A 70,086-nucleotide genomic window follows, 5' to 3' on the forward strand; every position below is an offset into this window, starting at 1 on the left:
GTCATATTCACTAGTTTGTATATTTTTTAGATCCTGAATGTAAGTGGTAACGTACAGTGTTTCAGACTGGGCAGCTCTTGTCACGCGGCACTAAGCAAGATGTTTCCACACAGCATTATCTTACTTGATTTGAACTGGCACAGGTGATGGAGGGGGTCCCAGCTCACCCACCCAACTAGGAAGTGGCAGAGTCAGAGTTTCATCCCAGGACTCATGATTTTACACTGGATTGATGGTTTTCAAGCCTTGGCTGCATGTGGGACTCACTTCGAGTTAATAAAGATATTGATGCCTGAGTCCCAACCCAGACCAGTTTAGCCAGGATCTCTGCAGGTGGGGTGCTGGCATCTTTACAAACATGCTCTGAGAGTGGGGACCACTGCCCTAGATCTCAGATGCACAGCTCTCCTTTTCCTCCATCGCTCCTACAGAAGAGAGCTCTGGGCGAGGGCAGTGAGCATGCAGTTCTCCTGTGGTTGAGAGTCAGATATATAGTGAGAAGTAGATTTATTTGTAGGAAATGCAAGCATGGACCTATATCTTTATACTATGTTTTAAATAAAAGCAGTTTGGAAAAATGCCATGTTTTACACCATTTCAAGCTACATTTTTCTTTTGTCACTGCTTCAGGCTTAATCAGGGATATAATTTATTTTTCTTACTTGCAAGATACCAAGAATTGTCCAGAGAGAATTGCACTCCCCTACGGGGCAGGTACCATAGCTGTTCTGTTCAAGGTTGAGTTCTCAGTATCCATCACAGAGTTTGGCGTACAGGGGGCACACGATACATTTCATTGGATGGATAAATGGATGCCTGAATGGACGAATGACAGGCAAGGTTAGCCACTTCTCTGGGGATGTTCCCCTTAGAAATATGATGAAAGACACTTGTTCTAAGCATTCTAGGTTGAAGTAGCAGTTTCAGGGACATCTCTAGTGAGCAGCAGGAAGCAAATGAAAGTTTTAGTTTCTTTTGGTGAGACTGACCCAGCTGAAGGGCCAGCTGGAGAGCTAAATGAGGGAAAAAGAAGTTGGTAACCTCAGTAAGATGGGAAAGGAAACTAAAAGTATAAAATTGCTGCCAAGAGCAGTTATCTTGTTTACTTTCTGAAAAGTGCCCTTCGGAATGGAAATATTTGGGAAAAGAAGCCTGTAGTTAAGGTTGAAAAAGCAAGTTGGAGGGAACCAACTTGGTGTATAAAGTGAACTGTGTTACAATTTATGAGAATGTGGCCATAAATTGGGATTTTATCATTTCTTGGCTTAATGATTTTAGAAGTCCAATGCGCTATCCATTGCGCCACAGAGCCCGGTGGCTTAATGATTTTAGTTTGTGGAGGACAAATGTCCCTTTGTGGTATTAGAGATATTACCATGGAGTTTTGGTTTTTTGGAGGTCTTGTTCTTTTTTTGTGGGTTTGGGCACAGGTTTCAGTAGTTCATGCAGCACAAAAAAGTTCCATTAAGACAGAACTGGACACTTGCTGGATTTTACTTACTTTGGATACTGGCAATTTTACTCCAATGGCCAAGCAGGATCCATGAGGTCAAGTACTAAATGATTATTGTACAAGTTACTTATGTATTATTCATGGAGGTGAAAGGTCAGCTCTCATTCCATACCCCCTCGCTTCTGGGGGAGGGAACCTGGGCAGGAGCAGTGTGAAATATGGATGAATAAACTATAAAATACGTGCCACAGTTATGCTGTTGTTGTCGTCGCAGTTCCTCAGTTTCTCTTTGCGACCAGTTAACTAGTGCTGACTGGTGATTCATTTACTAGTGCTAATGCCTTGTCCGTGTGGTGAAGGGGACAGTTTCGGTTCTGTGGATTCCCTTCTGCGTGTTCCTTCTTTCTCCACATAGGCTGAGGCTACGTCCACTTTCACTTCTTGTCCTTTCTCTGTTCACAGCGGTAACTGGTGGCTTTCCATCATAGCTAAGTTTTTTTTTAGCATATGACAATTGTTTAATAGCCTCAATATTTCAAGCATGCTTACAAATCATGAAGATGATAATAATAATAAACTCCATCCACAAAAGACAATAACATGTCGGAGAAAACACATGAAGTCTTCAGTAGTCTCACTAGTGATCAAGAAAATGCAGTATAAAAATTGACTATTATGTTGGTCCATAAAAAGGAATTACTCATTCCCACTGTTGATGACGGTCCAGGGGAAATGAACTGTTCTGTTAATATTATATACACATTTTTTAGAGCATTATTTGTCAAAACTTATCATAAATCTTATTTGTTAAAAGATATATGTTTTGGTCCAGCAACTATGCTTGCAAGAATTTATCCCAAGGAAAAATTATGGATACAGCACCGAGACATTACTGAAGGAGATTCTCTGTAAGGCTGTTCATAGTGCTGAGCGATGGAAAGCATTCTGATTGTTTACTAACAAGGGACTGGTTACATAAATCATTATAGTTATAATCCTAGGGATCTATTAAAAATAATATACATTTTTTATGGGAAGGAAAATACTCAAAATTTAGTTTCCATCCATCACCATACAGTGGACCCCCCTGACCCATTTCATCCTCCCTCCTGGCCCTTCCTCTCTGGCAATCACTACTCTATTCTCTGTGTCTGTTTGCTTGTTTTCCTTTGGTTTGGTCTGTTCATTTATTTTTTGTTTTTGTTTATTTTTTTCACCCACAGATGAGTGACATCATATTGCAGTTCTCTTTCACCGTCTCACTTATTTCACTTAGTGTCATCTATGTTGTTGGAAATGGCAAGATTTCATCTTTTATTTGGCTGAGTAGTATGCCATTATGTATATATTTATACCACATGAAGCTGCTTTATCCATTGATGGCAGTTAAGTTGTTTCCATAATTTGGCTATTGTAAATGATGCTACAGTGAACATAGGGGTGTGCATATCTTTTTATAATTTTATTTTTATTTATTTGTTTTTGGCTGTACCGGGTCTTAGTTGTTGCGTGTGGGCTCTGTCTAGTTGCAGAGAATGGGGGCTACTCTTTGTTGTGGTATGCAGGCTTCTCCTTGGGGTGGCTTTTCTAGAGCATGCGCTCTAGGTGTGCAGGCTCAGTACTTAGGGTACACAGGCTTAGTCGCCTTGGGGCGTGTGGGATCTTCCTGGACCAGGGATAAGCCTGTGTCCCCTGCATTGGCAGATGGATTCTTAACCACTAGACCACCAGGGAGGTCCTCATATATCTTTTTGAATTAGTGATTTTGAATTCTTTGGATAAATACACAGTAGTGGAAAAGCTGGGCCACATGATATTCTATTCTTGGTTTTTGGAGGAATCTCTACATTGTTTTCTGTAATAACTGCTCTAATTTACATTCCTGCCAATAGCCTATTGGCATTCCCTTTTCTCCTTATCCTCACCAACACTTGTTATTTCTTGCTTTTTTTGATAATAGCCATTCAAGGAGATACAACCAGTCCATCCTAAAGGAGATCAGTCCTGGGTGTTCACTGGAAGGACTGATGTTGAAGCTGAAACTCCAATACTTTGGCCACCTGATGTGAAGACCTGACTCATTTGAAAAGACCCTGATGCTGGGAAAGATTGAGGGCAGGAGGAGAAGGGGATGACAGAGGATGAGATGGTTAGACGGCATCACCGACTCAATGGACATGGGTTTGGGTGGACTCCGGGAGTTGGTGATGGACAGGGAGGCCTGGCATGGGGTCGCAAAGAGCTGGACATGACTGAGCGACTGAATTGATTGATTGATTGATTGATTTTAACAGGTATGAAGTGATACCTCACTGTAGTTTTGATTTGCATTTCCCTGACAAATAGTGATGCTGAACATCTTTTCATGTGCCTGTTGTCCATCTGTATGTCTTATTTGGGAAAATGTCTGTTCAGCAACTCTACCCATTTTTTTTAACCAAGTTGATTTTTGTTATTGTTTTTGGGTTGTATAAGTTCTTTATATATTTTGGATATTAATGCCTTATCAGATATATCATGTACAAATATCTCCTCCCATTTGGTTACCTATCTTTTCATTTTGTTGATGATTTCCTTTGCTGTGCAGAAGTTTTTTAGTTTGATGTAGTTCCACTTGTTTATTTTTGCTTTTGTTTCCCTTGTTTGAGGAAACATTTCTGGAAAGATATTGCTAAGACTGAAGTCAAAGTGTGTACTGCTTATGTTTTCTTCTAGGAATTTTATGGCTTACAGTTAAGTCTTTTAATCCAGTTTCAGTTGATTTTTACTTATAGTGTGAAATAGTGGTCTAGTTTCTTTCTTTCTTTTTCTTTTGTATGAGGCTGTCCAGTTTTCTCAATATCATTTATTGAAGAGACTATCGCCTGGTATAGACTACCCACTTCAGTGTTCTTGGGTTTCCCTGGTGGCTTAGATGGTAAAGAATCCGCCTGTAATGTGGGAGACCTGGGTTCGATCCCTGGGTCGGGAAGATTCCCTGGAGGAGGGCATGGCAACCTACTCCAGTATTCTTGTCTGGAGAATCCCCTACAGTCCATGGGGTCTCAAAGAGTTGGATACAACTGAGAGACTAAGCACACATTCTTTCTCTTATATGTTCTTTGATTCTCTGTATAAATTAATTGTCCATATATGTGTAGTTTATTTCTGGGCTCTCATTTCTGTTTCATTGATCTATGTATCATTTTCCTTCCAGTAACATGATAGCTCATTTCTTTTTAGTGCTGAATAATATTTCATTGTTTAGAAGTACCACAGTTTATTTACCTATTTATTATCACCCACTGAAAGCCTTAGACCTTTCATCCACATGTCAAGTATCAGACTCTATCTCTCAAACTTCAGGGATAAATACCAAACTTTCTGAATGGTTCTATTAAGGCCACACTAACTTAATAGAGGGAGGAAGCTTGGTAAGTACAGTAATGGCCACAAAAATGTCCACATCCCAATCTCAGAAACGGGAAGTATATTAAGTTACATGGTAAAGTGAAGCTATGGCTGCTAATGAGCTGGCTTTGGGAATTCCCTGGAGGTCTGGTGATTAGGACCTGGCGTTTTCACTGCCTAGGGTGTGGGTTCAGTCTCTGGCTGGGGAACTAAGATCCTGCAAGCCATGCTGCATGCCCTCACCCCCCCAAATAAATATAATAAAAAATAAGCTGACTTTAAGACAGGGAGACTATCCTGGATTATCTGAGTGGGCCCAATGTAAGAGGTCTTAGAAATGGAAGCAGGAGACAGAAGACTCAATGTCAGAGTAATGAATTGTGATAAAAACTCAACCTGCCAATGGATGCTGGCTCTGAGCCAAGCATTGTAGGGGTTAAGAAGGAGGCATAGATTCCCAAAGGAGGGGGAACTAACTCTACGTATCAGAAATGGAGATGGGAAGAACGCTGGGGAGAAGACATAGGAGCTGTCTATATATACTATACTATATAAATATATATATATATATAAATATTATATAAATATACGCAAGTTATAGTTGGATATCACTATGGATATAGATTAGGGTTTCTTAGGTGGTGCTAGTGGTAAAGAACCCGCCTGCCAATGCTAGAGACATAAGAGACTTGGGTTCGATCCCTGGGTCAGGAAGATCCCCTGGAGGAGGAAAGGGCAACCCACTCCAGTATTCTTGCCTGGAGAATTCCATGGACAGAGGAGCTTGGCAGGCTACAGTCCATGGGGTTGCAAAAGAGTCGGACACAACTTAATGACGAAAGAACAGCAACAATAACATGGATATAGATGTAAATGAATATACATATACATGTAGATATGAAGAATGAGCTGTGTGTATACCTATGGTTTTTTTCCTGTATGGTAGATAATTTTTTTTCCCTTTTTGCTCACCTGGTTTATTTTCTATAATGAGTACCATTAAAAAAGAAAAGATACAAAAATAAGATTTGCATACTTTTCCCCAGAGGCCGTTTATAGCTTTGAATTTGTCCTTCTCACTAAAGTCACAGGCAAGGGCTCTTTGACCTGGGTAGTTGAGAGCAGCCTCCTCTGCCTGGAACACAGTCATCCTTCCCAGCAGCCAGGCCGCTCACCCATACCCATACCACACTATTATGATCGGGCCAGATGGAACTGTCTGCTTACTGAGGTCTAGCCATGGTCACTGTGCCAGAGAAACAGTGCCCTCATCCAATGTTCTAAAAAAGAGGAGCTCATTCCCAGCATCAGGGGGGAGCTGGGGAGGCCCTGTGCAGTGTCTGCAGCCATTTTCAGTCTTGAGAGACTCTTCCTTTCTCCCTGTGATGACAGATGCTATGTTTTCCCAAGAGAAGCACTGCTTCTGAGGGACGGGTCCATGGCTGGCTTTCTCCTTGCAGCTGGTGCAGAGCAGGCATTCTAGGGGACAGGATGGATGAAGGGCCCCCCTTCCATTTCTTTCTTCTTGGTTTCTCTGTCCCATCCCCTGTTCCCAGGGCACATGTCCAGAGGATGGCATGACATCCTTTGGCATCTGGGGTCAGCTGGTCAGATCCCTCATCACATTACACACAGGAGTCCCCTGTGAAGCCCGTGGAGCAGTCTGCTCAGCTGTTGTAGCCATCTGCTTCCTCACTTCATTCTCCCCTCTCCTCCACCCCTCCTCTATTCCCCCATCCCCTCTCCCTGGTTTGCTGTCCACTCTAGTTTCCTCTGTGCCTCGGATGGAAGGACTTGGATCACCATGCCTTGGAGATGACTATCAGCATTGCTGGGACATGTCAAACGGCCCGAATCTCTTTTCTACTCCCATTGATTATGCCCACAGTCCACCTCCATGCACAAGGAGAGTCCCAGCCAGAGAAGGGGAAAGTGATCAGACTATTTCCTTCTTCCATTTTTATCCAGAGAAGGTCTTAGAACCCTGGGAGCATGGCAGTGGGGAAACAGACAGTTGAGCACCGACTTCCTGTCTCTCATCACTGCAGTGATTTTTCGTCGCTCTGGACCTGACCCAAAGCTCCTCCTCTGTTTGGAAGAGCAGGGATCTCCTGAGTGTCCAGGAGAACAGCCCTCTTTCCTGGCTGGAAAGTGAGGCTGGGGCACTTGCCTTCTGCTTGGTCTTTTCTCTTCCTCTTTTCTCCTCTGGGCAGTTAGGCCAGGAGAGACTTAGGGCACCCAGGGAGACTTTAGGAAATACCTGCGGATAAGCATGATTAGAGGAAGGTAGCTCGTGATCCGCAACTTTCCTGCAAAATGAGAAATGAAACTCCTTATGGCTCAGGCTTTTACAGAAATTGTCTCTGAAACCCCAGAGGGCCCACAAAATTGTGGTTGCTTCTTGCCCAGCTTCCTCATGCTGGATCAGCCTTTTGTCTAGCGATCAGCAGAACATCTACCTGCGGCTTCCATTTCCACCACTCTGAGTAGATGCCCCCAATCCCAGCCCCTTCTTCTATACTGAGTCCTGTTCCATCTTGGCGAGGCTTCCAGACCCTTTCCTGGGGCCACTGGGAGGGCACATGGGCGTTCCATCAATAGCTCATGCTATGTACCAGCAGAGGTTTGAGGGAAATCAACTTCTCAACAGAAAGGGAAATGGTCAGACATTCCCTAGTGTTCTGTGGTAGCTGCTCTCTCTCAAGTGCCTCGGAAGGAGACCAGGACCCCAAGGGCACTTTCTACCAGGGTCTTGAGTAACCTGGATTCCTCTCTATCTCCAGGCCCTGGGGTGAGGATGTGGGGCCAGGAACCAGGAGCAGAAAGGCTCAGGGGACTCTGGGATTAGACTGGGGAACAAGCAGGAGAGCCCAGAAACAGAACATTCTCACTCCTGCTGAGCCCTGGTAGAACCAAGGCTCTTCAACTAGATGAGCAACTTTAAGAGAGTGGGCATGGTTATCAATGTTCAGAGGCTGGCAGGGAGTTAACTAATGTCAAAGCTTAGAGCAGACAGTAGGGCAGGCCTGGATGCTATTTGGAGAGGGAGGAAGTGAAACAGAATGATAGGGACACAATCCTGTGACTCAGCTTCCTTCCCAGCGCTTGGAAAGTATGGTGTGGAGTCCTCTTTGGGTTCCCTCAACTGGTCAGAGAAACAGCTCCCGTTTGAGGCCTTCTCAGCCTGCAGAGGGAGCTGCAAGGGGCCTATAAGTGCAATGAACTGGTCAGACAGGGAAGTGGGATCCTCTCAAATATCAAAGGCATCAGAAGCCCCTGCAAGTAGTTATTTCCTTGGTCCTGATCATTTAACTTCCAACCTTGGTCCCTGACACCAACCTGTTCTCCAACTCCACCGGCTCAGAGTCAGCGAGGCCAGGTCAGCTTTCTAGTCCTGTGGCCAGAGTTGTAGGCATATTTGGATAAGATTTAAAATCGCTCTTGACTCATGCTTTTACAGTTGGAGGCTGTAGAAAAATGCAGTGGCTTCCAAGAGAGAGATTCCAGTCCACAGTCTGGAATTTCAGAGTTGAGTCATGATTAGCCATCACCTATTCCATTCATTTCTCTTTCATGCATCCATCCGTCTTCCACCCACCCATCCATCCATCTACCCATCCTTTCTTACATCCATTTTCTGTCCATCCATTCAACCATCCATCCATCCAATTATCTGAACTTCCTTCCTTTTTTCTTTCTCTTCGTCTCTTCTCTCCTCTCTTTTCTATCTTCCAGGGAATATTTGTTTAGAATATGTTTTGTACCAGGTTTCTCAGATTTGCCAGACCTCTTCAAAGTATGAGAGGCTTCCCAGAAGAAAACTTAGTCCCTCAGAGAGGGGCACCGAATCAGACGCTCTCTGTCCTGGGCATCTCCCATGAATGAAAGAACAGCTCCTGGTCTGATGTTGCTGATCCTCCCCACTTTGTCTGAGACCCTCAAGAGTGCAGGAAACAGAGAGGAGAACCCCACTCTTCCATGTACTTTTGAATCTCAAATCCCATTTTACAAAGGGATACTGGCTTCCCAGGTGGCGCTAGTGGTAAAGAACCTGTCCGCCAGTGCAGGAGACTTAAGAGAGGCTGGTTCAATCCCTAGATCAAGAAGATCCCCTGGAGGAGGACTTAGCAACCCACTCCAGTATTCTTGCCTGGAGAATCCCATGGACAAAGGAGCCTGGCAGGCTACAGTCCATAGGGTCGCACAGAGTCGGACATGACTGAAGCGACTTGGCACAGATCAACTAAGATGCCTTAACAACAGAAAGTTGAACATTTTATTGCAGTGGTCTCCTTACTGGTCTCCCTGCTTCCAGACCCCCCACACCCTGATCTCTGCTTCTTACCATAGTCAGAGTGATCTTTCTTCAATGTTCCTGTCCTTGTCTCTCTACTGCCTGAAGTCCTTCACTGGCTCCACATCACCCATAAGCCAGAGTTAAAGCTCCTTAACAGGACCCAAAAGGGTCCTTATGATCTGACCCCAAGTGCCCCCTTAGCCCATGCCCTCCCCACTCTAGTTATATACTTTACACTCTAACAGTGCCAAACCACTTACAACTCACCAGGCACACCATACTTCTGAATGTGCTAATCTCTCTACTTGGAATGTCTTACCATTACTCCAGTCTCTGTACTTCCTTTGATTTGTGCATATTCTTCTATCAGTAAGTTTATCACCCTGTGTGTGTGAGCATGTTCAGTTGTGTACGACTCTTTGTGACCCTATGGAGCATAGCCCGCCAGGCTCCTCTGTCCATGGGATTCTCCAGGCAAGAATACTGGAGTGGGTTGCCATGCCTTCCTCCTGGGGATCTCCCTGACCCAGTGATCAACCCGCATCTCTCGTGTCTCTTGCATTGCAGGCAGATTCTTTACCACTGAGCCACAGGGGAAGTATTGTCATTTATTTGTTCGGGTCTTTCTTTTCTGGCTTCTCTGGTGGCAGAGACAGTAATGAATCTGCCTACAGTGCAGGAGACTGGGGTTTGATCTCTGCATCAGGAAGATCCCTGGAGAAGGGAATGGCAACCCTCTTCAGTGCTCTTGCCTGGAGAATTCCATGGACGGAGGAACCTGGTGGCCTACAGTTCGTGGGGTCCCAAAGAGTTGGACATGACTGAGCAACTGACACTTTCACTTTCTTTTCTACTAGACAGAATCGAAGGGAAACAGAACTCAGAGAGGAAGGAGAAAAAGGACACAGGATGAAGATGGGTGAACTGTTTGAGTGTAAGGGCCATGATTATTCAGCTTTGTGGCTCAGTCCCGGTCCAGTGCCTGGTATATCGAAGGCACTCAACATGTATTTGTGAGGTGAAAGGATGGCTGGATGGATGATGGATGAGGGCCGTCTTATAAGAGAGAAAGCTTAGTCTGAGGACAAGATGGTTAAAATATCCATGTAACAGATACCCAGAGAAAATGATGGCCTCTTCTTGCGAAGTCAGACTTCTGAGGAGCAGACCAGGCTGTAGCCTAGGAGAGGCAAGGTACCTAAGCCAGGAATGGGGAACTTTGGGATGACATAACGAACTCTGGGGGTCACTTCCCTTTTCGTCTGGATAAAAGGTCTTTGGGGAGACAGCTGGCTGGGAGCACCTGTCCCACCAGGGTGAGCGTGCAGGATGAAGACTGCCAACAGCGAGGTCCTCGACGCGCACTTCACGGTAGACAAACAGAACGTCTCCCTTTGGCCTCAAGGCAAGCATCAGCCTCTGCTCAGAGCCTGCTCAGGGCTCTGTGGGCAAACTTGCAGCTGGCTGCTCCTTCACCAAACACTCTCCTCTGCTTCCTGCAGACCCTCCTCCCAAGACGTGTCCATCCCAGGTTCTGGGGAGACTCCTCACGGTCCGCGCTGTGGTCGTCTTCCTGACGCTGGTCATGGTCACCTCTGTCCTGCTGCAGGCCATTCTCTGTAAGTCCCCAGCTTTGACCTGGGCTCGGTGTTTCCCCAAGGCCAGGGGTCCTTCCCTTCTCTGATGGGCTCTCCCGCCTCTGGCTTTTTCATGTGTCTTGTTTCCTCCTCTTTCCATATGCAGTCAGAGAGTTGGCAGTAAGACCAGCTGCTTCTCCTTCCTTTCCAATTCTGGGGAGATTTTCCTCACTGGGATCAGCATGCCTGTGCTCAAAGGTATGCTCTTTCGTTCCCAGGAAAGATTCATCCCATCTTCATCCTGGGTCACTTTTCTCCTTCCTCTCCGAGCTCTGTGTCCCTTTGATTCAGAGCCTTGTGGTGAATCCCCAACAGTGAGTATAATGATTGCTGACCCCATGAGGGGCGGGGTCCCAACTGTAACTTCATCCCCAACTGACTAGGCCAGGTTAGGGTTAGGGAACACCTCCCCCCACCCCACAGGACCCTTTCTTGCTCTTTTCACTCTCCTGCTCCCACAAAGATCATGTCAAGGGAGATGCCCTACTTCTTCACTGGATGTGTGACTTATCTTTCTTCTTCTTCCTGCTTTGCCAAGCCTGCTTGGCCTCTGCTGCTGGTAGAAGCTTCTTCCTCTCATTAGGTCTCCAGATAGCAGACAGAGGGAACATCTGTCTTCTCCCTTCAAGGCCCCAGGACACATTTGGACTTGGACTTAGAGGCTCTGAGTAGAATCTCCCCTGCTTTTAGTCCACTGGTATACTTTTGGTTTCTTCTGTGGCCTGAGCCTGTAGCCTGAGCAGACAGTAACGGGGGGTAGGACAAGGGAAGAGGAGAAGTGGTTTCATAATTCTCCCTTCTCGTTTTCCTCTGGAGAAGAAATCACCTCCAGACAAGAAGTCTTCATGGCTGGCCCCTCCAATGGCCATGAGGGACCTATGGGCAGTCATGGTGGGGACGGTGCTTCCCTAGCTGATGGGCTCTGTGGGGGTCTCTGGAAAGAGAGGGCTGGGAGTCAAGTGATGGGACCCAGCGTGACATGAGAAGGATGACAAGGGGGTGACTGGAGACATCTCATTACCAAATGTGCCTTGAACATGCAAAGGAAATATAGGACTGGATTCTAATCCCCTCTTCTGCTTACCTATGAGAGCCTCAAACAGAGATCCCATGATTTACCAATCTTTGCATGATCTGCATCTGCCAGAGTCCCTGGCACATGGAAGGTGTCCATCCCATGTTTGTTGAATGAATACATTGTGACTGAATAGAGGGTAGGCAGCTGCTCCTTGGGCTGGGTCCTTGGGAAGCTTGAGCCCATACTTTCCCTCCCCTTCCTTTCGTTACCCTGGGAACACCCCACTCCAGTCCCTGAGGGTCCCTGCAGCTGACCTCTTGACTTCCTCAAATTCAGATCCCTGGTTCATGGGCACAATATCAGATGTCAAGACCAATGCCCAGTTGCTGAAAGCTCGTGTGGACAACATCAGCTCCCTGAGTTCTGAGATCAAGAGGAACAGAGGTGGCCTGGTGGCAGTGGGCATTCAGGTCCAGATGGTGAATGCCAGCTTGGATCGCATAAGTTCTCAGATCCGGAGGTTGGAAACAGGCTTGAAGGAAGCCAGTGCACAGCTGCAGGTGCTAGCAAGTAGTTGGAAAGCAGTCGATGAGTTGAATGCCCAAATCCCAGAGCTAAAACAAGATTTGGATAAAGCCAGTGCTTTAAATGCAAAGGTCCGGGAACTCCAGGGCGGTTTGGAGAGTATCAGCAAATTGCTTCAACAGCAAAGTAAGTGACCCAGAAAAGAGCATTGCAAGTTGGCCAGTAGCCCGTGGGACCTTATTAATCTCAGGCATGATGCCATTGGGCTGGTGTGTGTGGAGGAAAGCATGGGCATGGCTGGAAAGTTTAGAAGAGAGGGGCTCAGCACTGGAGTTGGGGAGGACTTGGGGGCTGTTCAGGAGAGAAGGGACCAGGGACCAGCCGGGGCTCCCACACCAAGCCACAGAATATGAAGACATAGGGAGTCTCTCTGTCTGGGTCCAAACCTCACCATTTTCCAGCAGCTCCTGCCTAGGGCTCAGGGGCTCAGCCACTTGTGATGGTCAATGGAGAGACGGGTTCTTGATCCATCCTCTCTCACTATCCTCTCTCTGAGCCCAGAGACTCTACCAATCTCAGACTTTCAGGATCTGAGGGACTGTCCCCAAGCTCCTACACAAGGACCAATGGACCCCAGAGCCCAGCCCCATTCACTGTATGTCTGGGATCCTGCTCAAATACTCCCACCCAGCCAGCACCAGAGAAAGCAGGAACACCAGAGTTCACATTTCACCCTTGTTCCCAGATGACATTCTCCAGGTGGTTTCTCAAGGCTGGAAGTACTTCAGGGGGCACTTCTATTACTTTTCTCAAATCTCGAAGACCTGGTACAGTGCCCAGCAGATCTGTATATCCAGGAACTCCCACCTGACCTCGGTGACCTCAGAGAGTGAACAGGTGAGTGCTGTCCCGTGGGCACTAGGAAGGGGGTATATTGGTAGCTGTATCAGACAGGATGGGCAATATGATGCTTCATTGACAAATATTTCCAAATATCAGTAATTCTTCACAATCACTTCTCACTTACACACTCCGTGTCCACTAAGGGCCAGCAAGGGGTTTTGCTCATTGTGGCTACTTAAGGGATTAGGCCAGAGGAGATTTCGTATCAACACACGTTTCCACAATTGCTGAGGTGAGAAAAGGGAACATGATACATGTTGGCCCTTAAAGCCTGGAAACAACACATTTCATTGGCCAAACACACGATGCAGTATTTGTAGCTTCAAAGAGGGCAGGATAGTGCAGCCTTTCCATGTGCCCAGAAAAATAGAAATATTTGTGAATAGCCTTAATGACACCATCTAGCCCAAGAAATCTTCTACCTGGTGAGACAGAATATTAAACAAGATCCTTTCATCTTAAGTGGGCCAGCAGAGTGGGTCAGAGTCAGAGTCAGGATGGAGTCCCAACCCTGTGTCTGAGGGTGCAGGGGCTGTGGCCGAGGGTGAAGATGCCCAGAGAGACAGACGCTCTGACGCCTTGTCTCTGCCTACTGTCTTCCTGCAGGAGTTTCTCTACAGGACGGCAGGCGGACTTCCCTACTGGATCGGCCTGACCAAGGCAGGGAGCGAGGGGGACTGGCACTGGGTGGATGGCACTCCGTACAACAAGGTCCAGAGTGAGAAGTAAGTCCTCAGAACCCGCTGTCCCAGGCTGACTTTCTTGGGCTGGGTCCGGGGCACGAAGAGTGGGGGGAGAGTCCCACTGACCCCAGGGTTTGCCTTTCTTCCTGTCCTTGATCAGCAGGAGCATTGACCAGAGATCTAGCTGATCTCTGCCACTGATTGGCTGTGGAACTGGGGACAAATCCACGGCTTCTCCATGCCCTCTGGGGTTTGGCAGCACGGCCGTCCTCTCAGCCTTGGCAGGGACCTCATTCTAAATCTAGGTCTTTGCACTGTGGGTTCCTCTAGGGCCTTGAGGGTGGCGGGCTGGTGTGGCCCTAAGCCGGGGGGAGATTGCAGGCTCAGAGGTTGACGGATGACTGGTCCTCTTCCTCTCAGGCATGAAAAAACTTGCAACCCTACCACCCCAGCCCAAAACTGGGGTTGAAGTCTCTCATTCACTCACTGGAAATGCATTTTGCTTTGTTTTTTCTTTGGTAGGTTCTGGATTCCAGGTGAGCCCAACAACTATGGGAACAACGAACACTGTGTCAACCTAAAGACGTCCGCACTGCGGTCATGGAATGATGCCTCCTGTGACAATACATTTCTTTTCATCTGTAAGCGATCCTATAAACCATCAGATCCATGACCGGACTGGCCCCTGTGCTAGCACTTTAAGCTCCAATGCTCATTGAAGTCAAGGAAATGCTCCTCTCTCCCTTGTCCTCCAAGGTGATTTTGAACCTTAATTTTTCATGCTTTAAAATTGTCCTGAAGGCATCCCAGAGTCCATCTGCCTTGGCTGGGAATTCTCTGGCCTCACAGTGGATATCCTTTCCCAGAGTCCATCTGTCTTGGCTGGGAATTCTCTGGCCTCACAGTGGATATCCTTTCCCAGAGTCCATCTGTCTTGGCTGGGAATTCTCTGGCCAAAGGATATAGTGGATATCCTTTCCACTTCAGCTTCAAAGGCAGATGAAGTGGAAAGGATATCTTGGGTTGAAATGTGGAGGTGAGGGTAGAGAGAATGAGGAGTTTGCACTGCCCCAGTGAGATGGACCATGATACACCATCTGGGGCAGCACCCTGGGCGGGGGGTCCGTCCCTTTGGAGAAGCCTCAGCTTTACTGGGTGAAATTTGTGTACGACCATCCCAGCGATTCTCCAGAGACTGAGACTCTGGGCATTTCCAGCTGATACCCCAGAATTCCCAGTTGCCTTCCTAAGTGTTCTCAGTGGGAAGAGCTCTGCTCTTGGTAGGCCCTGTTCATGCCATGTACCCATGGCCCCCGTCATCCTTATCCTCCGAGACCTGAGCCCCTTCCTCCCTGGGATAGGCTTGACTGGTTCAGGTCACGGGCTGAATGGAAACGTGTCTCTGCAGACCTAGACCAGTATCCACGTGCTTCTCCCTACCCATCACTTGCTGGGTGCTGCTCCCCGGGTCCCAGTCTGTCTGCCCAGCTCCTCTGCCTTGGTCCCTGGGCCTTCTCTTTCTTCTGCATCTCCTCTCTCCCCAGGGGTCGGGGGAAGCGGCCTTCAGTGGAGAGGGTACCCCAGCTTCATTAGAATAAAATGCTGCCTGGGAACATTTTCTTCCTGGGGGTACAGGTGGATGTGTGGGGTGGAGGGGACATTTGCTCCACTGGATATGAAGTTCTGGGGTGTCCTCAGGAAACAGTTACGGGTTCAAATAACAGTCAGAAAGTCCCAGCCCTGGAAATGCCATAAAACATGAGCAGTACTTATCTTTGGTTTTTACTGAAATGCAGCCGAATAGGACTGCAGTGTCTGGTGTGTCACCACCCTCTGGATGGTCTTTCTTCTTAGACATTCGCAGACCAGCTTCTGTTCTCTGGCTTTGCACTGGATGGGGAGATGCGTCAGGTCTCCCATTCTTCACAGAGACCCTGATCACAGCCACCACGTCCAAATCTGCCATCCAGGGGCCGAAGCAGGAATCCAGGCTGCACCAGAGTGGAGCAGAGAGGAAGCAGAAAGGGGTGCTCTGTGAATGCATGGCAGGCTCAGCAGAGTGGCCCTCCTCTCCTTGGGTTCCTCGTTAGATGCCGTCTTTAGGGTCCTGGGCAGGGAGGATGTTTTTCTTCAGTGACTGTGACCAGCAGAGTGGTGTTATGGTTGTGAAGAGGCTGAAGTGGAGGGATATTAGGAGGAAGCTTGAAGGAACAGGGGGCATATGGGCTTTTAAAAAATGTGGTGATGATGAGGAATGAACAGTCAGTGATGGGGCTCATATGAGAGCATTTGCCCAAAGCTCCAGGGACGTCTGAAGTCTGGGGGGTAGGGGCACATCAGGGAAGACCGGCGATCACACAGGCTAGGCTGTGCGGGCCTGGAAGGTGTCTGCATCTTCTCTAAGAAATACTTGGCTGTCCTTACTCTTCATAATTTGAAGTGGCAAATTACGGGAGAATATTACTTCTTCCCAGTGTCAACTACCTGCTCACAGCACTAGCTGATGGAGAAATGAAATACAAGCTGTAGGCTCAGAGCTGCCTCTAGGGAACTATGCCATTGTGCTTCCAAACCCGACTCTGCTCTCCACCCTACTGTCACGCCTGACCTGTCAGTCACCATGTCTGGGCTGCCATGTTTTGTGTGTTCTTTATAATTAAAAATTTTTAAAAATTATTTCCTGGATGACTACTTTTTATTCACTTTTTGATGTGGTTTTATTTCATTTTTTAATTAATTTATTTTAATTGGAGGATAATTACTTTACAATATCAGGATGGTTTTTGCCATACATCGACACGAATCAGCCATGGGTGCACACGTGTCCCCCATCCTGAACGCCCCTCCCACATCGCTCCCCACCCTACCCCTCTTGGTTGTCCCAGAGCACTGGTTTTGAGTGCCTTGCTACATGCGTCGAACCTGCACTGGTCATCTATTTTACAAATGGTAATACACATGTTTTATTTATTTGTTTACTTTTGGCAGTGCTGGGTCTTTGTTGCTGCACACAGGCTTTCTCTAGGTGAGCGGGGCCTACTCTCTGGTTGTGGGGAGTGGGCTTCTCACTCCGTGGCTTCTTCTTTTTTTTGGAGCATGGGTTCTAGGCCCACTGTGCTGTGCTGTGCTTAGTCACTCAGTCATAGACTGTATGACCCCACGGACTGTAACCTGCCAGGCTCCTCTGTCCATGGGGATTCTCCAGGCAAGAACACTAGAGTGGGTTGCCATGCCCTCCTCCAGGGGCTCTTCCCACCCCAGGAATCAAACCCAGGTCTTCTGCATTGCAGTCAGATTCTTTACCATCTGAGCCACCAGGGAAACCCAAGAATACTAGAGTGGGTAGTCTATCTCTTCTCCAGGGGATCTTCCCAACCCAGGAATTGAACTGGGGTCTCCTGCACTGCAGGCAGATTCTTTATCAGCTGAGCTACCAGGGAAGCCCAAGGCTTCAGTGTTTGCCGAGTATGGGCTTAGTTGCTCTGCAGCATGTGGAATCTTCCCAGACCAGGGATTGGACCCGTGTGCCCTGCATTGGCAGGCAGATTCTCAACCACTGGATCACCAAGTAAGTTCCTGAGCTGCTGTGTTGAGTAGCGTGTGACCCTGCCCCACACTCCAGCTTCCTCCCCAAGGTAGGCACTTGTCACTAGGGCAGTGGATTCAAAGATTTGCATTGTAAGACCTAAAATTTCACTTATTGCCACGACATTTTTTGGGTCTTGCTGCTGCTGTTGCTGCCGCTAAGTCGCTTCAGTCGTGTCTGACTCTGTGCGACCTCATAGACGGCAGCCCACCAGGCTCCCCCGTCCCTGGGATTCTCCAGGCAAGATCACTGGAGTGGGTTGCCGTTTCCTTTTCCAACGCATGAAAGTGAAAAGTGAAAGTGAAGTTGCTCAGTCGTGTCCGACTCTTAGCGACCCATGGACTGCAGCCTACCAGCTTCCTCCGTCCATGGGAGTTTCCAGGCAAGAGTACTGGAGTGGGTTGCCACTTTTGGGGCCTTACAGGGCCCCCAAAGCCTAACTATGGGTTCCTCCACTCTCACCAGATGTGTTCCCTGACCTGGCCAGTTCCCCTTGACTGGACCAGCAGATCTCCACCCAGTTTTCAGCCTATTGGGTTCCTCTAGCCTGCCAGTACAGAAATTATTCAAACAAGTCAGTCATGTCCTCTTGCAGGGACCAGGGGCACCTTATCGTCTTGCTGCTGCAAAGCCTGCCTCCCACAGCCCTTGCTGGTTCCCTCTGGTTTCAGGTGTAACCCCCATGTGGCCTGGCATGGTATCCAGTGTCCTCCTCCAGACTGTGACTATGTGTGACTAATAAGATGCTGTGAGTCTTATGTGTCCAGAGTAAGATGCCATGCGTTTGGCCACCTTGTACTGTCTGGGGCAAGAAATGCCTGCCTCACTGCTATGGACTGATTGAACCCACTCCCTCACAATTCTCATGTTAAAATCCTAATCCCAATGGGATAATGTTAGGAGATGGAGCCTTTTGGAGGTAATTAAGTTATGACCAACCTAGATAGCATATTAAAAAGCAGAGACATTACTTTACCAACACAAGTCCATCTGGTCAAGGCTATGGTTTTTCCAGTGGTCCTGTATGGATGTGAGAGTTGGACTGTGAGGAAAGCTGAGTGCCGAAAAATTGATGCTTTTGAACTATGGTGTTGGAGAAGACTCTTGAGAGTCCCTTGGACTGCAAGGAGATCCAACCAGTCCATCCTGAACGAGATCAGTCCTGGGTGTTCATTGGAAGGACTGATGTTGAAGCTGAAACTCCAATACTTTGGCCACCTCATGCGAAGAGTTGACTCATTGGAAAAGACCCTGATGCTGGGAGGGATTGGGGTCAGGAGGAGAAGGGGTCGACAGAGGATGAGATGGCTGGATGGCATCACCAACTCGATGGGCATGAGTTTGAATAAGCTCCGGGAGTTGGTAATGGACAGGGAGGCCTGGTGTGCTGCGATTCATGGGGTCGCAAAGAGTTGGACATGACTGAGCGACTGAACCGACTGAAGTTACCAGAGTGAAGTCCTCACGATGTGATTAGTGCCCTTATAGGAAGAGACTGAGAGCTTGCCTCTCTCTGCCTTCTCCGTTTACAGTAAGAAGGCTCTCTGCAAAAGAGAAAGAGAGCCCTCCCCAGGAACTGTGTCCACAGCATCCTGACCTTGGATTTCCCAGCCTCCAGAACTGGGAGAAAGAAATTTCTCTTGTGTAAGCCTCTTAGTTCATGATGTTTTTGTTTTAGCAGCCTGGGTTGACTGAGACACTCACCACTGGGGTAAATAAGAAACAATTAGAACAAGGCTAGCGAGGAATCTCTGATTGGTTCTGATGTGAAGGGAGGTGTGGGACTATCTGACCACTTTTCTAGGAGAGAATTTGAACCTGGAAACACCTGGGGATTGAAGCAGTTAACAGAGAGAAGTCAAGCTGGAAGGCCCTGAGTTAGAGAAAGGCTGGCGGGATCACCCCGGGGCAGCTGCAAAAACTCGGAATACGCAGAGGCTATGAGGCAGAGAGGAGGAGCACACAGGGAATATATCTTGCAGAGAAAAGAGAAAGGTGCAGAGGTGAGGGTAGGCGAGACACAGAGGGTTGAGCAGCAGAGTGAAGGCCGGAGAGCCTGGCTGCTGAGGTTCCTGGCGCCACCTTCGCGGCAGCCAGCCCGCCTGACACTTCTGGGAGGGGCCCGCCACTCCCAGCTGATCACCCTGTGCTGTCAGGGGTTGATATGGAGGATAGAAAGCTTCTGGAGCATCTGAAGCTAAGGATCTGCATCTCCAGGAAGACAGCCCCGTACCACTTGGCAGACAGGGAAAACCAGTGTGAGAGGTCCCCACCGATGAGTGGCTCTGGTGTTAAGGGATCAGATAGCCATTTGACTTTTTCTGGCCAGAAAGAGAGAAATACTCTGCAAGGATGTAGTAACTTCTTGGTGCTTCTTCCTGCTGGCAGATGATGCTCTTGTAGGAGAAATGAAAGCTGGGAGCCTGGAGTGGGAAGGGCTTGGGCGCAGGGGAGGGGGTGAGAGGAGGAGTCCTGCTGACCAGGCCTGGAGGACTATGACCCTTCCCACCCCGGTCTCCATCCTTACAGCTGAGCAAGGGTTCTCTACAGTTCTGCTTTGGAAGCTCTGTCAGCTTCTCAGTCCCAGGAAACAGGTCCTGAGTTAGCTGATGTGGGCCCTTCCTGTATGTGGGGAAACAGAAACCAAGGCAGGCCCTCTCTTTTCCACTGCCACCCCTGGACGTCCGATAAGGCTCTTGAGGGTACCTCTAGCAGCCCCCCTCCCACATGGACACTCCTGGCGTCTCAGGCAGAGCTGTTGACTGACTTTACATTTTCCTATGTCTTCTCCTCTCTCCTCAGCTTTCAACTGCCAGGAGGTGGCAGGATGGTGGATGGTGGATCTGCATTCTTCACTCACACATAAACCACCCAAACACACACACATATACATACATATGCACACACAGCACACATATACACACATAAACACACATACACATATACATACACATCACCTACACATATTCACAGGCATATACACATATGTGATCAGTCACTTCAGTCACGTCCGACTATTTGTGACCCCATGGGTATCTTGCTAGACTCCTTGGTCCATGGGATTATCCTGGCAAGACTGCCGGAGTGGGTTCCCACGGCCTCCTCCAGGGGATCTTCCTGACCCAGGGATGGAACCTGGGTCTCCTGTGGCTCCTGCATTGGCAGGTGGATTCTTTACCATGAAGTCACTTGGGAAGTCCATATGTACCTAAACACACATAGGTATGGACACATACACACATCCATATACACACACAAATATACACATACACACATATTTCACACAACACACATATCATACACACACACACACATCCCCATATTACTGTGGCATCATGAGCTGGGCATAGGCAAGCCCTCCTCTCCTCACCCTGCAGACGGGCTGTGCCCCTGGCTGGCTGTGGCTGTGTGGACACTGGCCATTGATGACACAGGTTGGACCCAAGTTGCTCTCCTGGCCCGGCCACAGGAGGAGGCACGTTTGGCCTGGCTTCTCTACCATGGTAGCTGGATACAAGGGCTGAAGGTGAAAATGGGAAAAAGCAACACAATTGGGATGGAACAGTCCATTTACAAGGTAACTGACATCTCGTAAATGGCCCACTGGTGAGATAGGGGACAAATACATAATTAGGTTTTTATATGTTAAAGAAAATGTGATCCATTTCAGTAAGATGGTAACCCTCTGAGGTGATGGGGGAGTGAGCAGTGAAAATCTACTGTCATCCTCAGAGCTGACTTCAGGAGGCCTGCCTTGACCAGCCAGGGTGGGTATTGATTCTGCCTCATTGGTCACCCCATGAGGGTGGGGACTTGGGGCTGCACAGCTCCCCTGGGACACCTCACTCCCAGGTCTTGGCCCTCAAGCACAGGCACCCCCTGACACAGTGTTCGTTTCTCCTGGGAGTTACAGGTCTCATCGTAAAGGGGCACATTGGCTTATAGAGCAATTTTGGCGAAGTCAGTCCTGAGCCTGATCAGCTCAGGGGAGCATGAATCCAATCACCTAGAGGTGAGATCTTGGATCAAGCTGGGTCCTGTCTGGTATTTTCTGACATAACTTCTGACACCAGACGTGTCGTGTTTTCTGAGACCAACCAGTTCTCTGACATCAGCTGAGTGTCTACTGCTGCTGCTAAGTCACTTCAGTCGTGTCTGACTCTACGACTCCATAGACGGCAGTCCACCAGGCTCACCCGTCCCTGGGATTCTCCAGGCAAGAACACTGGAGTGGGTTGCCATTTCCTTCTCCAATGCATGAAAGTGAAGTCGCTCAGTTGTGTCTGACCCTCAGCGAGCCCATGGACTGCAGCCTTCCAGACTCCTCCGTCCATGGGATTTTTCCAGGCAAGAGCACTGGAGTGGGGTGCCGTTGCCTTCTCTGTGAGTGACTACAATTCAATTCAATTCTGACACTCACCCATGGAGTGAGTTAGGGGCTCAGTCCCACAAGACAGCCCGAACTTCAGATACCTCGTGCAAGCAGGGTCTCCAAGCGACCACACTTCTGCCCAGCAGACTGCAAATCTGGGGACCCCGTGACCCTTCCCAGCTTGATAATTCACTAGAATGACTCACAGAACTCGTGAAAACACTGTACTTACCATCACAGGCTAGACGGAGGATAAAAACAAAGAGCCAGATGAGGAGGAACAGGGGACAAGGTGAAGGACCCAGAGCATGGGGGTCTCTGTCCCCATGGAGTACGTGTGCAGTAGCCTTTTGGGTAGGTGGGCTTGTTCACCAGCCAGGAAACTTCTTGATGCTCTCTTGTCGTTTATGAGCTCTTATAACCCAACGAGAGAGGTGAGGGATTAGTCTTTCTAAGACTGTCTCCATCTAGAAGCTATCTAGTCGTCTGAGTCCCCTCATCAGCATGAACGCAAATATGGTTAAAAAGGGTTAGTTTTGGATAACAAAAGACAAACTTGTCACTCAGAAAACTCCAAGGGTTTTAGGAGCTCTGTTCCAGGGACTGGGACAGAGACCAAATAAGTGTTTTATTCTGTTATAATCCCTTTCCCATCACGCCCGCTGTGAGGTCCTGAGTGGGCAGAGAGTCACCTTAGCCCTTCCCGTGACCTGCAGACACCTGCTGCGCCGAGCCAGCCTCCTCCTTACTAGCCTCCTGTTACTTAAGAGAGTCTGAGGCTGGAATTAAGACTCAGCCATGGGTCACAAGGATGTTTTCCTATGCAAAGTTGAGAAGCAATCCTGAATTCCCTTCTAAGTGGCTGGTGAAAGGTGTCTGTGACTTTGGGGCCGAGGCTAGTGTTTGAGGCTACCCTGGAGTGCAGGGGTGGGGAGGTTGGGGCTGAGGGAAGGAGGATGGGGGGGGTGCGACTGGCACTTGGGAGCCTTGAGGGGAAGGGCCCAGACGGGGCACTTCTGCAGAGTCAGCAGCGGGGGAAGGCAGAGTTTGTAAGGAGTGACTCAGGAGCATATAAGCCCGTATCGCGGCTCCACTTCCCCACTGCTGGTTCACAGCGTGGCAGGGAGCTGCTCTGGAGGATGAAGGAAGCAGAGATGAGGGTTGACCAGGTCCACTTCTGCACAGACAACCCGAGTGTCTCCCTGTCCTCCCAAGGTGAGAAGACTGGGGCCTCAGCCTGTCCTCAGCAGGGCGGGTCCGGCCTGCTGGGCCCTGGCCCCCCGCCGTCTTCCTCAGCCCTTGCCTGGCAGGCTCAGCACCGGCTCGGCTTCCCGAGTAAACAGGTGGGGCTGAAGGTGGGTCGGGCAAGGGCAGAGTGCCTGTGGCCCATGCCAAGGCTTCGCGTGAAATCTCCCCTGACTCTTTTCCCTGGGGGCTGGCAACCTGGCCAGAGAAGGAGAGTGAACAATGAATTCAGGGGGACCTGGTTTGAAACCCCATCTCTGCACACCGGGCTGGCCCCGTGAGGCCTCGGGAGCGCTGGGCTGTGACTCTCCATTCTCTGTATACTCAGCCCCCAGACTCCCAGGCACAGCCCTGCTTAGGACACCCGCGTCAGCTTGTGGGAGCAGCAGCAGCCCCCGAGGGCTGTGAGTGTCGCTCTGGTCAGGATTCACGCAGCAAAGCTGGCCCTGAGACGCTGAGGTCGGGGTTCCTGCTGTGAGCCTCCCTCCCCCACTCCCTCCCTCCTTTCTGCTTTTGTTCAAACGATACCTTTGTTGTCTTCCATTGCGCCAGGTCCGTGCCCTGTGCGCACCCTCCAGGCTCGGGTGGTGGTCTTTTCTGAGCCTTCTGTTGCTACCACAGCTTCCACGAGCCCTGGTGCACGTTCCCAAGCGCTCGTTGCCTTTCTGCAGGGTGAGCGGGGCAAGTGTCCTCAGTCCTATGGGACAGGCCAGGAGAGTAAGCTGAGGGGCTGCGGCTGTCCAGCCCACACGGCAGCCCCTCCTGGATCCTGGCTTCTCCCCTGCAGGACTGGACCCCGCGGCAGTGGTTCCTGCAGCCCCCAAGATGCCCAGGCGTTTGAAGGCCACCCTGGCCTCTTTGGGTGTATTCATGGTCTTCTGTCTTGTGACTCTCTTCGTTGTGGGTAAGCTCCCGGGTGACCTGAGCCCCTCTGGCTTTCTCTCCTTCCTGCACACAGGCCCCAAAGAGCCCTAGACACTCCCCTTCTACTCCCGGGGGGGTCACTCCACCTCCAGTCCCAGGCCCAAACCAGGGCTTTCCCGGGACCCAACCAACGTTGTTGTCCAAGGGGAGGTTCCCAAGGGATGAGGCCTGTGAGGGGAACTCTGAGGGGATCGTGGCGCCATCTCCTCCACCTCCTTCTGGAGCCCCGACTCGGGGTGGGGCAGCCTGGGGATTGTGCCGATGTGGGAATGGGGTATCTCAGCTCTACAGCACCCAAGACCTGCACTGGAGACATCCGCCTACTTCCAAGAGCTTCTGGGGGACAACCATACTGGGCAGTTTCTCGAGGAACCCGACTGTAAGTAGCCGCAGTGGGGGAGGGGAGGGAGCCAGAACCCTGGGTGCTCAGACCCCAGGACACATTTGTTCCTCCTCAATGTCCTCAGGCCCCTAAATGGTTTCTGTTCTCCTCACAGAAAGCCAGTATCTTTCTTTTAAATGACTTTTTTTTTTTTTTTGAGGTACAATTGACACATAATAAAGTATACATATTTAAAGCGTACAACCTAAGTTTTGACAAATATATAGATGCATGAAACATCACAATCAAGATAATGGACATACTCAACCTTCTGCCCCCAAAGTTCACTCCTGCCCTTGGCCATCCTGCCTCTCTCCTCCTCCCATTGTTCCCAGGCCACCACTGATCTGCTTGCTGGGATACAGATGGCTTGACTTTTTCTAGAGTTTTATATAAAGAGATCTAGAGTATGTACTCTTTTTTTGACCTTTGTCAGTCACGTGATTTACCAACATTTTTTTAAGTCTATGGCTTCTCTTTTCATTCTCTTAACAAGATTTAAGTTTTGGTGAAGTCTGATTTATCCATCTTATCTCTTTTATGGATTGTCCTTTTGGTCTGGTATCTAAGAAATCTTTGCCTATACCAAGGTCACAAAGACATGCCCTCAAGTTTGCTTCCGGAATTTTTGTAGTTTGGGGGTTTTACATTTAGGTCTATGATTAATTTTGAGTTAATGTTTTGAATATTGATGCAAGATATGGACTGAAGTTCATTTTTTCTTTTTGCAAATGGGTGTACAGTCATTCCAGCACCATCAGTCGAAAAAGTTATCCTTTCTCCTTTGTATCTTTGTTGGAAACCAATTGTCCATATTTGTGTGGATTCTCTCTTCTGTCCCATTGATTTAAGGCCCTCCTGGTCTTACCTCAGCACAGTGGCTCAGGTCTCACATACCTACCTAGGTAGGGCTTTAGAAGTAGGGCAGGAGTCCTCCAGAAAGGGTCTCTGCTTATTTGGGTCCTTCTCCCTGTTTCTGAAAGGAGGGTGGAATGGGCACCTCACACCGTGAATGTCTGAGCTCACATTTTAGCTCATGGGTGCTCTGAGGGTGCAGCTAGCTGCAGGGGGGTTGGTGGGATGCTGCAGAGTTTCCTTGAATGACCCAACGACCAAAGCCTTTCACTAGGGTCTCCCATATCCTCAAATGGTTCGATAGGGACCCTTGCACTATGTAGCACTAGAGGTGCCATTGCAGGTCAGGGTTTGGTGTCATTGGAGGACTTCCACATGGCCCTGTATATTGAGCAGAATACTTCCTCCATGGGTACCTATTTTATTTTGTTTCTGTTTTCTTCCCCCCCATGGATTTTTGATCAGAAAATGTCTATGTTTGTGGCCTACATAGTTTTTAGGAAGTCACAATTGTGAATCAAGAGGCTTCATGCTTGGTGTATAAATATAACATCCGACTAAACATGGGCTTGATTCATAACTGTTGTCTTTCCATAATGACCTATTAATATCTAATGGTGAAACTTCAGTGGAATTAAACATCAACAGCTCTCAGTGATCTAGTCAGTTATTTTCAAGTTCAATTACAATGGCAGAATAATCCAGTAGGCAAGTATTTCAATCCTTCTGCTTCCTGGTTTACTAAGCAGACCTTTATTTCGTTTTTGGCTTTACATTCTCAGGTGGTCCAGCCCCAGGGCCTGGGTGGTTATAGGCTGCTTGAGGAGAGCTCAGGGTTGTGCTGCAGACATTTACCTTGGAGAATTTAAGAATGCTTCCCTACATGATGGGCCTCTTTGGCTGCTTTCTCCATTTCCTCCCTCCAGATCCCTACCACTCAGTCAGGGTGGTGGACCTCCGAGAGGCTGTCCGACTGTTTAAAGGACATGTGGAAAACGCCAGCACCTGGAGCGTGGAGATCCAGCTATTGACGTGCAGAGTGGACAATGTCAGTTCTCAGATCCAGATGCTCGGCGGTGATCTGGAAAGTGCCAGTGCTGACATCCAGATGCTAAAAGGCCTCCTGAAGGACACCAGTACCTTGAGTTTCCAGACCCAGCTGTTAAAGAGTTCCTTGGAGGAGACTAGTTCTGAGATTCAGAAGCTCCAGGGAGATCTAGAAGAGGCAAATGCTTCAAATTCCCAGATCCAGAGTTTCTTTAAAAGCAGTTTAGAAAACACTAGCATTGAGCTCCATGTGTTAAGCAGAGGCTTAGAAAATGCCAACACGGAGATCCAGGTGTTGAAGGCAGGATTAGAAACGGCAAACGCTGAGGTCCGATTGGCAAACAGTAGTTTAAAGAATGTTAATGCCCAGATCCATGTTTTAAGAGGTAATCTGGATAGTGTCGGTGATTTAAGGGCCCACCATCAGGTTTTAAGGAGTAGTTTGGAAAGCACCACTGCTGAGATGCAGAGGTTAAAGGGAAGTCTGCAAGATGCAAATGCTTTAAACTCTCAGACCCAGACCTTTATAAGAGGCAGTTTAGACAACACCAGTGCCCAGATCCAGGTGTTAAGAAGTCATTTGGAAAGGGCTGGAGGTGAGATTCACTTGTTAAAAAGAGATTTGGAAAATGTCACTGCCCAGACCCAAACAGCAAACAGTCTCCTGGAGCAGACAGATGCTGAGATGAGAGTATTAAAAACAGAGCTGAAAAGTGCCATTGCCTTAGGTTCCAAGATTCAGGTGTTAAATGGTCTTTTGAGAAATGCCAGCCAAGAGATACAGACCTTAAAACAAGGAATGAAGGATGCTGTAGCCTTACATTCCCAGACCCAAATGTTAGAGAGAAGTCTGCAGGAGGCCAGAACTGAGATCAAGACATTAAGGGACGATTTGGGGAACACCAAAACCCTGACGACAACAATCCAGGAGCAGCAGAGAAGCCTGGAGGGCTTCCGCACAGCCTTGGCTTCACAGGAGCAGCAGCTCCAGAGGACCCACAGTAAGTGCAGCGAGGGGGCCGGGGAGGGCAGAGTCTCCTGTCTCTTCGGCCTTTTGCTTATTTCAACATGCATCCCCGGGAAGGAGTGTGGGTGCTGGAGAGGGGCCGGATCCAACCAAAGGTGATGTAATCCCTGCTTACTCTCTGACCAGAGTGACAAAACCTACATCTGGGAAACAAACGCGGTCTGGTGTATAATAGGGACAGAGTGTGCTAGCAGGGCCAGACAGCCTGATTTCCAACTTCTGACTAGCCCAGATGCTGTGGTTTTTCTCAAGTTGTTCACCTTCTCTGAGCTTTCCTTTTTTCACCTGCAAAGTGGGGAAAATAATACTTGCTCCCCAGTGAGGATCAAATGACTTAACACATATAAAGCATTTAACAAAGTACAGCATTCCTGTATACATCTGACAAAAATTTCCTGAGGCCCTAGGATGTGTCAGGATCATAAAGATTAACAAAATGTGATGCCTGCCCTTGAAGCATATAGGCGGGTGGAGCAGCCTTGCACAAAAGGCCTGAGAGGTGCAATGTTGGGAGTATGTCTAAAAACTGTGGGGTGGGGAGGAGCAAAAGAAAGGACAAGAAGGGGTCTTCTCAGGGCTGATGTCCTTTGGTGCAGACAAGGATCTTCCAAGGAGGGAAGCAGTTTTCTGGAGGAGAAAAGATCAAAGATGCTTCAGTGGGAATTTGGCCTTTGAACTGAGGCCTGAAGGATGAGTAGGTGTTTTCCAAGCAGATAGGATAAGGGAACAGCAGGTCACAGGCATGGAGATGTGAATCTTGAGGTTCAAGAAACTTTTGGCAGGTCTGTCTGACTGGACCATGGCCACGAGGGCAGTTGAGGAGACGCAGGCCAAAAAGACAGTAGGTAAGGGTCAGAGCAGTGGCTTTCAAACATGTAATCACAGCATAAAGTTCATTTTACATCATGTTTGTTGTTCAGTTGCTCAGTCATATCTGACTCTTTATGACCCCATGGACTGCAGCATGCCAGGCTTCCCTGTCCTTCACCGTCTCCCAGAGTTTGCTCAGACTCATATCCATTGAGTCAATGATGCCATCCAACCATCCCTAGTATAATTATGTGTCTCTCTCTCTCACACACACATTTCAAAACGCAAAGCTTTTACCACATGAATGCACTCATATTTTATTGTCTAGTCTCCAAACTCCCTCTCCCCGCAACAACTTCAACAAAATCCACCAGTGGGTTGATGATGGCAGTTGAAAAAACACTGTGTGAGAAAGGGAGGCAGCTCTGCAGAGACACCAGCTACATGTGGAATGTCTCTGAGTTCGGGTTTCATCCTTTTGGAAATGAGTATTTGTCGAAGAATTTCAAGGAGGCTGACTGGATGGGTCTATAGACTGAGACAGGGAATAAAAGGAGAAGACAAGCTGTGAGGTTTGAGTATGCTGAATCTGAGATGCCATGGGGGTATTCAAGCGGCCATCACCTGGGAGCTGTCGGGGGTGTAGGAGAGCAGTCCTGCTGCAGACACAGATGCGGGACCCCTGGGTATGTTGGTTCTGGTTGTGGCAGTGGGAATGCAGGAGCTTGCATGAGATGAGATGCTTCATGAGAAGGAAGCTGAGGGTGGAAACAGGAAGTCAACTTTTAGGTGGCAAGAAGGGAAAGAAGTGTTTTTGAAGGAGACTGGAGAAGGCAATCTCAGAGGCAGGAGGAGAATTCGGAAGTGTGCAGTTGGGGAAGCCAAGGAAGGAGAGCATTTCATGAACAGAGTGGCTGGTTCTGGTAAATGTCTAAGAGCCCCAGGTAAAGAAACCAATAAGCACCCACTAACTCTGGGCAGTTAGCAAGTCATTGGAATAAAGTCTCAGTGGAGAGTTGTATGTGGCCTGGAGGCCAGGCCACAGTCAGTGGGAAGTGAGAGATGAAAGTGCCCCAGTCCTTTAAGGGCCTTGGCTGAGAAGAGAAGACAGATGAGGCTGAGGTGAGGGAGATGGGAAGGTAGAAGCAGGGGTTAAAAAACAACCTGTGCCATCCATACTTATATCTCAAAACCTACACATTAATTGTAGATGTGGCAAATATTGAAAAAGAGAAAGATGAAAATAAGACAACTTGCATTTCTGTAAAACGTCTATTGAAAAAATAACCCACTGCTAATATTTTGGTGAAATTCCTTGAGAGGGCTGGTCTAGGTTAGGCTAGGCTTGATCTGAGGGTGAGACAAAGGCACCAGCAAAGAGAGAGAAGATTGAAGGAGAGAGAAAAAGAGAGTGGGGGAGGGGTTGGGGAGACAGTGTTGGAACCTGGGAGACAGAGAGAGGAGAGAATGAAAAGCATAGCAGAGTGATTGTCCTTGAAGGGCTGGGACAGTACATGAACCTCTGAGGCTGGGGGCAGAGGAGGTGTGGAAGTGGATGTTCACCCAGGTTTGCAGATGTGGGTACAAGACAATGAGGGAGCAGATATTTAGTGATGTCTTTGTGGAGTAAGAGGTCCCTGGTCAAAGGTGACAGAAGAGGGAGAGCGCTGTGAGGGAGGGGGCCATTTGGAGCAACTGCTGAAATATGTGGCTGACAAATGAGGGGCTTGGAAGACAGCAAGGACCCGCTCTGCTGTTTCCCTCTGTCCCCATATGTCTGTTGGAAGCCTGGAAGTCTTCCCTTCTTGACATGTCTCCTATGCCCCGCCTGCTGTCCTCCTCACTCCCTCCGCCTTGCTCCTGCTTTGGTAGGAACAAATGTTTCTCCACCTTGGGGACACACTGGAATCACCCCATGAGTTTTTATAAAACTGAAGCCTGTAACCCACCTCTAGAACTCTAGAACTTTTCTTTGGGAGGGCAGGCGCTTATTCTGGGATGCAGCCTAGCATCAGAATTAAAAAAAAAAAAAACTCCCTAGGTGGTTCTAATGGTCAGTTAGAGCTAAGAACCATTAGTTTAATTTTTTTTCTTAAAGGGCCAAACAGTTGATGTGTTGAGCTTCTGGCTGAACAGTCTCTGTTGCAACATCTCTGCTGTTGTAATGATTAAGTAGCCGAAGACCATCTGTCAACTGAAGGGCATGGCTGTGTTCCATAGGTATACAAATTCTGTAAAGTAACTACCCTTCAATTAAAAAATAAATAAGTTTAAAATTAAAAAAACTTCATTTGTGAAAAGAAGCTGCTGGCAGACTATAGTCTGCCAATTCTTGGTTTGGACTGCTGTTTCTCAGACTTTGGAGTGTGTCAGAATCACCTGGAGAGTTTGTTAAATGAAGATTGTCAAAAAACAATTCTGAATTCAGCTAGGCTGGGATGAGTCTGAGAACTGGCATTTCTACCAAGTCCCAGGTGCTAATGCTGGTGTACTTGGGACCACACTTTGAAAAACACTGGTTTACACACTCACCATCTATCATTCAAACATTGGTAACTGCGTTGTAACTGGTGTCTCTGGTCCCATTAAGATTGCCTTCTTCCTGTTCGGCAACCACTCCATCACGAGGCAAATCTGAGCATATCTTGATCTTTCTTCAAACCCTCCAGGGCTTCCCACTGTTCCCAGGAAAAAACCCAAACTCCTTCACACAGGATGTATGATTTAGCACTGGTGAACCTGTCCAAGTTCATCTCCCGTCCTTTGTGCTTTGACCGTGTGTGCGTGCATGCCTAGTTGCTTCACTTGTGTTCAACTCTTTGTGACCCTATGGACTGTAACCCTTCAGGCTCCTCTGTCCATGGGATTCTTCAGGCAAGAATACTGGAGTGGATTGCCATGCCTTCTTTTAGGGGATCTTCCCTACCCAGGGATCGAACTTGCGTCTCCTACATCTCCTGCATTGGCAGACAAGTGCTTTACCAATAGTGCCACCTGGGAAGTCTGTGCATTGGCCATAAAGTACTTGAACAGATCAGGCTGCACCATGCTGTTTCACACCTTTGTGCTTTTGCAACGACTCTCTCCCCTGCCTGGAATTCTCTCCTTGCCCATCTGGCAAACTCTTTCTCAGTCTTTGAAGACTCAGCTCAAGTGAATCCTCACCTAGTGTCCTTCCTGAGCCCTGTTTTCAGCCCAGCTGAAGGAGACCACACCCCCTTTTGTGCCTCTAACATGCCATGGTTTCCAATTAATGCATCTTCAATACCATTTTTATGTCTATCTCATTTGCTGGACAGTAATTCCCTTGAGGGCATGAATCATGTCTAATTGACCTTTGTATAAAGGTTCCTGATTCATAGAAGTTAAGGTATATTGAATACAAGAATACATGAATGAATGAATCTGTTTTGGCACCATTTGAAGAAGCTGTGATTAGGAGGCTGTTAAAGAACAGAGTGTCAGGACAGAGGGGGATGAAATAGTTGAGGGAATCAGGGCTTGTGTTCATAGGATGAATCATTAGGGTCTGAAATTGTGAGGTCAGGCAGACCAGGGGTTGACAAGGTCCCAAGTGTGGTTCTTGGTGTGGACAGCTGAAGTAGATGGAGAATGAAGTCAAGGGAATGAGTGAAGATACAGGATTGCTGTGAACTCTCCCAGAAATGAAGGGAACTGAGATGCAGGGGACAAGCAGGTGATAGCAATGAGTTGGGAAAGCGAGTAGTATAGCTAGGAAGCAAGAGCCTTGAAAGAGTATGGCTGGGTAGCAGAGCTGACTGAATACCCCTGGAGTGATGGAGCCAGATACCCCGAGCTGCTCCCCTGCTCTGTGGGGTAGTGGGCTGGGGGTGCAGCCTCCCAGACTGTGGCCCTTTAGCTGAGGGCATCAAGTGTTGCAGGGTCTTGTGACCCTCAGTGGTCAGTCCCTGGAGGGAGCAGGATCTGCAGCGAGCTCCTGGTTCTCTCTCCTTCCCCACCTTTGCTCCAGATCAACTTCTCCAGCTGATGGTGAAAGACTGGAAGTCCTACAATGGGAACTTGTATTACTTTTCTTCTGCCAAGAAGACGTGGCAGGAGGCTGAGCAGTTCTGTGTGTCCCATGGAGCCCACCTGGCCTCGGTGACCTCGGAGGAGGAGCAGGTCAGAGCTGTGGGCTTGGGGTGCTGCTTCTGGGACTGATGTGGGGTCAGGGGCTTTGTGCTTTGGCCTTCCCCTCTTGGAGTGGGCGTGGCAGTCCTTCACATCTCCTCTGTCAGTCAGGGAGCAAATATTTATTGAATTCTGATGAACATCTTGCACTGGAAGTATAAGCACTGACAGCAAACCCAATGTCCTCAGTGAACGAGGGAGACCCCAGGGGGGCCAGCAGAAAGGAAAGGCAGAGGGAGGGGCGCCAGGTAACTGCCCTCAATGTGCTGGGTGCCTCCTTCCCCCTCCCCATTCCCTCATCTTCCTCTCAGGCTTCCTCTCTAGTTGTCAATCTTGACTTTAATGTCAGTTCATCTCATGGCTATGGAAGGCCCATAAGCAGACAATGCAGGCTTCTTGGGAAGGTCAGACAAATATATGAGTTTGAGGCCATAAAGACAGCTGAGCACCAAATAATTGATGCTTTCAAATTGTGGTGCTGGAGAAGACTCTTGAGAGTCCCCTGGACTGTGAGATCAAATCAGTCAATCCTAAAGGAAATCAGCCCTGAACATTCATCAGAAGGACTGTTGCGGAAGCTGAAGCTCCAATACTTTGGCCACCTGATGCAGAGAGCCAACTCAATTGGAAAAGACCGTGATGCTGGGAAAGATAGAAGGCAAAGGAGAGGGGGACCTCAGAGGGTGAGATGGTTGGATGGCATCACTGACTCAACGGACATGAATCTGAGCAAACTCTGGGAGATAATGAAGGACAAGGAAGCCTGGTGTGCTTCAGTTGATGGGGTTGCAAAGAGTCAGACACAATTTACTGACTGAACAACAACAAAGGCACCAGGGCACCAGAGTGGCCCATATGCCAAATGTTCTTTATCAGAATTTACTAAAGTTACTGACAAGGACCCCACTGTACATTTGGCCAGATTTAACTTACAGACCTACCCATCCCTTGTGGTTTTCCTGAGACTGTTCTTGTCTGTCTGTCAAATGACATGCTATTTTGTAAAACACATCTTAAAAAAACCATGGCCAGGTCTGTCTTTGTCCCAGGAAAGCCACACTCCTCATCAGGTAAACATGGAAGAAGCTGAACTTCCCTGAGGTGACCTGTCTGCTGCCCTAGCTCTGGAAGACCGGGGAGCCCATGGCGTGGGGTGCAGCTCCTGAAGCGGGGGCTTCATGCCGCTGGGACTGGGGAGAGCACGGCATGGATTCCTCTTCACGTGGCCTGGTGAACAAGCTCCTCACACGGGCTCACAGGACACTGCCTTTTCTCCACAGGCATTTCTGATACGGTTCACGGGTTCCATTTACTACTGGATTGGCCTCACCGACCGTGGTACGGAGGGCCGCTGGCGCTGGACAGATGACACACCATTCGATCATGCTGGGAGCAGAGCGTGAGTCCTGCCTCTGTCTGGTGCCGTCTTAGGCACTGTCTGGGACAGGTCTGTCTAGAGACTCGGTCCTGCGTGTGCATCCCTGTCCAAGAAGTGTTAGCATTGTGTGTGATCTATGTGTGTGATGTGCATGTGTGATGTGTGTATAAGGTGTGTGTATATTTGACTGTGTGGTTGATGTGTGTGGTATGTGTACAATGTGTGTGTACACCAGCATAGCTGTGATCCTTGCCTGGACCCCTTCACGGGGGCATCAGAATAAGACAGGTCCTGGGGCTGGCAGGCACCCTGCGATGGGGTATTGCTGTTTTGGAATTTTCTTTTGACCTATCCTATACCCTACCACGTAGGCCTGGGCCTGAGGAGCCTTGCCCCCATCTGAAGGCACTAAATATGAATTCTGGTGGGGGGGACTTGTAACTTTAGACACACTTACCATCCCTCCATTCTCAGTAATGGAGGACAACCTCAGCAAAGCCACCCTCAGGGCACCTGGGGCCACCAGGGGTCTAGGGACCCATGTCACCTCAGCTCCTCATGCCACAAGCAGGGGGAAGGGACACTTCCTTCATCAAGCAGAATGAAGCCCTCTTGTTGCCAGGTTTTGGGATCAGAATCAGCCGGACAACTGGCCACACGGTATTGAGCGGTCGGAAGACTGTGTCCAAGTGCAGCAGAAGTGGAATGACATATCCTGCTCTGCTCTCTGCAACTGGATCTGCAAGACGCCTGTGGGCCAGCTGTAGCCCAGGGGCAGGTGGGACTGAGGCCCTTCTCCATGACACCTTGGGAGCCGCTCAATCAACTGGTTCGCTCGGGCCTTCCATTCAGTCTTTGCTTTTCCTGACCTGTCCTTTTGAAATAAATCTTTGGAACATGTTCACCTAACGTGACCCAGCACGACCAGCAGCTTCTCAAGGAAGAAAAAAAGACTTGTGTCTCTATATCCCCTCGGCAACCAGTGCAGGGCTGTCAGATGGCGGCTCCTCAATAAATACTCCGATGAACCAAAGTTTGGACTTGTCTCTGCAACAGCCACCAGGCTCGCTTCTCCCTGCTTTGGTTCTCCTTCCCTCAGGGTCCCTTCTGTTCTGAGATAAGGATGTCTTTGTTTAAGGGCTTTATAGCTAGGCCCTTTCAGTTGGTTTGTTGCAGACAGCAGAGGTTGACCACAAACTACAATGACTGGGCAGCGTACATGTTCCCAGAAGTCATAGCCACCCAGGTGTTCTCGGCACCTCCTTTGTTGGAGATGGGGCTGGAGCTGGAATTTTCCAAGCCCTTTAAAGTCACTCCCCAAACTCATTTCTCCTGAGTGGCTGGCTTTACTGTCTTCAGACTGTTAATTCTAAGGGACGTTTCTCTGACTTTTCTTGCCCCCATTCACCCTTCCAGGGACTCAGCTTTCTGCCAGCTCAACTTAGAATGAGAATTTCTAGAGCAAGTGTTTTGCCTCAAATACTGGGGTCCTATCCTTAACGTGCCCAGGGAACCCAAGACACATTTCTAGAGTTCTTTCTCTGCCTTACCCTGCATTACTTTATACTCCGGCCTTTTTGGGTGTGTTCATGGTCTCCTGTCTTCTGGCTCTCTTCTTTGTGGGTAAGTTCCTGGGTGACCTGAACCCCACTGACTTTCTCTCCTTCCTGCACACAGGCCCCAAAGAGCCCCAGACACACCCCTTCTCTTCCCAGGGGAGTCACTCCACCTCTAGTCCCAGGCCCAAACCAGGGCTTTCCTGGGACCTGCCAGGATGCTTTATAGAGTTCTTTCTCTGCATTACTTTATACTCTGCTCCCAAATTCTAGAATGTCTGCTCAGTCTCCCCAAACTTACATCTTTCTTTCCTCAGCCTACTGAGACTGCCACACCCTGTGTGGACCCTCCCCCTCTGCCCAGTTGTCTGGAAATATCCTCCAGGAAGAAACCCAGGAAGGTCGTGGGCTCATTCGATCAGATGCCAGTTCTGCTCTGCCTGTTATCCAATCTCTGAAAACAACAGAGTTCATGTGTTTTGTCCAGTTTTCTGGTTGCTTACAGCAGAATGGCTAGTCCAGTGACTCCATCATGCCCGGAATTGGAAATCTGTTCTATCTTTTATGATATCTTTGGCTGAACTGGACCTTAACCTATTCGTGTTCACTTTTTTCCTTTTTGCTTTTCCTTTGGCCTTTTTCTTTTGTGGCTCCCAAGTTTTTTTTTTTTTTTTAATTAATCTTGGACCCTCCTCCTCTATTGAAGGATTGAAATAACATTTTCTACATTTCTTTTGGGACTTTCATAATTTTATTTTTACATTTATATTACTGAGCCACCTGGAATTTATTTTTGAGAATATCATGAGGTTGGCATCTACTTTATCTCAAATATCATTAAATCATAGCCCCTCTTTTTCACTTGTTTGAAAAGTCAACTTTTTACAACAGAAATTAAATACATTGTAAATCAACTATATGTCAGTAAAATTATAAAAACCCCAACTTTCTCAAATGCTAAGTTCACTTTTTTTAAATTGATGAAATCCACCAATCACCAAGTGCCTCCCACAAACAGATCTAAAAATTTTTGAAAAAAGTTAAAGGGGGACTTGCCCTACTGGATAGCAAAATGTATTATAAAACTATAATAATTAAAGCAATGTAGCTCTCATTAAGGAAAAATAGAGCTCATGGGAATACAATCAATAAACTTGTAGTTACTCATCAACAGATGATGACTTAAGAAGATGTGGTATATATATATAACGGGATATTACTCAGCCATAAAAAAGGATGAAATATTGCCACTTACAGCAACATGGATGGACTTAGAGAATATTATCCTTTGTGAAGTAAGTCAAAGACAAATGTCACATGATATCAGTTATATGTGGAATCTAAAAAAATGATACAAATGAAGTTATTTACAACACAGAAACAGACTCACAACATAGAAAACAAATTTATGGTTACCAAAGGGGAAAGGTATGGGGGAGGGGTAGATTAGGAATTTGGGATTAACATCTATTTCTACTATATAATATATAATATAGTATATATATATATCTACTATATATATACATATTGGGGCTTTCCAGGTGGTGCAATACTTTGGCCACCTGATGTGAAAGAGCCAGGTCATTGGAAAAGACCTGGATGCTGGGAAAGATTGAAGGCAGGAGGAGAAGGGGATGACAGAGGATAAGATGGTTGGATAGCATCACTGACTCAATGAATATGAGTTTGAGAAAGCTCTGGGAGATGGTGAAGGACAGGGAAGCCTGGCATGCTGCAGCCCATGGGGTCACAAAGAGTCAGACATGACTGAGCCCTGAACAACAGGTGGTACAGTGGTAAAGAATCTGCCTGCCAATGCAGGAGACTCAAGAAACATGTGTTTGATCCTTGGGTCAGGAAGATCCTTTGGAATAGGAAATGGCAACCCACTCCAGTATTCTTGCCTGGAAAATTCCATGGACAGAGGAGCCTGGTGGGCTACAGCCCACGAGGTCACAAAGAGTTGGACATGATTGACTGACTGAGCACACACGCATATATAAAATAGATAAGCAACAAGGACTTACTGTATAACACAGGGAACTCTACTCAATGTTCTGTAATAACCTATATGAGAAAAGAGTCTCAAAAAGAACACACATGCACATGCACATGCACACGCACCCATGCACACACACATGCGCACGCACACACATGCACATGCATCCACACACACACATGCACACACACGCACACACACACACGTACCCACACACACGCACCCACGCACACACACATGCACACACACACGCGCCCACACACACACACAGACACGCACACACACCCCTATAACTGAATCACTTTGCTGTACTCCTGAAACCAACATGACATTATAAATCAACTAACCTTCAATATTAACAAACATTAAATGAGAAAGAGAAAAGTTTAACTGGTTCTCCTATTCTTCAGCCTGCCCTGCACCGCTGCATTTAGAGGTACTCAGTACTTTCAGGTTGTGAAGTTACCAGGGTTGTCCTGATGTTTATTCACTCTCCCCACTTCTGCCAGTTAGACTTCCATTTTCTCAGTAGCTCAGATGGTAAAGAAGCTGCCTGCAGTATGAGGTTGGCATCTACTTTGTCTCAAATATCTTTATCTTTATCTCTTTTTCACTTGTTTGAAAAATCAACTTTTTACAACAGAAATTGAATACAGCATTGTAAATCAATGATATATCAATAAAATAAAATAAAACCCAACTTTCTCAAGTACTAAATTCACTTTTTTTAAATTGATGAAATCCACCAATCACCAAGCCCCTCCCACAAGCAACCAGGATCAACGATCCCCTGGAGAAAGGAATGGCTACCCGCTCCAGTTTTCTTGCCTGGGGAACCCCATGGACAGAGGAGCCTGGTGGGCTACAGTCCATGGGGTCACGAAGAGAGACGCCACTGAGTGAGCAATAAACACACACATACACAAGTCAATTACCACTCACCCACCTATTACCAGGTTCCAAGTTTTGTTGAAATTTCTTGCCTGCGTTGATTTTTCTTTCATTCTCTTTGTCACTATGGGTTTTTCTTATTTTTATTTTTTTTTACTGTCATTATAGTAGATTTTCAGAGCAAATAGACATGAATGTGTGCATTGAATCTACCCCTTTCAACTGTAAACTCATATTCTCTAATAAGATATGATGGTATTAAGGAAAGCTACTAATTTTGCATATTTATCATATATAAAACATGTTATTGAATACACAGATAAGAACTCTGGTTCTTATTTTTTCCCCTAGTAAGTTGCATTGGGTTTTATGGATAAACAACATTACTTGCAAGTAATGATAACTGTAATTGTACTTTTCTGGAATTTATACCATATTTCTTTTTCTTTTGTTATTGTATTGGTAAGACCTCCAGAATAATGCTATACAATAGTAGTGATAGCCGGCATGCTTGTCTTGTTCCTGACGTTAATGTGACTCTTTCCAGTTTTGCACTAAGTTGCTTGTCATTGATTTCTGGTAATTACCTTTCATAAAGCAAAGGAAATTTGCTTTAATTCCAAATAACCAGAGATAATCTAAATTAAGAATGAATACAGACTTTTGTCAAATGGGTTTTCAGAATACACCAAAATATTAATAAAAATCTTATCCCTTTACTGTTAGCATAATAAATTACATTAATAATTTCCTAATGGTCAATTATACTTGCAGATTTTGAATAGAAACTGATTTGGTTATGGTATTATTTTATTTCTTCTAGGTCTTTATTAAACATTTCTTGTATCTTTTCAATCTTTGCTTCCAGGCTATTTATCTGTAACTCCACTTTGTTTTCAAGATTTTGGATCATTTTTATTATCATTATTCTAAATTCTTTTTCAGGTAGATTCCCTATCTCCTCCTCTTTTGTTTGACTTGGTGGGCATTTTTCATGTTCCTTTACCTGTTGGGTATTTCTTTGCCTTTTCATCTTGTTTAGATTGCTGTGTCTGGAGTGGGCTTTCTGTATTCTGGAGGTCTGTGGTTCCTTTTTATTGCGGAGGATTTACCCAGTGGGTGGGGTTAGATGATTGGCTTGTCAAGGTTTCCTGGTTAGGGAAGCTTGCGTCAGTGTTCTGGTGCGTGGAACTTGATTTCTTCTCTTTGGAGAGCAATGGGGTGCCCAGTAATGAGTTTTGAGATGGGTCTATGTGTTAGGTGTGACCTTGGGCAGCCTGTATGTTGACGTTCAGGGCTATGTTCCTGCGTTGCTGGAGAACTTGCGTGGTATGTCTTGCTCTAAAACTTATTGGCTCTTGGGTGGTGGTTGGTTTCAGTGTAGGTATGGAGGCTTTTGGACGGTCACTTATTACTTAAAGTTCCATGTAGTCAGGAGTTTTCTGGTGTTCTCAGGTTTGGGGCTTAAGTCTCCTGCCTCTGGATTTCAGTTTTATTCTTCCTGTAGTCTCAGGACTTCTCCAACTATACAGCCCTGATAAGAAAACTTCTAGGTTAATGGCTAAAAGATTCTCCCCCGTTAGGGACACCCAGAGAGGTTCACAGAGTTACATGAAGAAGAGGAGAGGGAGGAGCGAGATAGAGATAAGCAGGAGGAGAAAAAGGGGGACTCAAGAGGAGAGAGACAGATCTACGCAGCTGTCTGTTCCCAGAGTGTTCTCCGTAGCCCAGTCACCTACAAAGATTCACAGAATTGGATTGGGAAGAGAAGGGGAAAGGAGGAAATAGAGGTGTTCTGAGGTAGAAAACAGAGAGTCAAGATTGGGAGAGAATAATCTTCGGTTTAAAAATAGGGCTTCTCTTCTTTTTTTTTTTTTGTAAGGTTACAGTGTATTGAAAACGAAAATTAAGGAGTAGTAGAGGAGTACTAGAGGACTTTAAAAGAAATAAGAGAAAAAGAAAAATAGAAAATAGAAGAGAAACAGGAAAGAAAAAAAAAGAAGAAAAAAGAAAAAAAAAAAGAAAAAGAAAAAAAAGAAAGAAAAAAAAATTTTTTTTCCCTAATTAAAAAAATCATAAAAATCTATGGAAATGAAAGTTAAGGAGTAATGGGGGAGTAATAGGGAATTTTAAAGGAAAATAAAAGAGAAAAAAGAAAAAAGAAAAAAAAAAGAGAAAAAAGTAAAATTATATCTAGGAGTTTCTCTGGAGCTGTTGCGGTCAGTGTGGGTTCGGCTCCGTTTCAGATAGGTCCTCGTTCCAGCTTACGCTTTTCGATATCTACAGGCCCCTTCCGGTGTAGTCGGTGTTTTCTAGAGGGATTTTAATCTGTTGCACCAGTCCCTTCTGAAGCGGTTCCCTTTGTTTATTTGGCTTCTGTTTGCCGGTCTCTTCAGAGCCTCATTTCCCCCTGACACAGGAGGGCGGAGGTGGACTCTTATTCAGGTAGCTAGTTCCGTCGCTCTGCGGGAGGGGCTGGCGCTGCGGGGAGGGGCTGGCGCTGTGGGGACGGACTTGTGCCGCGGGGTCGGGCTGGCGCTGCCGCGAGGGGCTGACGCTGCTTTCTCCGTCTGCGCTTCTCAGCCTCCCGGCTGTTCTACATGGAGCGCGCCCCGCGCTGCGCGAGGTTCCAGCCCTCGGGTGTTCCACAAAAGCGCGGAGCGAAAAGCTGCGCCTGCTCTCTGTGCCTTCCCCGTCAGAGCGGTCCAGGCAGCCAGGGGCTCGGTGGGCGCACTCTCCCCAGGTGTGGCGCGCCCACTCCCTTCCACGGACCCAGTTTCAGTTTCCTGGCGCCAGTCAGGTGCGCGCGCCTTCTGCCCTCCGCGTCCCCAGCCCCAGTCCCCGCCCGCGCAGGTCGGGTGCCTGCGCCCTGTGTCTCGCCGCGACCTTCCCCTCCCCCCTGCCTCCTGCCTCCGGCGGGGCTGGGCCGGTCCGCAGCCTGCGAGCTCTTCTCTGGACTTTCTCGGTCTCTTTGTTCTGCGAACGGCCGGCAGTGTGTTCCGGCCGGTTAATTTACTCTCTGTCTTTTGGTCTCCCACAGTTCAAGTTGGCAACTCACAGAAGCTCCCTCCGATTGTCCTCAGGGCACTCAGGCCCGGACCCTACCCCAAGCAATGCCGCCTAAGACTCCCTTCCCGGGACGGATCTCCGTCCTTAGCTCTTTTGTCTCACTTTTTATCTTTTATATTTTGTCCTACCTCCTTTCGAAGACAATGGGCTGCTTTTCTGGGCGCCTGATGACCTCAGCTAGTGATCAGAAGTTGTTTTGGGAAGTTTGCTCTGCTTCAGTTATTCTTTTGATGAATTTGTAGGAGAGAAAGTGGTCTCCCCGTCCTACTCCTCCACCATGTTGGCTCCTCCGTATTATTTTATTATATTGCTAGATTTGATTTCCTGTTGGTTGATTCCTAGGTATTTTGTAGTAATGGCTATATTATGTGTGTGTGTGTGTGTGTGTGTATAGATGGGTTTATTGCTTTCTTTGCAAGTATTTCTCTTATTTGTTTTAGGGTTTTTCTAGCTTACACAAAGTAAAGTAGAAGCCAGTATTAAATATGTTCCCCTTTCTTGGAATTTACTGAGATTTTCTTTGTGACCCAGTGTATGTTCACAAGTTATAAATGTTCCATAGGCACATTTATTAGCTTAGGCTTGCAATTTTCATTATTCAGGTATTCTATATCCTCTTTTATATTTTGTCTACTCAACCTATCACTTTTTCTAAGAGGATTTTAAATCTCTTATGTTTAACATTTCTCTATGACACCATTTTTTCTGATTTCTAATAGCTTTTGCTTTATGTATTTCAATGTTACTTTAATGTCTAAAGATTCATAACCATAATTATGAAGAATTTTACTTTTTATTAATATTCATTCAATCAAGGATTATTTATTGTGCTTATGTTATTCATAGTGCTTCTACCAAGCACATTTTTAGGTTTTGGGGATACAACAGGGAACCAAACGGATAAAAATTCTGGTCCTTTTAGAGCTGTCATTCTAGTAAGGAAGGGAGGAGTGGTGGTCAGGACATCTGCTCCCTTCTCAGAGCCAGAGGAAGGAGTCCTGCAATGCCTGAAACCTGGATTTCGGGACCTTCTGGAGTGGCATCCAGCCCACCAAGGGTCTGTTGCCTAGAGCTAACAGAACAGGAACAGGTAAACGTGAAGGACTCTTCCCAGCTCCCTCTCCAGGGTCAAGTCTCATGTCCAGGAGAGCCCTTTCTCTCCTCTAGAGAAGGTTCTGAAGGCTGGAATTTCCCCGAGAAAGAGAAAGGCAGAGGAATGGAGTTCTCTCTAAGCTGAGTCGAGCCATCTGGGGAGGCAGAGTGAATCTGCAGATGCGCTGGGGAAGTGGTCAGCTCGTCACCACGGGGTGCCTGTCCACCCCGCCGCCCCCGTGGGAACCCTGTGAAGCTGCCACTCGGATGGTCTAGATGGCAGCAGCGGGCTGTGACCGGCAATTACCACCACCTGGGGTGTGCCCACGGCCTTGTCTCCCAGAGCCATGGTTTCCAGTCCTTCTCTGCATGAGGGCCCAACCTGAGGAGGCTGGGGTCTACACATCCTCATTTAGGGGAGAGCCAGACTCTGGCATGGGAGGAGAAGGCCTGGACTTCTCGGTTGTCATGAAATGACCTTTGAGGCCTGGTTTTCTAGAATAATTTCTCAGTCAGGAGAGAGAATGCATCCTGAAGGAAGACATTACCACTCTTTGAGGATAATGAGGTCACTAGTTTAGAGGAGAATGTATCCCTACTCATTATAGTTGGAAACTCCAAGTGTCCTCTACCAGCTGATGTCTCAGCCCTTCATGCTCCAGAATTCTTATAATACTTGCCCCACATGCCCAGATCCTGGCCTGGGCCTCGGTCTGACACCCCTGTATGCCTACACCATGCCTCCTGGGGAGACCCTTGCCCTTTGTGCTGCTTTCACTTATAAGGACCAGGTATAAATAGCTCCACCTGGATCTGCTACTATTAATAGCAACCTCTGCAGCTCCCAGTCAAACAATCCCAGGCACTGTCAATGAAAGCCCCAGGCCTCACGAGAGTCACAGAAGAGTGAGGAGCTCTGGGCTGCTTTTCGGGGTGGTGGTGGTGACTTAGGACAGAACAAGGGGCTGCCACCTGGGCCTGATTAGACTTCCTCCTGCAGGACAAGCCCCGCACAGCAGAGTATTCCCAGCACAACTGTGCCTCTCAGCTCCCCTTACGCTCCCTCAAAGCAGCCTGCCCCCCACTTCCTCTTGCACCTCCCAGAGCCCAACTTGTGTTGCAATCTCACCCTTCTTAGAGCTGACGAGCACTTTCCACTCCCAGCTGTACAGATGCCAGACCAGCAATCTACGCCCTGGTCGAGGTGGCCCCTCCCAGCTTCTCATGGCACCTCCGCAGCAGGGTCTCTGGACCTCAGGACCCTTCAACCAGCTCTGCTCTCAGCTTCTGCACTCCTCAGAACATCCCTCTGCCTCTGTCACTGAGGATTTGTCTGTATAACAGCCGAGTTTCCATAAGTTTGTTCCCTCGGGTTCATGAATCATCACTGCTGTTCTTGTAATCACTTCCAAGGGGTTGCGGGTCACCTGAGGCAGGAGAGGTTTGTGGTTATAGATCCAGGCTCTGGGGCTTCCCAGGTGGCGCTAGTGGTAAAGAATCTGCCTGAAAATGCAGGAGACATAAAAGATGCGGGTTCAATCCCTGGTTCATGGAAGATTCCCTGGAAGAGGGCATGGCAACCCACTCTAGTATTCTTGCCTGGTGAATCCCATGGACCATTGGGTCACAAAGAGCTGGACACAACTGAAGTGACTTAGCATGCATGTAGTTTTGCCCCTTTCTAGCTGGAAAAGTCAGTTACCTGATTTTGTGTCTCAATTTCTTCTCCGGTGAATAGAGTCCCTCCCTCTTGAGGCTGTTGTGTGAATTTAGAAAGTTACTGCATATGAGGAACTTAGAATGGTGCACGGGACCTGGATCCCACTGTATAAGCCTTAGCTGTAATTTTTACACCCATGGCCTGATGGACTTCTCACTACAACTCTGAGGAAGCTTCTATTAAAATCTCTGCTTTATAGATGGCAAGGTGAGGCCTAGAGTTTGGATAACTTGCTCAAAAATCCTAGGAACCCCTGTGCTGCAGAAGCTCTCCTCTGACCATAATGAACCCTCAGGCCCTGCTGAAGTCTCAGCTCTTCCATATGGCCCCACAGGCCCTCAGCTTCCATCTACCCCATTAGCGAGGCTGCCAGGCATCTTTCTGCATCAGGTCAGAGCTCCAGGCTCCTGGCTGTGGCCGAAGCAGAGAAGCACAAACTAGAAAGGCACGAACTGAGAGTCCCTGTGGGGGAATGACCGTGAAGCAGCTTCCTGGGGATGGAGCCTGTGGGCCTGTTCCTCTTCTCTGCTGTTGATGGAGAAGCACTTCTGACCCACTGTTACCTCTGCTGAGGATGTGGCCAAGATATTAACCTCAGCTCATGCCCAGGGGCTGGAGGTGAGCTGTGGGGCACAGGGAGCCGTAATTCCAGAGAGGAGCAAGACCTGGGTGCTGGTGGGCCAGGTTAATCAGAGGCACTGGGCTGGACCAGAGGACTTGGGATGGGGGTGGCTGAGACCTTGAGGAGAAAGGATTGCCGTGTAGACAGCAAACCTGAGCTGTAGGCTCATACCTGCCACTGACCAGCAGGATGACCTTGGCTAGTTACTTAGCTTCTCTGGCATTAATTTTCCCATTTATAAGTTCAGTTCAGTTCAGTCACTCAGCTGTGTCCAACTCTTTGTGACCCCATGGACTGCAGCACGCCAGGCCTGCCTGTCCATCACCAACTCCCGGAGTTTACTCAAACTCATGTCCACTGAGTCGGTCATGCCATCCAGCCATCTCATCTGCTGTTTTCCCCTTCTCCTCCTGCTTTCAATCTTTCTCAGCATCAGGGTCTTTTCAAATGAGTCAGTTCTTTGCATTAGATGGCCAAAGAATTGGAGTTTCAGCTTCAGCATCAGTCCTTCCAATGAATATTCAGGACTGATCTCCTTTAGGATGGACTGGTTGGATCTCTTTGCAGTCCAAGGGACTCTCAAGAGTCTTCTCTAACACCACAGTTCAAAGGCATCAATTCTTTGGTGCTCAGCATTCTTTATAGTCCAACTCTCACATCTATACATGACTACTGGAAAAACCATAGCTTTGACTAGATGGACCTTTGTTGGCAAAGCAATGTCTCTGCTCTTTAATATGCTATCTAGGTTGGTCATAACCTTTGTTCCAAGGAGCAAGCATCTTTAAATTTCATGGCTGCAGTCACCATCTGCAGTGATTTTGGAGCCCCCCAAAATAAAGTCTGTCACTGTTTCCATCACTTCTCCATCTATTTGCCATGAAGTGATGGGACAAGATGCCATGATCTTTGTTTTCTGAATGTTGAGCTTTAAGCCAACTTTTTCACTCTCCACTTTCACTTAAATTAAGAGGCTCCTTAGTTCTTCTTCACTTTCTTCCATAAGTGTGGTGTCATCTGCAATTTGAGGTTACTGATATTTCTCCCAGCAATCTTGATTCCAGCTTGTGTTTTATCCAGTTCAGCATTTCTCATGATGTACTCTGCATATAAGCGAAATAAGCAGGGTGACAATATACAGCCTTGACATACTCCTTTTCCTATTTGGAACCAGTCTGTTGTTCCATGTCCAGTTCTAACTGTTGCTTCTTGACCTGCATACAGATTTCTCAGGAGGCAGGTAATGTGGTCTGGTATTCCCATCTCTTTAATAATTTTCCACAGTTTGTTGTGATCCACACAGTCAAAGGTATTGGCATAGTTCATAAAGTAGAAGTATATGTTTTTCTGGAACTCTCTTGCTTTTTCGATGATCCAGCGGATGTTGGCAATTTGATCTCTGGTTCCTCTGCCTTTTCTAAATCCAGTTTGAACATCTGGAAGTTCACGGTTCACGTACTGTTGAAGCCTGGCTTGGAGAATTTTGAGCATTACTTTACTAGCATGTGAGATGAGTGCAATTGTGTGGTACTTTGAGCATTCTTTGGGATTGCCTTTCTTAGGGACTGGAATGAAAACTGACCTTTTACAGTCCTGTGGCCACTGCTGAGTTTTCCAAATTTGGTGGCATATATATATTGAGTGCAGCACTTTCACAGCATCAACTTTTAGGATTTGAAATAGCTCAACTGGAATTCCATCACCTCCACTAGCTTTGTTCGTAGCAATGTTTCCTAAGGCCCACTTGACTTCACATTCCAGGATGTCTGGCTCTAGGTGAGTGATCACACCATCATGATCATCTGGGTCATGAAGATCTTCTTTGTATAGTTCTTCTGTGTATTCTTGCCACCACTTAATTTCTTCTGCTTCTGTTAGGTTCATACCATTTCTGCCCTTTATTGAGCCCATTTTTGCATGAAATGTTCCCTTGTTATCTCTAACTTTCTTGAAGAGATCTCTAGTCTTTCCCATTCTATTGTTTTCCTCTATTTCTTTGCATTGATCACTGAGGAAAGGCTTTCTTATCTCTCCTTGCTGTTCTTTGGAACTCTGCATCAAATGGGTAAATCTTTCCTTTTCTCCCTTGCCTTTCACTTCTCTTCCTTTTACAGCTATTTGTAAGGCCTCCTCAGACCACCATTTTGCCTTTTTGCATTTCTTTTTCTTGGTGATGGTCTTGATCACTTCCTCCTGTATAATGTCATGAATCTCTGTGACAATAGAACTCTAACAGAGTTCTAATAGACATAGAACTCTGTCTAGCAGATCTAATCCCTTGAATCTATTTATCACTTCCACTGTATAACTGTAAGGGATTTGATTTAGGTTATACCTGAATGGTCTGGTGGTCTTCCCTACTTTTTTCAATTTAAGTCTGAGCATGGGAGTAAAGTTTAATTCCCAGAAATATGGTGAGATAAAATAATACATACTATGTGATGAATAACGTGTAATAATATTAATACACATTAATGTGAAACTGAATAATAATATGAAACTGCCAAATTGATTTGGCTAGCAATTCTAGGCAAAGTGAAAGTTGCTTGGTCATGTCCCACTCTTTGTGACCCCATCACCTGCCAGGCTCCTCTGTCCATGGGGATTCTGCAGGCAAGAATCCTGAGTGGGTTGCCATGCCCTCCTCTGGAGGATCTTCCCAACCCAGGGATCAAACCCAGGTCTCCTGCTTTGCAGGTGGATTCTTTACCCTCTGAGTCACCAAGGAAGCCCAAGAATACTGGAGTAGGTAGTCTATCCCTTCTCCAGGGGATCTGAGCAACCCAGGAATCAAACCGGGGTCTCCTGCATTGCAGGTAGATTCTTAACCTGCTGAGCAACATGACGGTATGTAGTCTTTGAAACCTTTTAAAATATCATTCTTTGCTTTCCCTTACTAAAGCTGTTGCTAACTGCTATCTCATGTCTTGGCTGAGCTAAGGAGATTAACAGGAACTGTGTTGGAGCCATGATCTAATTGGTGTGCTGGGGGCTTCGAGCACCCAGGATGGGTGTTCCCATCAGCTGGGTCCCAGGGTAATAGACAGGCAAAGACTGATGAGGTGAACTAGTTGGGGCAATTTCTCTGTGTCTGGGGGTGGCAGGTAATGTGGACCTTCCTTGCTCCCTTCCCCAGGTGCCTTTCTGCATTGCAGAGTCAGGGAGACCCCAAGCTCCATTTCCCAGGACCCCTTGTACCCATAGTTCTGGTCCACAGTTAAGATGACTTAGCTAGAAACAGGTGTATGAGACTGGCAGCAGGGAATTGAGGCAGAGCACCCCTCCTTTGATCTGTGCCCGTGGACAAGCCAGGGTAAGGGGACTTGGGGTTTCTTGGCAACAGTGTCCCGGGCCCCTCTCCTGCCTTTGGAGGGTTGAGTGGCAGCTTCAGGGGTGAGGGCTTCCCACTGCCTGGCTGTGGCTTTGGTGGTGTGTCCTTGAACTGAGTTCCTCCTGCTTCTCCAGGAGGACTGTGTAAGCACCTAAGTCCCTAAATTAAGCCCCTTGGCATCTGCTTGGAATACCCCGAAGAGATTCTGCCATTAGAAGAGTTTTCTGAACCTTGACTGGGCGCATGGCCTGAGGACTTTGCTACTGTGAGGTTGACCCCTGCTGGATGGCAGTGATGGCAGAAGCCTCAAACGGGACAGCTTCATTTTGGGAAATGACACCAAAAAGCAATAATGGAGGAGCAATGATTTGGAAGGAACCTAAGTGTTTGAGTGACCATGAGGAGCAGAGATGCCCTGCTTACCTCCACCTTTCACAGTTAGAGGCAAGAGAAATAAACTTTCTTGTTTATTATTGCATGATGGAAAGGTGTCAGCCTCTCAGCTCAAACTAGTTTGCGATTGCTCTCCTTCAGAACAGATGGCTCAGCTGAGGAATCAAACAGCCAAGGGACAGAAAATTACAGTTGGTGTCGATGGAGGGAAGAAGGTCTGAAGGAATAAAGTCTGGGTTTCTTACACTGGGTTCCTGGTCATACCAGCTTGCCTGCCTAAGGGTTTGGCAATAAAATAGAATAATGTCAACAATATGCTTTTTGATGCTAAGAAAAGATAAGTAACTAGGTAAACCAACTCCATTTTAAGCTTCATTCCCACACACTTGGCTCTTGCTGCCTTCTCTCTGTCTCCCAGCAGACAATACCAAATGAACCTAGAACACACAAAATTGTTTTCCTTCTTCAAAAAATGTATTTAAAAAATTACAAAAGTAATTTCATGCTAGTATGGAAACACAAGCAATATAGAAGATGGGATGCACAGATCAAACTCTCGGTTCCCAGGCCCACTGCTCAGGAGAACTGCAGTTAAGCACTTGGTGTATCCTCTTTTTTCCCTCCTTGCCCTGCCCTTGAAGGCAGTTGCCATGGAGATGGGGCTGAGGAGGTGGTTGATGTGACTAGGAAATTAGTTATATGTGGGAATTGAGCAAATAAGTAACCAGAGTCAAGTTTCTCACTGTTGGAGAAGGGAATTACAAATAAGGAAAGGGGAAAACTAGAGAGAAACCTGTTGGATTGGAATTAGAGGTATTAGTGTGAACTACTACTTTTAAAAGCTGTCTATCCATCTGCATACAGAGATAGACAAAGCTGTATGTTTGTGTATGCTTGTGTTTGCTTGTGTGCATGCTTACATCTATACCTTGTCTCCAAAAAGAGCCTAGAAGCAATGACATCCCAAAAGGAATGAATATCCAAACTTGATTTCTAAACCCCGTTTTCCACTAAAAGGAGAATTGATCAATTTCCGGGCAGGGCATGGAAAATTTGAGATGAGCCTGGAATGTGTTGTCTTTTTGGCACAAGTAAGTAAGTGCTGAAAGAATGGTGGAGTCATGCTAAAAGGACAGAGGAGCCAGCTTGAAGGGGCTCCCACAGGCCAAATCTGGGACAATATGGACATTAAAATAAATAGTAATATGAATTACATCTTGCTGAATAAAGTAGAAATTCATGAGCTCTTGGTGACATAACAAAATGAATCAGAAACTGGGGAGAAGGGAGAGCTCTTCTCCACAGGAGGCTGGTAATCATTTGGCAATTATCAGAGTGGTGGTCAATTCAGGCAGGAGTCAGTATTGAATGCTAAGGGTATCTCCTCACAAAATATTTATCAACTAAAAGGAAAAAAATGTCAATTAATGTGAAGAAGACTGGCAGACACCCCCTTGACTGGGTGACCATACCACATGCCTCCTGATATGAAGCACTGAGGAAAGTCCAGCATCTTCTCTGTGGAATCCCAGCCATAACGTCAGGACCGGGGCCTGGACATGAGGAAACATTGGACTGACCCCAGTTGAGGGACATCCTACAGACTGAAAGTCTTCTACTCTCTGAAACTGTCAAAGCCATGAAGACAGGACAAGACAAAGAAAACGCTTTAGAAAAAGAATAATGAAAATGATACAATTCATAGAGAGAAGGGGAGTGATGGAGCAAATGTGAAAATAGTTAACAAGTGGAGATCTAGGTGACGGGGATACAGAACCTTTGTGTTACTGCTCTTGTAACTCATATGTTTCAAAATGAATTTTTTAAAAGTCGTCTGTGCATTCATCAATTTTTTTTCCTGGTAAACGTATATGTGTTCATGTTTATTTGCCTACACGTGTAGACATATATGGCTTTCCAGATGGTGCTGGTGGTATAAAGAGCCCGTCTGCCCGTGCAGGAGACTTAAAGAGACATGATTTCGATCTCTGGGTCGGGAAGATTCCCTGGAGGAGGGCATGACAACCCACTCCAGTATTCTTGCCTGGAGAATCCCAAGGACAGAGGAGCCTGGCGGACTACAGTCCATAGTGTCGCACAGAGTCAGACACGACTGAAGCGACTTAGCATGCACGCATACATGTATCCAGTAGCTCAGGCCCCGACTCAGATTGGTTAAATCAGAATGTGAGGGACTGATACCCCAGCAGGTACATTTTAAAAAACTTCCCAGGTGACTCCGATATGCAGCCGCTTTGCGAGCCAGCGCTGCAATCCAGGCTACAGGGGAATCACGTGTGGAGTTTGTTAAATTGAGGGTCCTGGAGCCGCTTCCCCGGAGCAGGCAGGCACGCAGGTGCGCAGGGGGATGTTGGCAGGTGCCCGGGGCCCCGCCCCCGAGGGGCCCAGGCGCCCCCGGGGAAGGCCCAGCTGCCCGCCGCCCCCGCGCTCAGCCATGGACGCCGCGCCCGAGCTCCTGAGGGTCCCGCCGGCCGAGCTGCTGGACGACGTGCTGCGGGAGCAGTTCGGGCCGCTGCCCCAGCAGGCCACCATCTGCCGGCTCAAGCGGCTGCCGTCGTCCACCCAGGACGTGCAGTTGGTGCTGGAGCGGCGGCGCGTGGCCAACGCCAAAGAGCGCGAGCGGGTGAGCTCAGGCCGGCCCCGCCGGCTCCCCGCGCCGGAACCCGGCCGCCTTCCTCCAGGCTCTCCCCAGGCCCGCTACCACTTCAGACATTAGGGGGTCCGGGGAGCCCACCCCCCACCTTGGGGGCCCGGAGCGGCTTGGACCTCCCGAGGGCCACCCGGCTCCCCTCCACCCGCGCGGGGCTGGCGCCTCACCTGTGACCCACCTGGAGTCGAGCAGGAAGCAGGTCTGGGGAGGCCGAGGGGAACCCCGGCCGCTTCAGGAACGCCTCCCGCTGGCAGATGCTTTAAACCCTCGGAGGCGGCAGGGCGCTTACATCTCCCTACCCCCTGCGCTGAGTGGTTGCTCGGGGCCCCCTTTACCCTGCGCCGAAGCCCAAATGGGGCGTGGGACAGGGGACCTAATGGAAGTTACTCTTTTGCTTACTTTCAACGAAGAATTTAAACAACGTCTCGGTGTGCACCCAGGCTCTCACTCAACTCCCAGGCCGGCGACTCAAAGTGGCTATTTTCCAGAGTCTGGCGGGTACGCGGTAAATCACCCACCCGGATGGTCCCGCGGGCGGAGTCGGAGCGCCATCTGCCGGCATTTCCTCCTCAGTATTTCTAGCTAAACTCCGACCCCAAACTTGTCAAATTCGGTCTCCTTTTGTCCTTTGCTGTCTTTGGGTTGCCTGGCTGCAGAGAGGATCTGAGAGAGGGAAGGATCTGAGCGATGGAAGAGGGAGGGCGCACATTCTGACCTGGGACTCCAGGAGGATGCTCTTCGATGCCCTGCTGGGGGTGTTCATGCACTCTCCTGGACCCTTTAGTAACGTAGCTCCAGTCAACCAACTCGGAGCTCTGTTTGGGCTCAGGTGTGAGGAGAAAGAACCTAATCAGTGTAGAAGACTTCAGGGAAAGTTGGGAGCCCTTTATGATAACCCTGTGATCTGATGTGTTGATGTAGTTCTCGAATAAGGTTCCGTTCCTGTGTTTGGCATTTTAAGTTGGGCTTTCCCCACTAGGGAGGAATCGCTTTCTGCAGAGAATCGGTCCTGGTTTATCCACTATTTTAAAACTAATGACCTCATTCTTCTTTATAATGATGAAATTAGTACACCTGGAAGATAGGGAAATGACTAAACAGGGAATGGAAACACCCACAATGCAACTATAACGACCATGAACTGTCGTTCTTGTTATATCTTCCTGGTCTTTTTCCTACTTATATTTGTGCATATATATGTGTGTGCTAAGTCGCTTCAGTCGTGTCCAACTCTTTGTGATCCCATGTACTGAAGCCTGTCAGGCTCCTCTGTCCATGGGATTCTCCAGGCAAGAATACTGGAGTGGGTTGCATGCCCTTTTCGAGGGGATCTACCTGACCCAGGTATCAAACCTGGGTGTCTTACATCTCCTGCATTGGGAGGCAGGTTCTTTACTACTATTGCCACCTGGAAGCATATATATGTATAAAAATAATTTTATAAAATTGTGGTCACTTAGTATATATTTTTGTGCTTTTTTTTCCACTTAACATTATCGAAAGCATTTCCTCAAATTTCTAAGCAGAACAGCTTTTGACTTTATAGTCCAACATATAAATCGACTGCTTATCCAGCTTCCTAGTCTTGGGCATATATGCTTTTTTTTGCAGCTTTTTACTGGTACAAAGATCTATATCCATGTCTGATAATTGCTTTCCAGCAAAACATTAGAAGTGGAATTACTGGGATATAAGCAGTCTTGTGGCTTTTGATACAGGTTGCCCAGTTGCTTTCTAGAAAAGTTTATTAATTAATTTGTATCCACTTTTACAGGCTATAGGATGGTTCCCTTCTTCTATCATACCCAATGCTCGGTATGATAAACAAAAATGTTACCAGCTTGGTACACAAAAAATGGTATCTAATTTCTGCTTTATTTTTTGTATTTTTAAGTGGAAGATAATTGCTTTATGATGTTGTGTTGGTTTCTGCTGTAAATCAATATGAATCAGCTATAAGTGTACATATATCCCCTCCCTCTTGAGCCTTCCACCCACCTATAATTTCTATTTTAGTCTGTAGTTCTTTGATTATTAAAGTTTGACATTTCATAAGTTTATTGGTTATCGTATTCTGCTGTGAATGGCCTGTGTTCATTGCCCAGTTTGATGTGGGGTAGGAGGGAGCTCTCAATATAAGTGAGTGGTTTCATGGTGTAGAGCCAGTTTTCTTTGAGGGCCTGTGTCCTCTGGCGAGTGATAATCAGGATTCCAGGCCTCCAGAGCCAAGGAATTAGACCCTGAAGATTAAGAAAAAAGGGTACTTCATTCTGCCTTTCAAGTCTCCCCAATATGCAGACTCTCTGGACTCTAATACTTGACTGTATCGTCAACTCAGATTGGAGTGAGGTTGAAGAATGGTTGGCATAGTACTTGAATAGACAAATGTTTGTACATTTTACTCATTATCGTGAGGGCAACTTATTGAGGACTTTCTATGTGCTGGGGGAAATGTTTGATGTGTAATTATGTTCCTTAACCAGCAGCTACACCACTACAAGGTGAGGATTTTCCACTTTGCAAATAAACCAAGGCTCGGTAATATGAAGTGTCCTACAGACTTTTGCAAAGCTAAATGGTAGAGCTGGATTTTAATCCTTAAGTGTTGACTCAGAACTTTTAGCCACTACCCAGACTGCCTCTGCTTTGCAGTGGGGCTGCTCTCGGAGGAAGAGGCCCGCGTGGACCTCGACACCCTTTCCAGCCCACCCATGCCTGGTGCCAGGTTCATGCCGCTCCCGCTCCCCTTGCCAGGGACTGCACTGTGGAGCGGCAGTGCTTGGGCACGAGCCTGCTCGGCTTCATGGCTCAGACGGGAGCTGCGGAAATGAACCCTCACCACCGCCTTCTGTAGTCTGGGGAGCTGCCTTACAGATTAGCTTCCCGTGTGTCACTGAGCCTTCTTCCTTTCCAGATAAAAAATCTCAACCATGGTCTGGCCAAACTGAAGGCATTGGTGCCGTTTCTTCCCCAAAACAGGAAGCCTAGCAAAGTTGATATCCTCAGAGGTGCAACCGAATACATACAAGTTCTCACTGATGTTTTGGAAGAAGCCAAAGACTCTGAGGTAAAGGTTTTAAGAAGTTAGAACAATGACACTCACCATTTTATTGAGCTCTTTCTAGGTGCAGGCCAACTTCTGCGTCTGTGCTAGTTGGTTTATACAATCCTCCGACCTAGTATGGATGCTACTTTTACCGAGGAAGAAACCAAAATACAGGTAAAGGTCCTACAGCTAAGGAATGTCAGGACTGGAGTCTGAATCTAGGTCTGTGTGAGCTTTGGAGTCAAGTTCTGACCATCTGTATCCTTACCTCCTGTCACTGTCCAGAGCCTCTAGCTCTGAATTGCTTAGCCTTTGATAGGATTTTGATAGTAGGGACATGAAAGGAGGGTCCCTAAAGCCACGCTGTGGCAATGCTGTTCTTCCGCAGAACACACATCAGACAGGAAGCGCAGAAAGGAAGAGGGGTGTCCCTTGGGAGAGGCCCTCCCTGGGGGTCAACCCTGCTGGAGAGCTCATTGATCTCCTTTGATGCCAATCTCATGGGATTTTGTGACCATTCAGTGGGACTACATAGGTGAACCTGTTTTGTAAACTGAAGCACTGTAATGTCACCAAGATTATTGGGACACATAGTTCAGGGGTCTCCATCAGTGGAAGGTACGAACTGGATTCATGAGCTCATTCCATGGAAAGGCAAATTTGGAATGCTTGAAGATGTATTCGTTATCAGAGGAGGTAAGATATGAAGAGAGAAAAGGCCTTAGAAATGAGCCCTAAGGAACAGGAGGAGGAGGGGCTTATCAGAGAGGGGCAGACGGAGAAGCAAGATGGGGCCCTACAATCAGGGAGGGGGAATCTTGGGGATCCAAGTGTGGGAAGTTGTGCGTGGAGCTATAGGTGGGGCCGGGAAGACAACCAGGCGCAGCACGTGAAGGACAGGAGTGGACTGGAGGCCAGCCTTTGGTGGGTGATGGAATGTTACTGTTAAATATCTGAAATCCAAACAGAGGGAAGTGGCAAGCTTCAAGTCCATTCAATCTGAAAGTCTGAGACTGGAAAGAGGCTCAAAAGGATGGAAGAACAATGACAATTGTTAGATCAATGAAGGTCTTTTCTAATTAGCAATGCGATCCTGTTTAGGGACTGAAGAGGACAGATAGCAGAGAGAGAGAAATATACTCAGGGACAGAAACAGACAAATGCTTAGTGGTACATTTTGGTTTCTTCCTCTTGTCTGCTAGTCCTATTTACGTGACAACTGGGAGGATACATTCTGCATTGGTAGGGGGGATGGGTTGTCCTGATGGACAAATTGGATGGCTGGGTTGTAGAGTGGTTGCAATATTTGCACAGATGCAGACAGCTACATTAGTTTTTCCTTGCACGTGAATCGCTTAACAGAAGTGCTTTGTTTGGTGTTACATAAAATACAGAATCTGTTCCATGCTGTAATCTTTTTAATGTAGTTTCCAATCACACAACATTTTAAGGTTATAGCAGAACAGAAACCAGTCTGCTGAGCAATGATCTTTCTTTCCATAATAACTTCAACATTGCTCTCATCACTTAAATAAAATTTCATAGGTTAAAACTTTGAAATATATTGGCTTAAATAGTCAAAATCTGTTCTATTATACTGTTTGACAACTAAATATGGTTTCTAGAAACGAGACCCAGATCATCAGAGCTATAGCAGCAGTACTTCTGAGCCACATACTTCCTCAGCTAGACAGCTATCGAGAGACATTATACAACATGCCGGCTGTGCTGTGGGCTTGAAGAATGAGAAGGAAGGGTCCTGGGCAGATGGTGGCAGTGGTGAGTTGGCACATACTTGTCGCCAGAGGGCAGTGTCTACGATGGGAATTCTCTCCCCAACCAGCAGTCTGCTAAAGTGTTTGTTCTTGAATAGTTATGTTGATATCCAAAAACTCATAAGACATCCCTTGGGCATGAGGTATTTTCCATGTTAAAACATGATGGAAACAAGATCACTGTGTGAAAGCACCTAGGTGGGCAGGTGAGTTTGCTAGTTTGAAAGATCTATTATTATGTTCCCAAGTTCATTGGAAAGCAATTCAAGGGGAAGGCAGAGCTCCTCCAGAATCACCCTGTAGAGACCTAAGCTTAATTTTTTATGACCCTGATTAATATGTTAAAAGGTTTTCTGGATTCTGAGGTCTCCAGAAAAAAGAAATAAGTATCTTGCCCTTCATAAAGCTGCATGGTGATCCCGTGTACACACGTGCACACTCAGAGGCACATTTGTTTTTAAGTTGACCTTGTTGCAAGACAGTTTTCCATAATAACAAAGGAGTTTATTGAAACATTATGGCTTATTACTTCACCAAACTAAGGAAACTGTTGGAAGGAGCAGCCTGCTTTTCTCCAAATCTAGGAAGTGGAGGTTTTGCTCTTGTGTCTCAGTGTTACATAGATGAGATCCCTTATTCCATTATTGCTACTGAAACTAGAAAGGCTTGCAGAAATCTGGAACTAAGCAAGTTGCTTAGTGTGGTATAAGGAACAGTGGGGGCTATGGAGTAACAAATGATGCTTGGTCGTGGGAGCTGGTTTAGGAGAGCAGTTGAGTGGTGGCTCTGGGGACAGAATGCTGAGGTTCAAACCCTGGTTTTAGCACTTGTTAGTGTGACCTTGGGTGAGTTGCTGAAGTTTTCCAACCCTCAATTTCCCCATCTATAGAATGGGAATGATAATTGTACCTATGTAAGGTACCCACTCCAGTGTTCTTGCCTGGAGAATCCCAGGGACGGGGGAGCCTGGTGGGCTGACGTTTAAGGGATCGCACAGAGTCGGACATGACTGAAGCGACTTAGCAGCAGCAGCAAGGTCCCTGTGAGATTCAAATGACATCATGTCAGTGGAGTGTCTAGCATAGTACCTGGCATGTCAGTGTTCACTTGGACTTCATGAAGTCGGCTTGCCTCACCGTGAGCCATCAGTATTGATGGGTGAGCAGTCAACAGTGCCCAGGCATCGCCACTCTGTAACAAGTGGTCTGGGTTTCCTCACGTGGCTGTCACCAGTGCTTCACTCTGGTTTGAGGTCTGGCAGACTTTCTGCTGATTGGCTGGCCTCATTTCTGATCCGATTACTGTTTTCTAAGGATTCTACTTGTGCACATGCTCAGTCTAGATTTTCCAGTTCTGGCCACTTGAGATTTAAAACTTCCCCTCTCCCATCAACTTTTAGGAAGACAGAATTCCTCTTGCTACTCTATGAGCTGATAGGGAATGACTAAGAACAAAGGAAAGAGTGAACAGAAGCTTGAACCTGACTGCCTAAGTGAATAACAGTAACGCGTCCACAAATATGGTTTGCGTGTGTTAGGTGCTAAGGCAAGAATCCTGCTTGCATTTAATCTTCACTGGTCCTTATCAGGTAGGCATCACCGAGTCATTCTCATGGTGAGATACCTGACTGGCTGGTCCTTCCTGCTAGTCCCCTTGGGCCTGGTACAGAGCAGGCCTATGTGCTCTGCATTGCAAGGTGGATTCTTAACTCTGGCCCACCAGGGAAATCCCATCACCATCATCCTTTGATCACTTCCTTTCTGGCAACAGATGGTCCAAGCTCAAGCATCTTGTACTTTTCCAGCCCCAGCCTTGGAATCAACCTTTTATCAAGGACGTCCAATGGGTTAGCTCACCTCCCACCTCCTGCCATCTCTATGTCATCTCCTCCCTCTGTGGCTCCTCTCCTTGGGTTTTAGCACCTAAAGTTGGTTTGCTAGAGCTGCAAAGCACGCAGACCAAGTGGCTTAAACAGCACACATTTGTTTCTTACAGTTCTGGAGGCTGGAAGTCTTACAGTTGAGGTGTTGGCGAGCTTATTTTCTTCTGGCCTCTCTCCTTGGCTGGAGATGGCCTTGCCTCATTGTGGGCTTACCCCTGGTATCTATGTATCCAAATTTCCTCCTCTTATAAGGACACCAGTCAGATTGGATTAGGGCCCACCCTAATGGCCTCTTTTTAGCTTAATCACCTCTTTAAAGGTCCTAAGTCCAAATACAGTCCCAGGTACTGGGGGCTGGGACTTCCACATGCGTTTTGGGGGCCACGGTTCAGCCCATAACAGCACCTGTGACAGGCTGCCCCTCCACAGGAAACCTCTCCAGGAGGGATAGAGGTAAAGGGGCCGAGGAACAAAGCTCAGGTTGGCCTTGATTTCTCAAAGAATCCTCATCAGGGAGTATTCTGGTTTACTTGAAAGGGCAACTGTTAATACATAGGTTTCAGGGTCCAGTCAGATACCCTAACTGGAGACATGGGGACAGCCAGTGTGGCTCACTGGACTGAAATGTCCATGTCTAGAGGGGCTTAGGAACTGGGAGGCAGGTCTCCTCCAACTTCAGTCTGCAGAAGCAGCACCCATTTTTCCACTCTTGGAGAGGATCTCTGAGGAGTGGAATCTGGTGCTGGCAGAGATCAGCACTTGGGGAGACTTGGGGGCTGGGGTTGGAAGAAGCTGTGCAAGATGAACAACATTCTTGAGGCCAGAGCCCTAGTGAGGCACACAATCTGCTGATGGCAGGCAGGGAGGAGGTGAGCTGCTCAGGCCAGAGCAGGTTCACTTGGGACTGAATCAGCAAGTGCTCGTGTGTGTGGACGGAGCGGACATGGCCATGTGAAGCCACAGCGTCTGGCCTTGGGAGGGAGAGGCATTAATGTCAAGGTTCAGGGGAGGCTTGTTTAAACTGGGCTTTCAAGGTATAGGATTTTACTGTTTGGGGATTAGACTGTGTGGCATGATGTTCACTAATGACGTTTATCTCTTCTATTTGTCGCTGTGGCTTAGGCATTTCACATCAGGCAAAGCTCTGAATGTTGCTCAGCGTTTCCTGTAATCCTGTAGAGACTGTGTCCCTGGACAAAGTCCACCCTCAGTGCTGAAGTGAGACACCAGTTGTGCTGAGGTCTGGGGGGCTCTGGAAAGGGATACATGTGTGAACATAAGTGCCTGTTGTGGGATCTGGATGTGCCGCCATCCTACACATCTCAATTTTGGTCTGTCATAGGAGCAGTCCTTGGAAAGAGTTTGTGAAAGAAAGAAGCCTGGTGGGTGGTAGATTTCCTTGAACCGCCCCCCCCACCCCCCACACCGCAGGTTGTGGTAATCTGCGTGTGAAATTAACCCCTGGGAACATTTCTTCTAATAGCAATTTAAGCTCTGCAATCAGATGGTCTGGCTAGTTGGGATGAATTTATTAGCATCCTGGGAAGGCCTTGAAGTGTCTATTGTTCTATCTTCCATCTCATGTTTTCCCCAGGTAGTGGTGACGTGTGATAGCAAAGATTCCATACAGCACCACAGCAGTGGGGATGGTGGGCAGGAGGCTCTGGGATCTTCCCCAGTATTCACTGGTGTCCTAGTGTGCATATGCAGATGAGTTTAGTCAGCAGAATATTTTAAAAGATCGAACCTCCCTTTTGATGGGGTGGGTGCTCCTTGGTTTGTCAGTCCCCCCCGCCTTCCTGCATCTCCATGTAGGCATTTAAGTTTTGCAGACCAGGGGCACTGAGCTCAGAAGGAAAGCTGCCCAAGTGGTTGCATTTGGCTCTGGGATGCTATTGTTTTCTAAACTTCGGAGGTTTAGGGGTTGGTAGTAGTAAAGAACCTGCCTGCCAATGCAAGAGATAGAAGAGATGTGGGTTTGATCCCTGGGATGGGAAGATCCCCTGGAGGAAGGCATGGCAACCCACTCCAGTATTCTTGCCTGGAGAATCCCTTGTACAGAGGCGCCTGGTGTGCTATGGTCCATAGGGTTGCAGAGTCAGACACGACTGAAGTGACTTAGCACGCACACGTGCTCTAATGATATGAATGCTAGTCATTCTCTCCTGAACTTTGGTAAGGTGAGATGTAGCATGTAGGACAGCATCCATTTAACTTTGGAGTCAAGCCACCTCTGTTGGAGTGGTCCCCAGGCTTCAGCTACTGAGGAAGAGATCCAACCAGAACCTGGGAAGACTATCTTATTTTTGAACTAATTTTTACTGGAGTATAGTTGCTTTACAACTTTGTGTTAGATGTTACTGTGTGGAGACAGCCATACGTATCCATATATCCCCTTCTGGACTTCCTTCCCATTCAGGTTACCATAGTGCATTAAGTTGAGTTCCCTGTGCTATACAGTGTCTTATTCCCAAGGAAGACTCTTAAAAAAATTTTTTTTTAAATTTTAATTGGAGGATAACTACTTTACAACACTGTGGTGGTTTTTGCCATGCATATTGACATGAATCAGCCCCGGGTGCACATGTGTCCCCTGTCCTGAACCCGCCTCCCTCACCCCTCCCCACTCCATCCCTCTGGGTTGTCCCAGAGCACCAGCTTTAAGTGCCCTGCTTCATGCATTGAGCTTGCACTGGTCATCTATTTCACATATGGTAATATACATGTTTCAATGCTGTTCTCTCAAATCATCCCACCCTTGCCTTCTCCCACAGAGTCCAAAAGTCTGTTCTTTACATCTGTGTTTCTTTTGCTGTCTTGCATATAGGATCATTGTTACCGTCTTTCTAAATTCCATATATATGCATTAATATGCTGTATTTTTTTGTTTTTCTTTCTGACTTACTTCACTCTATAATAGGCTTCAGTTTCATCCACCTCATTAGAACTGACTCAAATGCATTTTTTTTTATAGCTGAGTAATATTTTATTGTATATATGTACCACAACTTCCTTTTCCATTCATCTGCTGATGGACTTGTGGGCTAATTCCATGTCTTAGCTATTATTGTAAACAGTGTTGCAATGAACATCGGGGTACATGTGTCTCTTTCAATTCTGGTTTCCATGGAAGACTTTTAAGGCCCAATCTGATCAGGTAAGAAGAAAATATTACAGGGATGACATAGTCTTATTTCTTTATGAAAATAAGAGAGGGAGATGTCTTTTGTTGGAAATTGGATTTTTCCATGGGGACAAAAGATTGAATCAGTCATGGCAGCAGGTTTTGTCTGTGTGTGTGCAGGTGAGCATGTGGACGTGAAGCCTGGTGTGTTTGAGGAGATCTCTAGCTGCTATGTGCCCCTGAGTCTGTCAGTGAGCTTAGCATCTTCTGAGAAAGCCAGTAATTTCTGTTTCTCTGACATATCGTGGGCATGGTGGTTAAATTAATTAAGGTAATTTCTTATCTATTCTTATGAACTTCTTGAGGGATTATTTATATGAGTTTTTTCTAATATTTTTTTGGCTGTGCTGGGTCTTAGTTGCAGCACGTGGGATCTTTTGTTAACTGTGGCATGTGAACTTCTTAGTTGCAGCCTATGGGATCTAGTTCCCTGACCAGGGATTGAACCCAGCCCCCAGCATTGGGAGTGTGGATTCTTAGCCACTGGACTCCCAGGGAAATCTCATTTATATGAGTTTTATGAAAGGTCCATCTCATTGGTCCCACATGAATGTGGGAGACAATGACAAGAATTGGACGGAAGGGTCTCTTAAAGACCCTTTGCTGAGAGGGTCCTGAGAGGCAGAGCTTCTCTGACCTGCTGTGGGACCTCCCTGGGTCAGCTCTGGGTCAGCAGGAAGCCACCAAATGCTCAGCCTCTGACCACATGAGCCAGCCCCTGAGGGAGGTCAGTGGATCCTTCCACCCGCCACCTTGTCCCTGTTCTAACCCTGGGCTCTGCAGAGCACATCAGGGATAAAACGGACTCCAGAGACACGGTGTTCATGGCAGATCTGCTAGCAGGAGGGAAAGGGGTTAGAAATACAACACAAATATTTTTCGGGACTCTTCAGTCCTCTTTGGCTCATTCTCTTCCTTTTTGGAAGAGTTTTCCCTCCAGGAATTTCCTTGCGGCAGCTCTTGCCTAGAAGACAGGCCTGGATGTCTGCCTCCCTGGGGTGCCCTGAGGTGAGAGGAACCATGGGGCAGAGTCCCCCAAGCATCATGCTGTTCAGGCCAGGTCCCCAAGGGAGGAGACATGGGGCTTAGTGGCCAAAGCCCTGCTCACTCTAAAGAGCTTCGTTTATTGGAAGAATCATCTGTATGGTTCTCCCTCAGACATGAGACAATGAGGCTGTCTTCTGGTCTTGGGGTCCTGGCTGGACTTTCACTCACTGAAGTTGTATAAGCGATTAGAGCAGTTTAGATGGGCAGAAAGGCCACTTTACTTCCTACACTGGTCTCCACTTGCTCTTGAGAACCCATTAAGACCCTTATCACTCAAGTGGTGGGAAAGCTCTTTTTCTTGCTCTATGAAGGTCTATCTTCTTTGAGTAAATGCGGAATCAGTTCAGTGTTCAGAATGTCCCCTTTGGGGACTCCTGTGCCTCTTACGCCGTCTGCCTCCTCCCTGTCCTCCGGTACAGTGAGGAGTGTACCGCGTGGAGCTGCAGTGGGGGCGCTCGTGTGTGTCTCTCCACCTCTGACCCATCTAATCCTCTGGCCCTGGTCTTGGGTTTGGTTGGGCTGACATTGGCTGTGGGTGTCCATGGCCCCCCTGTGGTTTCTTTTCTCTAAGCCACGCCATTCAGAACCCAGGCCTCTTTCGTCCTCCTGGCCTTCCTACTCCCAGACAGGCTATGTGGCTGCCCTCAGGTCTGTGGTCCTGAAGATGCCCCTCAGCCAGTGCTCACCCACTCCTCTGAGAGGCTGTATCCTGAGAAGTGGGTACAGATCCTTGCTTTCTTCAGACTCTACTTTGCCTCTGGAACCGTCCCCCATCCCTGGGTCAAAGCCCGGGATGGCATAGTACAGGGGCCCTTCCCGGGGATCAGGCGGCTTCCACATGCTGACCCACCCCTCCTCCTGTTTCAGTTTCATCTCCACTTTCAGTTGTAGGAAGTCTTCCCACATCATATCTTGCTGCCTCTCTGCTCTGTGACTGCTGGGTGAGCAGCCAGCTGAGCTCTGCCCACCAGACCTGTCCCCTTGAATAAAGTTGGCCTCTTCCCAACAAGAGCCTTGCTTTTCAGACTATTGTGAAGCTTGAAACTGAACTCTAAGAAGCTCAGTGAGTGAGGACTTCTGGTCTGGTGTCTATTTACTTCTCCCCTCCCCATCACCCCACTCCCCAGCCTTGACTCAGTGGGGAAGGAAGAGTACATCAGAAAATGTGTCAGATTATAGAGTGATGCAACCAACAGCAGGAGGACACCTGCCTTGTTAAAGTTGCTGATCGGCAGGCTGGGTTTTATTCCTCAGACTACCCTCTTCTTGGACCTTCCAACTCCTTAACTTAGATGGGCCCAACATTTTTAAGTGAACTGTGACAATAAACATCAATAAACTTCCAAGTTTTTGTATTCCAATACTTAAATATTACATTCCTGGAATTTTCCAGCTAACTTAAAGAAACTAAGACAATAATCTATAATATGCTGAACTGTAGGCTGATAAAATGAAATTATCCTTTAACCCTCTAGGTGAACACAGTAATCCATGAATTTGTCTTCTAGGTTTAGAACATTCTGGTTGCGTAAAAAGTTAAAAGTTTTAAAAATAAAACTTCTAAAGCTAAATTTGAACTCAAGAAAGTTGATGACATGTATCATGGAAAGACTTGCTCAAGATCAGAAAAAATTGATACTTATTTTGTGCCAGGCACTATTCCTGGCGGTTTATACCTAATAACCTGTTTAATTTTCATAACCACCCTGTGAGGTACAAACAGCTATGTCCATTTTATATGTCATGAAACTAAGAAATGAAGTTAAGTCACCCTGTATCCAGTGAGTGGACAAAGGGTTGGGGTGTGAGATGTGGGAAATAGTCTTAAACCTTTTAATGGCCTTTCATGCTAACAAAGATCACCCTTTAATTGTAAATAAGTGGGCTAGGAAGTAAATAAATGCTTTTTTAAAGCTAAATTAAAGTCTTTGATTACAGTATTTCATACTAATATACTTTTGGGTTTCAGTTTCTGAACTGTCGGACCACAATTTGAGTGTCTTTATTTTTTTAACTCATGGATGTAAGTTGAGACTTCAGAAATTGAGAAGACCAAGGTTATCTTACTATCTTAAGCCACAGATAGAAGCATACTATTGACACTCTGCTTGCAAAATTTTCCCTATGAATTAATAAATTATCATAAGGTGTATAACATTGTATATATTTTTTATTATTCTATCATTGACATGTTAGAGGTTACCATGAAGTCTTTATAACAAGTTTTAATGGTCCATTAAATTATCCATGGGATAATTTTCTAATTGTTGGACATTTGTTTTTGGTTTTTTGTTCTCAACCTGATGTGTTTAGTTCTTTTTGTATTTTGTTTTGTTTTTAGGATAGATTCCCCATAGAACTGAGTCACAGGTAGGTATAATCTTGCCAATTAATAATATCACCAGCTTATAAAAGTGCTGAGTCTGTAATATCCTTGCCAACAGTGAGATTGATTAAAATGATAGAATTTTAATGCGCAAAAAATGCAATCTTTAAATTTAAACATCTTTGATGACTAATTAATTTTTATCTTCTTATTTGTCTCTGAACTGTTTCTATCTTTTGACCATTTACAATGAGCTCTCTTCTGTTTCAGGTTCCTTCAAATATGAGAAGTGAAAAGGCTGGCCCAGGGCTACCTTCTACAGACGAATAAATACAGTCGTAAAAGTTTTAGAGTCTCTTTTTCTTAAAAAATTGTCATAATTCAAAGAGCAGCAATTACCCTTTAAATGTCCTTGACTGTCACAGAGCCACTTGACTCTCCTTCTCAGTTCCCTTCCCCCAGCTAAGGCTGTATGGCCCCTCTGTGCAGGTTAGACACACAAGCTCCTGGAACACAGAGGCAGACTTCGTAGCGACTGCTCAACAGAGACCTAGCACGTAATGAATGGGTCTCTTCTCCACACTTCCCTTATGATAGCTTGTTCTCATGATGATTCTGCAGGATGGGCACGATGATCGTGCTTTACAGATGGGGAAACTGAGGCACAAAAAGTGGACAGTCCACAAAGGCTGCCATAACACAGACCACAGGCTGGGTGGCTTAGTGGAAACTTATTTCTCACACTTCTGGGAGCTGGGAAGACCAAGATCAAAGCCTAAAGGGTTTAGTTTGCTTTCCCTGGCTTGCTGACAGTTGCTTTCTCTCTGTGTCCTCACAAGGTGGAGAGAGCACTCAGGCTCTGGTCTCTTTTCCTCTCATGAGAACACCAATCCTATCAGATTAAGGCCCCACCCTTTTTTTTTTTTACAAAATTTATTTTTAATTGGAGGATAGTTGTTTTGCAATGAAGACCCCACCCTTACAACCTCATTTAACCTTAATGATCTAAAAGCCCTGTCTCTGAGTACAGTCACGGTGAAGAGGATGAATTTTGGTCATTCTTCCATGACATGCTTTCTGGAGTGAAGAACACTCCCAGAGGAAAGAAGTGTTAGGGAGTGTTGTCTTAGAGGAGTAAACATCAGGTGTAGCTAGATGGCAATCATTTTCAGAGTGCAATTAAGCAAGAAAGGGAGAACAAGTATCTGTAGGTTGAATGGGTAGAGAGAATAAGGGCTGGGTAAGGGCTAACATGGGCTTCCCTGCTGACTCAGCAGTCTTGAAAATTTTAGAGAAGAATCTGCTGGCAATGAGGGAGACCTGGGTTTGATCCCTGGGTTGGGAAGATCCCCTGGAGAAGGGAAAGGCTACCCACTCCAGTATTCTGGCCTGGAAAATTCCATGGACTGTATGGGGTCGCAAAGAGTTGGACACGACTGAACGACTTTCACTTTCAAGGACTAACATAATGGGGTGCCTCAACTAGTTTCTGCTACATAATCCTGTCTCTTTTCTTGGCCTCTGCTGAGATGGTTAAGTCTATGAGTTGCATCCACGAGCTCTTAAACAATCGTGCACCTACACCCTTAGGGCTCTCTTCAGAGCAAGCTTTCTCACTTTTTGCAATATAGACACACTGAGTATTTTCTAAGTTTCTAAAGTCTGGTTCCTTTTTGTTTAACAATTCTTCCTTTAATTCATCTCTCACCTCTTGCATTTTAGTATAAGCAGTAAGGAGGACCCAGGTTGCACCTTCAGTGCTTTGCCTAAAAGTCTCCTCTGCTATGTATCTAAGGTCATTATTTGCAAGTTCTACCTTTGACAAACACTAGAATAAAATTTAGCCAAGTTGTTTGCACTTTATAGTAAGAATCGTCTTTCCTCTGGAGTCTGGGGCCTCGCCACACCAATCATATATGGTTCCACTTCTCTCTGTGTGATTCTCCCCTCGTGTGGATGGGGTTACAGTTGCTGGTGGCCTTGTTTTAATCTATAATAATGAAACTGAGCAGGACCCTGTGGACCACCTGGGCATGGTAGCCTTCTGTGTCCCCTGTTTCTTGTGGGGAACAGACTCCAGCCTCCTGGACCTTCCCTGACTTCCTAGGGCAGATTCAGACAGTTGGTAACTGGGGAAGGGAGGGGATGAAGGGACAAAGGAGGAACAGTCAAGAAACTATACTGCAAACTTGGGGCAGGGTCCTGGTTCCACCTCAAGGGATACACACAGCAGTATCTTCAAGCTCTTTATAGAACTAAAACCCAACAAATGGAAGATGTTAGCATTCTTCATTCCCATCCCAAAGAAAGGCAATGCCAAAGAATTTTCAAACTACTGCATATTTGTGGTCATTTCACATGCTAGCAAGGCCATACTCAAAATCCTTCAAGCTAGGCTTCCACAGTGTATGAACCAAGAACTTCCAGATATCTAAGCTGGATTTAGAAAAGGCAGAGGATCCGGAGATCAAACTGCCAACATCTGCTGGAACATCAAGATGCAAAGGAATTCCAGAAAAACATCTGCTTCATTGACTATTCATAAGTCTTTGTGTGGATATCAACAAACTTGGAAAATTCTTCAAGAGTTGGGAATACCAGACCACCTTACCTGCCTCCTGAGAAACCTGTATGCAGGTCAAGAAGCAACAGCTAGAACCAGACATGGAACAATGGACTGGTTGCAGATTGGGGAAGGAGTACATCAAGGTTGTCTATTGTCATCTTGCTTATTTAACTTACATGTAGAGTACATCATGCAAAGTGCCAGGCTGGGAGAATCACAAGCTAGAATCAAGATTACCAAGAGAAATATCAACAACCTCAGATATGCAGATACCACTCTAATGGCAGACAGCAAAGAGAAACTAAAGAGCCTATTGATGAGGGTGAAAGAGGAGAGTGAAAAAGATGGCCTAAAACAACATTCAAAAAATGAAGATCATGGCTTTTGGTCCCATCACTTCATGGCAAATAGATGGAGAAAAAGTGGAAACAGTGACAGATTTTATTTTCTTAGGCTCCAAAATCATTGTGGATGGTTACTGCAGCCAAGCACAAGCTGGAATCAAGATTGCCGGGAGAAATATCAATAACTTCAGATATGCGGATGACACCACCCTTATGGCAGAAAATGAAGAGGAACTAAAAACCCTCTTGATGAAAGTGAAAGAAGAGAGTGAAAAGGTTGGCTTAAAGCTCAACATTCAGAAAACTAAGATCACGGCATCTGGTCCCATTACTTCATGGGAAATAGATGGGGAAACAGTGGAAATAGTGTCAGACTTTATTTTTCTGGGCTCAAAAATCACTGCAGATGGTGATTGCAGCCATGAAATTAAAAGACGCTTACTCCTTGGAAGGAAAGTTATGACCAACCTAGATAGCATATTAAAAAGCAGGACATAACTTTGCCAACAAAAGTCCGTCTAGTCAAGGCTATGGTTTTTCCAGTGGTCATGTATGGATGTGAGAGTTGGACTGTGAAGAAAGCTGAGCACCAAAAAATTGATGCTTTTGAACTGTGGTGTTGGAGAAGACTCTTGAGAGTCCCTTGGACTGCAAGGAGATCCAACCAATCCATCCTAAAGGAGATCAGCTGAAGCTCCAGCTCCAATACTTTGGCCACCTCATGCGAAGAGTTGATTCATTGGAAAAGACCCTGATGCTGGGAGGGATTGGGGGCAAGAGGAGAAGGGGATGACAGAGGATGAGATGGCTGGATGGCATCGCCGACTGGATGGACATGAGTTTGAGTAAGCTCCAGGAGTTGGTGATGGACAGGGCGGCCTGGCGTGCTGCGATTCATGGGGTCGCAGAGAGTCGGACACGACTGAGCGACTGAACTGAACTGCAGCCACAAAATTAAAAGATGCTTGCTCCTTGGAAGAAAAGATGTGATAAATCTAGACAGTGTGTTAAAAAGCAGAGATATCATTTTGCCAGCAAAGGTGTGTCTAGTCAAAGCTATGATTTCTCCAATAGTCATATATGGATGGGCCTCCCAGGTGGCACATGCAGGAGACACAAGAGACATGGGTTCAATCCATGGTTTGGGAAGATCCCCTGGAGAAGGGCATGGCAACCCACTCCAGAATTCTTGCCTGGAGAATCCCATGGATAAAGGAGCCTGGAGGGCTTCAGTCCATAGTGTCACAAAGAGTCAGACACAACTGAAAAGACTTAGGACACATGCATTGCACACATGTACAGATGTGAGAGTTGGACCACAAAGAAGGCTGAATACCGAAGAATTAATGCTTTCGAATTACAGTGCTGGAGAAGACTCTTGAGGGTCCCTTGGCTAGCAAGGTGGTCAAACCAGTCAATCCTAAAGAAAATCAACCCTGAATATTCTTTGGAAGGACTGATGCTGAAGCTCCAATAATTTGGCCACCTGATGTGAAGAGCCAGCTCACTGGAGAAGACCCTGATGCTGGGAAAGATTGAAGGTATGAGGAGAAGGGGACGACAGAGGATGAGATGGTTGGATGGCATCACCGACTCAATGGACATGAGTTTGAGCAAGCTCCAGGAGATTGTGAAGGACAGGAAAGCCTGGCGTGCTGCAGTCCATGGAGTCACAAAGAGTTGGGCATGACTTAACAACTGAACAACACAGCATTCTTCGTACAAGAGAAGACCACCTGAGGCCAGGTTGAATGAACTAGAGAAACTCATCAAGATTACCTGAGACCAGATTAGAGAAGAGCAGGCCTTGCACACAACTTAATCTGTCAGCAACCCTACCTTTGAACTATTGCTGTAAAACTCACTAAATCCTCCTGGGTTGGGACACATAAGTTTGGAAGAGCAGGAGCTGTGTCACCCTTTACCTTGTGAAGCAATAAAGCTATTATTTTCTGCTTCATGCAAAACTCTTGTCTCCAAGATTTGATTTGACACTGGCGCATAGAGGCAGAGGTTTGAGCATCAGTAATAAGACTATAAGTAGTTTCACTTGTTGTCCCATTTGATCTTCATGACAACCCCGGGTGGCTGAAGACTTCATTTTCTGGGGCTGCTGTGACAAAGTACTGCAGACTGGGGGGCTTGAACCACAGAAATTCATCTGAGATCAAGAGATGGAGGTGTCAGCAGAGTTGTTTTCTGGATGCCTCTCTTCTTGACTGTAGACGACTGTCTTCTCCCTGTGTTAGTCTGTATGCACATTTCCTCTTCTTAAAAAGGCAGCATCCTATTGGATTAGGGCTCACTCCTGTGGCTCAGCTGGTAAAGAATCTACCTGCAATGCAGGAGACCTGGGTTTGATCCCTGGGTTGGGAAGATTCCCTGGAGAAGGGAAGGGCTACCCACTCCAACATTCTAACCTGGAGAACTCCATGGACTCTATAGTCCATGGGGCCGCAAAGAGTCAGACATGACTGAGTGACTCTCACTTTCATACAACCTAGTTTTATATCTTAGTTATTTCATTAATTTATCTCCTTGTCTCTTTGAAGACCCTAACACCAAAAACAGTCACATTCTGAGGTACTAAGGCTTAGCGTTTTAACACAGGAATTTGGGGGCACGAGTCAGCCCATACAAGAGGGCAAGTGCTGTTACCCTCAGTTCATAGCTTGGCCCTAGGGTCAGAGTCTAACCTGAGGCCACACAGTCCATGGGACCAGGATTGGCATCCCAGGCCCTGCACCCCCAGTTTCATTCTCTTTACACAGCAGGCTTCAGCCACAGGGTTGGCTGAACTTACTCTTGTGGGGAGCGTGTTGTCTTCAAGAGATCCAGACTTAGAATTTACCATTGATCTTGCTTTGAAAGCACTGTCTTCCCTGCTC

General features: G+C 47.0%; 3 protein-coding genes across 6 annotated transcripts; all 3 read left to right on the plus strand.

Annotated features, from left to right (window-relative positions):
• Window positions 1-3,705: 3,705 nt before the first annotated feature.
• Window positions 3,706-16,582, plus strand: CD207 (CD207 molecule). Of its 2 annotated transcripts, XR_006269661.1 has the most exons (8): window positions 3,706-3,747; window positions 10,414-10,545; window positions 10,643-10,759; window positions 12,132-12,506; window positions 13,066-13,217; window positions 13,830-13,948; window positions 14,429-14,662; window positions 15,761-16,582. XR_006269661.1 is itself a non-coding variant. In XM_043470431.1 (7 exons), exons 2-7 carry the CDS (start codon window positions 10,470-10,472, stop codon window positions 14,577-14,579), a joined length of 990 nt encoding a protein of 329 aa, XP_043326366.1. In that variant the 5' UTR covers window positions 3,706-3,747; window positions 10,414-10,469; the 3' UTR covers window positions 14,580-16,582. The 2 variants fall into 2 exon arrangements, 1 of the variants encoding a protein (XP_043326366.1); XM_043470431.1 differs by having other exon boundaries at window positions 14,429-16,582.
• Window positions 16,583-22,953: 6,371 nt separating this feature from the next.
• On the plus strand, window positions 22,954-34,735 carry CLEC4F (C-type lectin domain family 4 member F). Of its 3 annotated transcripts, none has more exons than XM_043470432.1 (7): window positions 22,954-23,079; window positions 23,897-24,013; window positions 24,317-24,412; window positions 26,197-27,318; window positions 32,146-32,297; window positions 33,587-33,705; window positions 34,307-34,734. In XM_043470432.1, the coding sequence occupies exons 1-7, from the start codon at window positions 23,004-23,006 to the stop codon at window positions 34,449-34,451; spliced, it is 1,827 nt and encodes a 608-aa protein (XP_043326367.1). In that variant the 5' UTR covers window positions 22,954-23,003; the 3' UTR covers window positions 34,452-34,734. The 3 variants fall into 3 exon arrangements, with proteins under 3 accessions (XP_043326367.1, XP_043326369.1, XP_043326368.1); XM_043470434.1 differs by lacking the exon at window positions 22,954-23,079 and adding an exon at window positions 23,114-23,207 and having other exon boundaries at window positions 34,307-34,735; XM_043470433.1 differs by lacking the exon at window positions 22,954-23,079 and adding an exon at window positions 23,456-23,583 and having other exon boundaries at window positions 34,307-34,735.
• Window positions 34,736-50,725: 15,990 nt separating this feature from the next.
• On the plus strand, window positions 50,726-64,636 carry FIGLA (folliculogenesis specific bHLH transcription factor). The gene is made up of 4 exons (XM_043470504.1): window positions 50,726-51,001; window positions 53,943-54,095; window positions 55,700-55,853; window positions 64,559-64,636. Exons 1-4 carry the CDS (start codon window positions 50,726-50,728, stop codon window positions 64,579-64,581), a joined length of 606 nt encoding a protein of 201 aa, XP_043326439.1. The 3' UTR covers window positions 64,582-64,636.
• The last annotated feature ends 5,450 nt before the right edge of the window (window positions 64,637-70,086 follow it).

This window comes from Cervus canadensis, chromosome 5 (genome assembly GCF_019320065.1).
Source record: "Cervus canadensis isolate Bull #8, Minnesota chromosome 5, ASM1932006v1, whole genome shotgun sequence".
NCBI classification, from domain to species: Eukaryota; Metazoa; Chordata; class Mammalia; order Artiodactyla; family Cervidae; genus Cervus; species Cervus canadensis.

Bases quoted from the DNA above. Each gene is read 5' to 3' on its own strand.
- CD207 (XM_043470431.1), top strand. From the start codon at position 10,470: ATGAAGACTGCCAACAGCGAGGTCCTCGACGCGCACTTCACGGTAGAC. The intron at 10,546-10,642 runs GCAAGCATCAGC...TGCTTCCTGCAG, and splicing joins CGTCTCCCTTTGGCCTCAAG to ACCCTCCTCCCAAGACGTGT. The intron at 13,218-13,829 runs GTGAGTGCTGTC...GTCTTCCTGCAG, and splicing joins TGACCTCAGAGAGTGAACAG to GAGTTTCTCTACAGGACGGC.
- CLEC4F (XM_043470432.1), top strand. From the start codon at position 23,004: ATGAAGGAAGCAGAGATGAGGGTTGACCAGGTCCACTTCTGCACAGAC. The intron at 24,014-24,316 runs GTAAGCTCCCGG...GGGGTATCTCAG, and splicing joins TGTGACTCTCTTCGTTGTGG to CTCTACAGCACCCAAGACCT. The intron at 33,706-34,306 runs GTGAGTCCTGCC...TCTTGTTGCCAG, and splicing joins GATCATGCTGGGAGCAGAGC to GTTTTGGGATCAGAATCAGC.
- FIGLA (XM_043470504.1), top strand. From the start codon at position 50,726: ATGTTGGCAGGTGCCCGGGGCCCCGCCCCCGAGGGGCCCAGGCGCCCC. The intron at 51,002-53,942 runs GTGAGCTCAGGC...CTTCCTTTCCAG, and splicing joins ACGCCAAAGAGCGCGAGCGG to ATAAAAAATCTCAACCATGG. The intron at 54,096-55,699 runs GTAAAGGTTTTA...TATGGTTTCTAG, and splicing joins AAGAAGCCAAAGACTCTGAG to AAACGAGACCCAGATCATCA.